Genomic DNA, 72,089 nt, shown 5'->3' with positions numbered 1-72,089 from the left:
TTGAATAAAATGAATATATATTTTTTTAATTGAAGAATTATTAATAAATTGTTAGCTAAATTACCTATAATATGAAACCATGTATTTTTTGGTTGTCAACAATTTTCATCCCTTTAAAATGTATAGGTCAATAGTTAGCCCATCAAGTATATGAAGCATCTAAAACCACATATGTCATTCACAAATTAAATAAGAAACCAACAAAATATAATTCTTTAACAAATAAATAAATATTAATACATTTAAAATAACTTCACTAGAATTATGAAAATATTGGATACTTTTTACATTTTACTTTGGCATTAAATTCATATTAAGTAATAAATTATAAGTTTTTTTTTATTATCTCAATGGGGACCTTATTGTTCCTGAGATACATTTAATGACAAGAAAAGGTTAGGTTAGGTCAGTGATGCCCAATGCCTACAGCTTGCCCACAAAGATATTCTGTGTGACCCTTTATAAATATATAAATTAAAAATTAATATTTTAATTATTTCAAATACAATATTTATATTAATTTGTGAATTTCAAAAATACGATAATCATAATAATTCTAAGAAATATGTAACTAGATAGTATTCGATACTTTACATCTGAACTATACCCAAAAACTCTATATGATTCCTCCTCAATTTTCATGAAAGAGAAAAAATATTTAGTACCCAACATGCTATTTTTTAAATAAAAAAATATAAAATAAATAATAACAATAAACATAATATATTTTTTTTCTATCAGACATTGTCCAATTGAAATTTTACAATTTAATTTCAACTTACTAGACAGTAGAGCGCACTATCAAGAATTCAGGAGCATAGGTACTGATCCAATTAAATAACTATATATTACTACAACTTGTAAATTCATAACAGAGTATACACAGCCCAATGTCAATGTGTAATATTTTTAGTAACCATTAAAAGTCAAAAGATTGATGTACTTAATAGGTATATATGTATGTATAAGCAATTGTGACATGGCCGGGTACCCATCCTCCCGCCGGTGCATGGTATTTTATACATTTTTGCTACTGTGAGTGAACATCTTTCACTAATTAAATGTTATGTTTCTAACAAGCACTTGAATTTTGGTTATTTGGTTATATATTATGAATTATGATATTATTTTGAGATGAAAAATATAAGATTTAACTATGTATAATTTGAATTTTTGTTTGTGCCTCCCCCCACCCACCCCAAAACCATAAGAAATTTTTAATATACGCATCTGAATACTGATTGTGACTATTCGTATTAATATAGTTGGTGTCTTGGTGGCAAGAAAAAAGGTTGGGCACCACTGCCCACTGGGTTAAGTGGTAGGTACTATGTGAGAACTTATACAAGCACTTAAGGAGCAATAGTTTATCGTAAATGATTATACCTATATTTTTTTTTTTATAGCAGGTACCACAATGGTGCAATGTAACCTGATGAGATCATTATTAATTTTAAATGTTTATCACACCTGTTTTTTAATAAATATTTAATACGCATAAGTTGAAAATTCCCTAAAAAGATATTTAAATATTAATATTGCTCAATCATTGGGGGAAAAAAATACAACCATAATTATTGGAAGCATCGGTAGGTTCGCAACTAGTAACTACTTTTCACGAGGTGTTACACACCTATAGGTTAGGTTATAGGTATACCTAATTCTTATAGGCATCTTTATGGGCTGAAATTGAGGAGGGGGTAGCTCTAGCTCCCAAATATTCCATTATCACCCCCAAAAAATAGACAGCTTTTTAGTTGTGAGGAATTGAAGCCCTCTCAGCTCACATTGATATAAAAATGTTAGCCCCTACGCGCGGAAATTATAATGGATTTCCGCCTATGGATTTCCCCTCTATATCAATGCATAATTTTAAACAGTATTTTTTTAAATTATGGACTGGAGCTGCTATACTGACCAGGTCCTATTTTTTAAAATTAAATTACTAGTTTCCAATTTTTAAAAACAAAATTACAAACTCGCTTTATGGTTACTACCATATGATAAATTGAATCAGTAATCTCACTGCAAGTTCTATGATCTTCAGTCCGTCGAATACATTACTGAAAACTATATTTTATTTTAGAAAATATTAATCAATTGATGTTAATACAATTTCATGTAAAATGTAAGTATGTAGTTACTGAATTACTTTAAAAAAATAAAACCCCTAAGAGGAAGAAGGGTGTTGGAGCCGAAGGACTTCATTTTGTTTTTATCCAACAAATTATATACCCCTCCAGAACAAAATTATAAATTATAATTACTAAACCACGTCACTGCGTGGGTAAATGTTTTATTTATATTTGTATAAACAAAAATAAGCTGCCATGACTCATGGAACTCGATGCATAGGTATAATAATATGTCCAACTTTAAAATGTACCTACCTATGGTCTATAGACTATAGATACCTCTAAGATTCAATCATGAGTATTGACTATTGGGCATTGGCTATATAATGTTCAGATGTTCTAAAGATGTACGATGTCGGATGTACCTACATGTCAACTTTCTTTTTTATCAACAAATCACATTATTAATAATTATACATAGGTGCCTACTTGTAAATTAGTTGTAATATACACCATCGTGGTTATAACCCGTCCCCAACTCGAAGTATTGTTTTTTGGCTGCCAGCATGTTCTCACACTCACACATAAAATAAATGTATTCAAACAATGTAACTCTATTTTTATCCTAATGGTTGAAGTTAAATAAGTTATTAAATTATAATATTTTTTATGTTTTTTATACTCAATTATTACCTATATTGGTAAAATTGGTATAGTTCAATATTTGTAATTATTGTACAAAATATTTTATTATTTATATAGGTTATTTGATGGGCATATTTTGTCGAGCTGCTTTTGACGATTCATTAGTATCAAAGGCCTTATACACTTAGTTGTAAGTACTAAGACGTAGGTATGAGGTTTAGGATTAGTATACGATTTTCGTACATAAATATACGGTTATTGTTGGTAGTGTCAGTACTGTGATATTGTACTATTGTGGAACAATCGTTTTTACTTTTTTGTCAGTTTACGATGATGGCCTAGGATTTAGATCGTATAACAATTTACAATAAAGCATAGTATGATCCACGATTAAGGATAGTATCATCTATTTTATAGCCGTGGTGTGATCTAACTGATCTAAGGATGATCGTGTCTTATGAGTAATTATAGAGTGACCTTTTGTCGTCATCGCGTGGCTTTATGTCGTGTGATTAAATGCACACAGTTTGTCCACCACTGGTTTTTGCTATCCCCTACTTATGTCTCCCCGTGATATAAGTCATAGACACAAGCAAAACACAAAAACATAATATTATTATTATGTCATACCTATTTTGAATTTTGATAAAAAAAAATACGAGGAATATAGGATTATTGATTACAAACATAGTAAACTATTATACATAATAAACAAAATATTGATTATCTAATTATGATAGGTACCTATAAAAAAATAACTAATTGTATAGGACTCGCCTTGCACGTACGTACCTGTTATCTAAATACGACTTACGTTGTGACGTCCTACAACAATTAGTAATTAGTAATTACTAATTACATTAGGTAGGTATATAAACGTAATTCAATAAATTGAGGACTTCATTCGTTATTCGACTGTATTGGCCGTGCAAGTGATAACACCGACCACCAAAGGCATCGCACTCTCGGAAACAACCGGCTACCCAGCTCATAGAGAAGTAAGTAAAAAACTGACGATACTTCTCAGATATGGCGACTAGCAAACTGGCAATAGTGACAGGCGGCAACAAAGGCATCGGCTACGCCATCGTTAAAGCTCTGTGTGAGAAATTCGACGGCGATGTTTACCTGACAGCCCGTGACGTCGGCAGGGGAGAGGCTGCGGTCGGGCGGCTGAACGAGTTGGGACTGAAGCCTAAGTTCCACCAGCTGGACGTGACCGACATCGTTAGCGTCGCCGCCTTTGCCAAGTTTGTGGCCGACAAATATACGGGCATTGACGTGCTGGTCAACAATGCTGCGATCGCCTTCAAGGCGGCTGCCACCGATCCGTTTGGCGTACAGGCTGAAGAAACAATCCGGGTCAATTACTTTGCACTGCGGACTGTGTGCGATGCTCTGTTTCCTTTGCTACTGCCTGGTGCTCGCGTTGTAAATTTGTCCAGCTCTGCCGGCCGACTGTCAGTAATTCCGGGCGAAGAGCTCAGGCGAACACTGTCTTCGTCTCTGTTGACCATCGACGAGCTGGACACTCTGATGCGGCAGTTTGTGGAAAAAGCCAAGAGCGGTGATCACGAAAAGTCTGGATGGCCATCGTCAGCGTACTGTGTGTCCAAAGTTGGTGTTAGTGCACTAACATTTATACAACAGAGAGCATTTGATGTTGACCCTAGGACAGACATTGTGATCAACAGTGTCCACCCTGGTTACGTGGACACCGACATGACCAGTCACAAGGGACCGTTAACCATTGAACAGGGGGCCGAAGCTCCAGTCTATCTGTCTCTGTTGCCTGCAGGTGAACAAAATGTTAAAGGCCGCTATGTCTGGAATGACAAGACAATTAAGGACTGGTACACATGTTAAATAAAGTACACATAACACAATTTAACTATGTTTAATTAATGTATACCTTTTGATCGCATTATTCACTGCTGGTTGTTGTATCCAAAGTACCTATTTTACTACATATACACATATTTACTATTCATACACACTTTCTGTATACTTAGATATTTATTTATTTTTATGAATATCATATTTGTTACATTTATTCAATTAGATCTACTTCAACTGTATACTTTTATTTTTGTATGTTTTCACAATAAAATATTTTTATAAATTGCAATTACCATTGTTTTATGAATGTATAACACATGCTATTATTTTATTTTAGTGTCCTATTAACTTAAGTTTTAAATAACATGCATTATACTTGATATTATATACTAAGTATTTAAAGTATTTAATATAATTTAATTAGATGATTGGTTTGCATGATCTTTGTTGTAGGTACAAATTTAGGATGAATTTTTACTTACTTTTTTGAGTATTAGGAATTATGAAGATAAACCTGAACTTTGGCCCATGTTAAAATAAAGTCAATCGGTATCTTAGTATTCAACTACCTATTTTTTTTTTCATGTGTGAACCGACAGCACCGTGGGAACTGCTTTTGCATTCTTCCACGAAACTACCTACTTACCTTAAATGAAACCCTGATTAGTGAGTTTGTATCCTTATATTTTTTGAAGTAGTGTCACTAAAAGCATCCATGCCTTGCTATTTATTTTAGAGCAACTACTTAACCATTGGAAACCCTTTAAATAAACAAAGAAAATATTTTTTTTGGGGAACTGAAAAAATGGCATGTATGAGCTGCTTTCAAGGCAGCTTCTATAGACGTTATAGACTATGGTATAGCTGCTTATAAAATAAGCCTCCAATTATTAATGAATCTTGATATAACTTTTATTGAAAACAGATAAAACAGCCCAGTAGTTATTGAGTCTAGCTACCAAACAGACAGACAGTGAGACAAACATCCATTTATATGGATAAATAAATATGTATGTTTGTAAAACATACAATATTCAACAACTGTTCAACCTATTTTAACAAGCGTTTCAGGGATTTTTCTGAGAGATACTGTGAGAGTGTAGAGAGTAATTTTAATCATGTTCGGAAGTATATCTAGTATCTAATCTAATCTGTCACAGATAGGTTGTCCATCTCAGCTTAATCAATTAATAAAGCAAGGTATCTACACCGATACCGTTTTTCCAATGAAATGAGGTACCTATACTACAACTGAAATACATCTACATTGCTTATGGCTCCGCAGTTTATACTTTTATTTGTTTGGTGTGAACTGAGAAGTCTGGTTGTACAGCTACTTTTTAGTTGTTTTTAATTTAAAATACGCATTGTTAAATATATATTCTACTTTCAATAAAAAAACGAATTATCTCCCAACAGCAGTGTTCTAATATTAAGTCCCATAAAAATAATTTTGTATAAATCTTTTTTTTTCTTATAAATGGCATGTGTTACCTTTTTATTAAAATGTGGTACTATACATTTCATAGTTCACAAATCACCATCTATAATTTAGCTATGTCCTATCGATATAATAGACAATATTATGTACATTTATTCCATTTCAATAATTCTTATATAACAAATACTTTGGGTTCTGCCAAACCGTCAAATACCAGAACAACTCTGGCATTCCAGTCTATATGTTTATGCTTAATATCAGGTGCCCCCTGATATATAACCAATTAATCACTTCATAAAGACATTTGCATTCCAACCTTAAATAATCTTACTATGATCAGTGATCACCTACAAAAAAACACACAAGACATTCAATACTCATTCAAATCCTAAATTTGAATTCAATGATAAATCATAAGCATACAAAAAACGATTTTGAGTGGAGAAATCGAAAGCTATCATTTAATTTATTTTATTTTATACAAAACGGACTTGCACCCAAGTGAATGGGGCACGTAATATAAATTGGAATAATTTTATTTGACTCGGTGGTTGGCCACAGTCATCACTCATCAGTCACTGATATGTGCCGAGGTCAGGTATTGGCCGTCGTCACTAGTTCCGGATGGATGACCACTCGGCTTTTTAGTGACAAATCCTCGCCCCACATACACGTGCTCTGAACCAATCGTATCCCTCTTACAGTAAAAAAACAGTCTTTTAACCATCACCCGAGGGCTTAAGTTGCCGCAGGTTCAATAAAAAATAAAATATTATACAATATAATAATTATTAATTAAGTGTACCTGGTACCTACCTCTACTGTACACATATAATTATATATTGCTATTAATTATTACATAAGTAATTTGTTTTACTGTTTTACTGTTTTTTTTCCGCTCCGAATATAAAACTATTACGGCTTAACGATTATAATACAGTGCTTAATATTAAATACATAATAGTGAAATTGAAATAAACAGAAATAGTTATCAGTGAATATGACATAGTTGGTATTTAGGCTAATGAGATAGAGAAGAAATGAACTATGGAATGGATTGATTGTGTAATACGGCTGGAGGGAAATGACGGGATTAATTAGTGAGGAAAGTTCAGAAATAAATTTGGGAAAAAATGTGTTCATTAGTGGAATTATTCGATAACGGGACTATAAAGCTGTTTATAGACTTTTATATACAGTAAATACGGTATAAACTAAAAATAGGCAATAGCATATTAATATGAATCAAATGTTTTGAAAATATCATTATGTAGTGTGTACCTCGTACCTGTATAAATTATAAAATTTAATAATAGGTTAGATACCTACTAATAAGTAATAGATATACTAGGTATACTAAAAGTTTCAAAACCCTTGGAAAAATATTTTTGAATTAAGTGCAACAAAATAACTGAGATCGTTATTTTTCATTTAATCATTGAATTTCGATCAAATTTCAAGTGATTATAAAAATAACAAGTTTAAATCACAGATTATATGAAATAATATTAATCTATTGATCTGTGTTTATATCTATATTATTTAGATACCTATATTTACTACCTATGAGGAACCTTGTATCTATTAACATTGAGTAAGTATTTGAGTGCGTATATATTGTATAATATATACTCAATGCTATTAAACTTCTAAGCTTTTTGGATGAGTACAATTTTTTTTATCGACAATAATTGATAAAAAAATTTAAAAAATCGAAAATGTCTTATAGCTATAAATAGTCGAATTACACATCACCATTACAAAAATAAACACACACACTTCTAAAAATCATTATATTCATCGCTCAGCTCAAGATATACAACTACGAAATTTTTTAAAAAGGTATGCTTATTATTTTGGACTCGAAGACGCCTCATGGTGATCGGTGGATTTGTCTAGAAAGTAAGGTCAATACAAAAATGTAGAATAAATTCCAAAAATAAAATAACACCTATAAAAAACCAATTGAAACAACTAAAGTGTTCATTCTACAAAAATATCTTTCTGATTTACAAATATATTATTTGATAAAATTGGCAATTTTAACTTCTGACACATTGTTAAAAAAGGAATCAATAAGTGTTCACTGAAATTTAGTGTTTCGTGTTACTCTTATTAGTTATGAAAGAGCTGTGCAGGTACCTACTAGATTATTTTTATTAATACATTTTTTAAATTTATAATTATACATAAATCTAAGTACCCAAATATGATGATGTATATACCTATATTTACAACAGAGGAAGATTTGAGCCGCCGATGAGGAAAATATTATACCAATATATATGTATATTTAATATACAGGCGATTCCGCCTTGCAAGGCGCTGTAGCAGTGTCTATACAGTATCTCGTCCGCACTTGGATATTTTCTTTCCCTCGTGTTCAAGCCTTAAGGGTCACTTGTCACGATGGTCGTCAGCGGGTGGGGTAGGGTTGGTTACGTGGGGGGTGGGGGGGGGGAGGTGCAGCCGCGAAGGAGAAGGACGACGACGCGGAGGTGCCGCGCCAAGACCGGACGTGTTTTCCGCATCTGCAGTTTTCCTTTCCAGCGGCCGCGTTCCAAAATAATTCGGCTCCTCCCCGTCATTCGGATCGGACACGCCCCGCACGCCGGAGTCACGCACGGAAATCCCTTTGCACCCCGCGTGTGCATCGGCCGCGTCGAGTCGTGCTCCGTTATACCGCGGTACATTTTGCAATCGTACAGCGTACGTCTGCTCTCTGTCCCCGTTAACATGTTATAATGCCCACTATTTGATACCGGCTTTCGTTTGTTTACATCGTCGCGCCACCTCCGCCGCCGACGTCTGCACTGCGGATGACGCGCCGAACAAAAGGTAAGCGCATAATCAAAACGTTATGAACACTATACGTCTACGTGCATAGGCATACGTACAACCCTGAACCCACACCTATAATTGTATACCGGTGTGCGTGTGTGTCAGTGCGTTAAGGGGGGTAGAGCGTGGAAAATAAAGCAACGTGTTCAGGCCGTTTAGGGATGTGCGGGTTATAAATATTATAGTAGGTATAGGTTAGGTAGTAGAGATGGTCACTGCTTACTTATGAGTAAAATATTAGGGCACAGAGTTCAGGCCATCGACATATGCTCACGAAATGACCGAAATAAGACTGGAAACTCAAAAACATAATATAGCTATTAGCAACTATATAGTTATCACAATATATAACATATTATTATAGTTATCTTTATAAGGAGGCTTATTATACAATTTTCAATATAGCCTGTCGGAGTGCGTTGGCTATTGATAAACTTATTTAACTTTGGTAGGTATATAGGTAACTGTAGTGTGTAGATATAATGCTTATAAATGATTACTTTCTGCAGTCACTGACCAATACTTCGTTGCTATAGGTACAGTAGACCCCTGCACTGTAAGTTAAATATATAGATTATAGGTACCTATCCGAATTCTGTATTTTATCAATGATATTATACTAACCAAAGAGATAGTTACCTAGGGATTAATTAAGATGGGGGGGGGTCTATAAATCATATCAAGCTCCGGTAAGTATTAGGAAAATAAAAATAATATGTACTAGGACCTAGATTAATAATTGAAAACATTTTGAATAAAGTTTCAATTTTTCAATTTTTATTTGTTAGTTATTCAAATGAAATAAAAAAATATTATGATGTAGGTAATAATAATTAATAGTTACATATCATATAGGCTATAACCTTAATAGTTGTTATTAGCTACATAAATAGTATATTAGTATGTAAATCGTATATAGAATATATAGATGTACAATAAAAGTACCTATACTATTGCACCAAATAATTGATTACCTATACCTATACCTTATTTATGGTTTTAAAGAACATATTAAAATATACAAGATAAAATTAAAAATGAATACCTGTTAGGTAGCTGAAGTATAATAAATCAGGGAGGGATCTTAATGTTAAAAAAAATTTTAAAAATGCATTAAACATTCTGAAACATCAGTTCAAAAATCATACTACTATTTCGTTTTATATCATAAATCATAATAAAATAATAAAATAGGTACCTTTTTGTTAAATTTTATTAGAATTTAACTCATTTTATAAATTGCTGTTTATAATCGTTGGATAATGGACTTCTGTAAACAAAAAACTTCTTTCAACAGTCTTAATTTATACATATTTATATGACACATTTGACACTATCTGATAAAATAGGTGCATGGCCGATATGCTCGTACTATATTCAAAAAAAATACCTGTAATCACAAGATAAAATAAGATATAATGAGTTTGCATGCTTATTACATTTTAGCGAGGTCAGATCGTCTAATAATTAAGAGTTCATACTTAGATAAATTATGGAAAATTCTCTATTAACTTGAAAAATGCCCCAAAAATGCATCTTAAGTCAAATTTGTCAAAAAAAGCAAAAGTAAAAACTATATTAAAATAATCAGTATCACCTGAAACGCTTATGGACCTACGTATTGGTACATCAGGAAAAAAATGACATTGCATCAAAATTCCAGCCCTAGCAACAAATAGTAAGTCAAACATTTAAGGAAAAATACATATTCAACAGACAGGTATAAGTTTTGGATTTAAGATTTAAGTAATTAAAATGTAATAGACTATATAAACTTGTAAATTAGGTACATTAAATAATATTAGAATATTATACTATGTTACTTATTTCATCATAACTAATTAAAATATTTGAACACAATAAAATATGCCAATGCAAGGTCTGAAATACACCTATAATCTATATATTTTTAAATTCAAACAGTAACATATCGAATCAGTAAAGCATTACTTATATATAGTTATAGTTATAAGAGAATGTGATATATTTGCATATAGAATGTTTCAACGTAAATCAATATTTCTATAGTGTATGTTCTATGGCTAAAGCCCTAAAAGTATAGGCGTACTCAATCAAAAAAGACAAATATCTGAAATATCATCTATACCATTAGAAATAATTCATATTAACCATGAAGTATTAATATTCGTTAGTGAATAAGAGGTGCTGGAAAGTGGGCTTGACTTTACGTGTTGCCATGTTTACCAAGAACCTGAAGAACCTAATATAAACACTAATTAGTAATATTGTAATAACAGTTATCTAATATTAATATCCAGAGTTCACAAGACTGAACTGCAGTTAATAAAATGTAAATGTTAGATAATATCATCAGAATAATATTGAAATTCATTTGATTTGTTATATATTTTATTATTACCTATTGGATATTTTATGATCTATTATAGGAATAATTATTAATAATTGTATTGAACTCAATAATTTGTTTTCAAAGACTTAATAAATGTCAATCATCATCTGAAGGGTAACTCATCATCTATATCGCCTACAGGCAGGCGTGGATTTAATAAAGTCACATATATTTGCAAGGGGTAGACATCTGAATTAAAGGATTACATAGGGAGACCGCTGCACGTGTATCGTATATGCATTATGCACGTGTGTTCCAACATAGTTGAATATATTTTCTATTACAATGACGATGATCATCAACACAATAAAATATTTTATCATTATCGTTAGCTCGAACCAAAACCATTGGATACATTCGAATTCTAAACTATGATGTATCAAATGCGCAATTCAGACTTTATTTTATAGATTTTTGACCTTTTTGACAATAGTTTTATTTAAGTATAGGTACTTAGTGTATAACTAATCTATTCATCATACCTCTAACATATTTAAAATATATAAATATTAAAATAATAATACAAATAAAAAAAAATTAATTTTAGTTAACTACGGATTTCCGATATTATTATAATAATTATAATACCTTGGTTACCTAAAAAAATTCAATTGTATGCTACCTATATCGTAAGAAATATACTAATTATTTCAATTAAAAGCATTAACATAAATTACATAAAACTGTTTTATTTAATCTGTGGTATTAATGACTACTAAACTTTAGATGACCGTATAGTTGAGAAACTAGGGGACCAAAATTGATAATCTGACCATTGAAATGTTCAGAAAATATAAGAATCAATTAAAAATATAGTTGTTACCATTTGAAAAAATTGAGTTGATTTTGCTGTTACAACTGTGTGCTAAAAAATGTTGAAATCGTGATAAGAAAATTGCAAGTTAAAAATAAAGAAACAATTCTTTTTTTGTATTTTTTAAAACCTATATTATCGATCCATAATCATTAAAAAAACCAAGATAACGACTACATAAGGTACACTGTATAATTTGGATAAATATATAACTACGTATAACTTTACTATACTATATACTATACTATAAAATAAAATATAACTATTGTAACTGACATAACTTGTACTTATTAAAGTAAATATTATAGTAAATATAAATTATGTGAAGTAGTTACCAGTTTCAAAATTATTAATTGTCTAAAGGTACAACATATTAGAATTATAATATATTTAATGTTTTCTTTATTAGAAATGTTTCAGTAATGAATTTGATTTTAAATTATAGAAAATAAAATTCTTGTATGATATTTTAAATTCGAAGACATTTTAAGTGCATTTATTATTAGGTACTTTAGTATTACAAGTTGAGTTACTCATAAGATGAGAACTTCTTTAAGTTATGTCATGATTTTATATTTCTTAGTTAAAAACGCATCAATAGATGCTCGTCTATTACTGTTTTTATTCTACATCGTTAACAAATACACATTACGCGGAAAGTAATTATTATGGCTGAACATTTTCTAATTAAAAAAATTTAATTTGTCGATGAATATAATATTCATTCGTATGATTAAATAGGTTTAAGTAACTCACTTACCTTTACTCAGTTGCGGTAAATTTCCTTAACTGAAGATATTCTATTAGTTATTACTTATTGCTGTTGTACATTTATACATTAGTGTTTTTTGTATGTTTTTCAAAGGAATCGAGATGAAGACAGCTTTAGGCGTATTCAAACTGAAAATGGAACCAATTTATGGAGACGATCCGTCAGAGCCGGTGGGTGTGTCTACAGTGTGTGCTAATTGTGAGTGCACAATTGCAGATAGGTATATTATGCGTGTGTCCAGTCGATCTTACCACGAACGGTGCCTTAAATGCACGACATGTGGGTTGAAGCTCGATCGGTCGTGTTTTGTGTGGAACGCAAAACTATACTGCCGTCAAGATTATGAAAAGTGAGTAGAAATAAAAAAGCATATACGTAGATAGTTTATAACGACTTGGGTGCATTTTTTTTTAAACAAAAATCCAAAAATCGGTTTCCGGAATAAATAATAATTTTTTTTTAAAAACTACAATAGATGGAAACTTTTTTTTAAGCTTCAGCAACTGAGGCCATTAGCTGTAATAGATTGAAACTGTATTCCTCGAAACTACATTACTACACCATATTGGTACATACTACAAAAAATAATAATGTATAATCTTCTAGGTATCTATTTAAATAAGTATCAACTAAAAAAATATGAAGACATGTAGTAATAATAATAATAATAATAATAATTTAAGAATAAAAAATTAATAATTAAATCTCAGAAATCAGCCCTAGTTCCAATGACTTAAATTATAAGAATTTCAAAGTGCACTGATGGTTGATCAATTTAGCAAATCTATTGTATCTGGCATTAATAAATTATATACAATACTAGATAATCTTAAATGTAGTGTTGACAACTAAAACGTGTTTATTAAACTCAAGTAACGGTACCAATAATTATTTTTATAAAAAAATAAAATTGTTGATTTAATATTTACCTATAAATAGAAGAAAATATGTCGAACTGAATATTTATAGAGAATGATTTTCTGAATTTATTTTCAGATTAAGTTTTAAAAAGACGAATACCAAAATATCAAACAACGTCAGGTATACATCAAAATATTGGATTCAAAAATATTAATCTTACTACTGTATGACTGTAGACCAAACTTGTTGAAATATTGATCTAAATGTTATACTTAATACTTTTAAAGAGATAAAAACTAACGATCGAATCTCTATCGTTTAGTGATTAGAGGGGCCGGGCACATATTTTGTTCAAAGTTCAACGCCGGTTGTCATTTGCGCATCGCTATTGTTAATTTAGACCTTTTTTGTAAGACATTTGCGCATCGTTCGATTTTTGGGTTATATATCATTTGCGCATCAGCCGTTTAAAAGGTCTTACATCATTTGCGCATCAATATTATTTAACAATAGAATTTTAAAAAAGGTGTACACCCAAAAGTGTTAGTTGTTTTCTAACTTTGATCTTGAAATTCATTCATCAACTTTCAAATATTGTACAGATATTTCTGTTTTAAAATATGTTTGACGACGCATATGGTAGAGAGAAATGGAGAGATTTTGTGATAGCAGCGATGGCACTTAATGGGCCGATAAGCTGAGAATATTGAGATAATATTGTGTAGGATTATCATTATAGTTAGCAATAACATAACTAAGATAAAAAAATTGTTATGCCTCAATAAAAATTGATGAACATTGAAGATTTATTCAATTTATTTTAATTATATGGGTTTGTTTATTACATATGATTTATGAAAATCATTACATTTTCAATGAAAAACTATTTTTTATACAATTCTATTGTTCAGCATGTTGATGCGCATTTGATGTATAATAATTTGGTGCAGGTAAAACGGACAATGCTCAAACGATAATTAGCGCTGATGCGCAAATGATGTACGATATTTTGGCACAGGTAAACAGACGATGCGCAAATGATGTACGGCCATAAGATCATGGTTCATTCTTGATCTGCCCATTTCTGGCTTACTATATTTTATCATAATGAAGATTAATAATATAATGCCAGCTGTACATGGGGGGCAAACATTTGCGACAGTTTGGCACAAATCGATGTTCGGCCTGTGGACTTCGGCCTCGCACAGCGCGCGTGATGTCACCAGAGGGCAGAGGCTGGTGAATACACTCCCTCCCGCTAACCAGCGCACACCAACTGCATTTTGCCCGAATTATTGTTTTGTTTTGTTATTTTTTTCATGTAAAAAATATGTATGTATACTATACATATTATTTACGTCATATTAAAAAATTCACTTTCGTCCTGCCCGCTTTGTGTGGCCCTCTCAAATATGACTATAACATCCGGCTCGATCATGTATATATATGTTATAAAATGTAAATAATAATATCCATGGCTTTCCACAGCATCCTGGTCTGTGAAGTTCACCCTATAGGTACTACTTTGGGGTCTTTTTTCATGGCTTGAAACAGTTGAAACCGAAAACATTTTTTCAGATTTCGATTTTGGATATCGGTATTTATTTTTTCAGATATCGTTTTTGGTTTTGAATATAGGTTTTTATAATTTCCGATTTCAATTTCTGTTTTGTTTACTGGTATTGATTTTATTCAATTTTGTTTTAAATTACGATACCGATTTCAGTTTTTAACGATTTTAACTAGTATCCAAAATTGGTATCCAAATATCCAATATTGGTGTAATGCTCTTGTTTATTTTAAAAATCAAACATGAACCGTACCTATTGGCAATTACATATAACTTAAAAATATTGATTGCGATTTGCGTGACGTTATAATATAGTTCTGTATCGTGCTGGTATAGCTTTTATATTTTCATATTTTTGGTAACTATTGATGGTGAAAAAAAATGATATGTCCAAACAAAAACTTCATCTGTAACCTCCCACTATCTAGTGACTATTGTAGTGTAGTACAATCAATAAAATATATATTGCGGTCAAAGTTAAAATAGCTTACCTACTATTTATCTTATAAGTTATAAGTGACAGACGGCACTTTTGATATTCGTGTATCTATAATAATTTATTCATATCATTACACTACCGATGTAGGGACTAAGATATTACCTATACGTATAACTATTTAGCTACATATCTACCTCATTTTATAAAACTCGATTTTCATTACGCAACACCATCGCCAAAATACGGTTCTGGGACGGAGGGGTATGATATAAATGAATGAGAAAAAGCGGAGCGATTCGAACCCACCGGGTCTACGCTTAGATCGCTATAAGCTCGATGGGGTTCAAATGCGGTAAGAAATCGTTGGAAAAAAAAAAACAAAAATCAAATTGAAATTGGCACGGTGAGTGTGGTTGGGGGTGGTTGGACGCGCACGGCCACGACCGCCTGCACTAAACCACCCGGATATAATACGCATAATATCACCGGGTAATATAATTGTATTATCGCATCGATTTCGTGGTGGCATATACATATATATATACATTATTGATGTGTTTCGTATTTAACGCACGAATCATTATAATAAAGAAGACTAAAGGGATCCGACGGAAACGGTTCCTCGTGTGCAGTTTGCGACCACCATTACTTTATGTATACGTACGTATAAACCATAAAAACGACGACTATACATACGACGCCTCACCGTGTCGTGTGCGGAGGTTTTTCATAATATTATGTGCGATTGATTCGCACGCGCTACAGACCCGAAGGCCGAGATCGCGCACGCACACGCCGCCGGTAAGGGCGTCAGGTCGCGATGTTTATGACTAGCGCGTGGCGTCGGCGACGGCTTCCGGGTGGGCCTCGTGGCGCTACTAATACCTCATCGCCGTCGTCGTCGTCGTCGCCACCGCCGCCGTCCCAGATCGCGCGTTTATTAAATTTACGGCCGCACCGACTTCATTTACGTCGTCGTCGTCATCGTTGCGACTACGCCACCGCAGACGACAGGGTGACGATGTGTATTAATTATATACGGTCCTACGTTATATATATATATAAATATATGTAACAGATCAGCCGCCGCGGTGGAGGTCGTCGCGGTCACAAAATAATACGACTGTGTACACATCACCCCCTCGCCGACCCCTATCCGCGGTGGTTCACGATAATAGACCAGCACGCCCACGGATTTGGATGGCCACGGTCGAAAATAATATCACATAATATTATAATGCGTTCAAATAGGTTATGTTATATGTCAACCGTCTGCGGGATTGGATGGCGAAAACCGAGAGACGAAAAAGACCAAGAATCATATGAAAATTAAAACAAAAACAATTTTTATAAATTGTAATCAGCAAGTAGGTAGGTACTAGGTATAGGCATGTCGTATATCTATTTTATAATTTATGTAAAACCATTATTAAGGACTATGATAACTCCTCCTCCGTGATACATGTTGCATTTGAATAATGCTTAGAATATATTAGATAGAATTTAGATTTAGATCATTATCTATATTCTACATCAAGTCATCAACGCATATTCAAAAAATCATCTACTCACGAATGTCGGGCCGAAGTGTAATAGTACAAATAATTGCCTCGCTGCAGGAAAAGTTCTCGCAGACGCCTAATAGTCATAGATTTTTGAGTGTGTTTTATTTTTGAAAGATGAAGCCTTTTTGATGGTCAGATTAGACTCCAGTCTCCAATTTAAAAAAAACGACTTCATGTTTTTTTATTATTTATTTTATTTTTAGAAGTTGCAATAAATACGTCAATGCATCATAATTATTGGAGTATGTATTATTACATAACACGTATTTCATTTTAAAAATCTAATTATATTAAAATATCTTTAAAAATTCCAAAAATCAGAAACATAGTTGCAATTTGTAACGGTTATTATTGTTGTCTAATGTCTACTAAACAGACACAAATAATTTTTTCACTGTTATTATAAATAGCATAATAGGATAATGTATTACTATTATAGTATATATTATACTTATACATTCTGTGTTTATATATTTTTATTTCGAATTTCTGAAGCCGGGAATGTATTGGTTTTACAATTATGTGTTTTATTTTTAGTTAGTTTAATTTGTTTGGTAATCAGCCAAGCCCTCAAACATTTAACTGTATTCAAACAGTAATCTAAATTCCTCCACAAAATTACTAAAGCACCGTTCTATGTTTCAAATCATACACTCCACGTATCCACAAAGACTTGTTTGCGCTATTATAGTTCAAAATGTCATCAAAACCTAGACTCACTTCCATTTACACAACCACTGTATAATTCTCTTATTACTGGAAATCGTCTGCTGAACTATCCTAGCTGATACTGATGAGCATTAAAACGTAATAATGTCGTTATCTAATAATTAAATGAATCAAACTAAATATCCAATCATAAAGTTTCATCAATGGACTACTTTCGAACAAGACGAGCAACCCAACTTTCATATACTCGTAGTTATGTTGTATGTAACTAATAACTACTTCGGTAAGATATCAATTAATGTTAATCTAAACAAAGTTCCAATTTTCTTCAAAAATTATTTTTATCAGCGTTTAAAGTTAGTATGATGGGATAATTAAGTATTTTAATAAACTGCAATGATTAGACTATGTATTAAACATTGTTTCCGTGCAATTTCACGAGAGTCCACGTAAGTTATTATTACTATATTTTTTACTCATTTAATATCTAATATATTTGAAAAATTTTGACATACAACTTATTTTCTTTTAATGTAAAATACCTTTTTGTATAAAGGTAAAGAGTACTCAAAAAGTTCCATGTAGCAACCTTAACATAGGCACACGTTAAGTAAAGCTAAAACAAATACTGTTCACAGACTACCCAGGGGAGAATTCTGGGGGGGGGAGGCTAAATACTACAGGCTCATTTAAAAAAGTAATATATATATATAATTTTATATTTTTATTATAAATTAATAATACATTTTACCAATTATAATATCGTATTTTAAATAATTAATAATCATAACAATTTATTATTATAATTTGGTACTAATATATTTTAATAATATGTAGGAATGTAATATTATCTACTTATACATAATTCAATTTCATATTGGAATTTTGTTGTGTACCTATATATTTTTGTGAATATAAATATCAAAATAAATTTTTCAATCAAAATCACGTATGCATCTATTTAAAACCTGGTGCCAATCATAGAAACTACCAAACATCCCTTAGGTGCATCTGTCATAATTTTAGTTACACAAATTAATTATTGATGATTTTGAGAATAATTTTTGATTATGAATTTGGTTCAGAAATTGGGAAAATATGTTGTAATAGGACTAATAATTTGATTATACTTACGAAAACATAAATAACACTTTATATAGTGTAATATTCTGGGATTTAGAGACATTAAAATAAATTATTACATTTCTCAACGGAAAACATTTTCGTTCTTGAATGTCTACGCGTCATGAAATATGACTAAAAACGTTTTACATGTTAGTTCAATTCGCTTGCTCATTTTGGTAATGTTTCGAACATTTCCATAGGTTGTCGTGATACTATATATCATTAAATTGATGGTGTTTATATTTTCAGTCATCAATCATATTTTGAATATACTCTAAAACGTTCCTATACATACTTCAGATAGGTCTTTTATAAAAAATATAATAACGGAAGTATATTAAAATAATTGAAGTTTGAAATAAATACTTTTTTAAATATTATACTTTCGACATATCAATGTAATACATATATGTACAAATGTACAATATATAATTTATTAAATAATGAGGTGGAAATTTGCAACACCCAAGCGCTAACAACCCGCAGTATAATGATTGCATACTCGCATGTACTATGTGTACCTTAAAATATAGTTGATGATAATAATATGTGTTATTTAATTGATTATTATGCGAATAGAAAAATGGATCTTATTAATTATTATACACAAACCTTCGTTTATATAATACGTTAGATTCTAAAGTTAACTGTAGGTCTTTTTTACACGTTTTTTAAATCGAAAATCAAAATTGTACCTATAACTCTTTTTATAGTAAATTAATATGGTAGCCGGTAGGTACATAGTTCCATCAATTATTATTTACCTATACTAAGGTTATTGCGTTGAATGAAAGTTGAAAGTTTACTATAGTTTCTGGTTTTACTAATTAATCTGGCCGAGAGTTATGATTTAAAAACAATACGATTTACTGTGAGTTTGTTTCATTTGATATTGAAGATTAATTAAAAAAGGTATTATGTATTTTAAACCCAAAACATTTCCGTCCAAGGTAGATGTCTTTTTTGTGTAAAATTCCGTAACTTAAATTTGGATCTTTTTTCGCAGGTATTAGGTTTAACTGTTTGAGGTACAAGGTATTATACCCACATAAAATAACTGTTTCAAATTAAGATATTTTTTTACATGCATTTCAAATAATGTATTGTAAAAAATTTATATAAAACTTGAATTTAGAAAATTTAGTTAACAGATCAATGAGTCGAATATTTAGGTCCCTAACCACTCGGCCAGTTTGTCAGTCGTCTCGTTAACGTCAATCCAAAAACGATCAATTACGCAATTACAAGCTGTAATTCCATGAATTGCGTTTCGATGACGTAGCACTACCATAATATAACTATATATATATACCTACATACACTGTCCGCGAACGCCCCCGTCAACCCTACTTGCGGGAAACACGTGTTTTTTCAATCCCTATAAATAGTAAGGGAGCGATAAAAATGTATATATAAATATATGAATGGATTCCCGCAATCGAAGTCACGTTCTCCTCCCCCTCTGTCGTCACAATACATTCGGCTACCGCAGAACTCATTGTTTTTCATTTTTTTTTTTTTATTATTTTACTATCGAAACGATATATGCGGAGGGGAAATAATGTAAGGAAAAAATGTATATACATATACGGCGGTGATATATATATTTTATGCTAATAAACGGCTGACAGGGAATGGCTAGCGAGGCATTTATAATCATTGAATTGCCATTAGAGGAAGACAGAGAGGTACAGTAGCGCGCGTAATACGCAGAACCGTATGCGGATAGGGTATGTGTGCGCATAAATAATATACTGTATTGAGATTCGTATGAATTTCACCCCTTTTTGACGTAACGCGAATTAATAAATACGACCTTTCGACGTCTAGGGTGCTGTATGAATTTCATTAAACGCGTTTACATATATTGGCCACTGTTTGTACTATAATATGTAGGTATCTACACCATACATGATATATTGCTGCAGCAAATATTGTTTGACTATTTTTTTTTCAAAATTAATTTTACACGGAAAACGGAAATGTTCTGTATAAAATGTTTAATATGAATAAAATATTTTATAATATTGAAGAGGTACCTATGAAGTTTGTTTGAAAATTATATTTTATTTATTATTCGTATAATATATATTTTCGTTTAAAATCCATAAACTGTAATCTTTGTGACTGGAAAAAAATATGTTGTTGTTTATTAGTTTATTTAAGTATTAAAAAAATGTATATACTAGAATATAATCGTTATTATATTATGTGTAATGTGCAATATACATACACATAATTTATATACTTGATAAATTATATATATTTTTGATTCATCATCAAATCAGTATTATTTTCACATAACTTGCTATTTTTCATGTTTATTAGTTGTTAAATTGTAATATTAACTATTTATCATTACCTAGATATTTTTTTTACTTTGGAAATATATTATTTTATCGTGTACAATTTAAATTATTAAATTTTATGGTCTCCAAAAGTATTCTCAATTAGCATAATGTAACAACTAATTATTGAATCATTTGACTTGAAAAAAAAGTTTATACTGGCCATGTTCCATTAGTTATAATAGTATAGCAGCCAGTTTCATCAGATCATTTCAGCGTAGTATAGCAACTAGTTTTATTGTAATAAAAAAATTATTATAAATTTAATATTTATTGAGCATAAATAGAAGATCGAATTTAAACTACCCTAAAGATTTAGGGGTAGAAATATAATGTAACAATGGATTACCACTTAAAAATGTGAATGAAATGTTAGAAATGTATTTATAGGTCACGATATAAATAAACATAGCATGTCACGTTAGTTATAAATTCAAAAGTCGTTACTTTCCAATTTCCTATTAATCTGGTTTTGGGAAATTGTGCAGGAAATTTCGTTGTATGACAATATTTATCATATAGGTACACATTTTGCTTAACTTAACTATAAAAGCCTTTATGTTTTTGTGTCCACGATCAAATATCAAATCACTATTTTACTCGTAGAGTCATGAATAGTACCTAATTCAATTTAATAGTTTTAAAATGTTATACTATTTTTTTTTTTTAATTTGTAATATCATAAATTGTTAAATACAATTTTTTCATATTTTCCAATTAGTTTGAATAGTCCAAATAGTAGTCTGAATTATCATTGCGGTGGATTCAACCTAGAAAATTAACTAATGACATTCAAATTTAAATGTTTAAGACTAAAATTATATTAAGTCAGTAATTTATTAATAATTTCTATACACACATCGATATATTATAATTTATATCATATAATATTGTATATATATATAAATATAATTTATTTGTGAGTGTGGGGAGGTTTAACCTAACTGTCAATATAAAAAAAACATGCTGCATTGATAGTTTTTCTTTTCTTTTTTTTTTATTTTATTGGCGGGCGCAGTTTGTGGCTAAAAGTTTTCGGTCTCTTTTCTTTACGGTCTTAAAAAGGGAGGAGCCGTTTGTTTCGGTGATAAAATCATAACGAAAAAAATAGAAATATAACACACACACACACACACACACACACCTACCCACGTATAATAAGTTTGAGTGTGCAAATAAATCGTTTTTATTTTATTCTTGAATTTTGCGGTAACACGTGCACGCATACGTCTTACGTCACCGAAAAAAAAAAGAAGTAGAGGGGTGGTGAGCAGGTGCAGATATTAGACGGTCACAGCGATTTGTGCCCTTAGATCGGAGGGGAAAAAAGAGGGATGACAGTATAGAACTTGTTTGTAACATATTGTCCTTCTCTCTCCATGGGTCGCCCCCACCGTTACCGTAACAACCGTGAAAACGTCACGTCGTATAAATATAATGCAAGTGTCGTCGAGCAGATGAATGGGGAGGGATCCGCGATGATGCGATGTATAAAAACAATATGTTGCACCGACTATACTTTTGACTGCTTTTTGGGACCCCTTCCACCGATATATATACGTCTATTAGGCGGTTTGTTTTTATAGCTCTACAGCCCCGCGAGTCCTATATATGTGTTCGCGCGTGTATGTATATATAGGTACATATTTGTATTTATATGTAATATATGTATTATGTATATTGCGTATACTTGGAATATGTTTGTAGCTTTCTATAAAGCCTATCAAACGACATAACTTTTATGTATATACATACACACACATGCGGTACACGCATTTCTATATCTATCTATCTATTTATGTGTACACGCACACACATACATATTATTATGATAAGCCTTAAGCAGCCTGAGGTTAAACAAATGGGAAATGTGTGTGCAGTAAGAAATAATAGTTTGCGAAATGAAATTTTGGTATATATTCTGTAATGCTGGAAATAATATATTGCTATTTTGTATTGTGCAGATGAAATATAGAAAAATGATTGGTAGACATACCCACCTTTCGTTGATATACTTGCATAGTTAAATTATTGTGTTCATAAGCAAATAGCCAATGCATTTCGTTCGATTTAAATGTGTTGAGTTCAAACAAATTTTAATTCATACCAAGTTCATGTCTGCATGTATTTATGTATTATACTGCATTAATTTACTTATTACCATAGGTTATCTGGATAACCGTACTTATTAGGTACTTATTAGTATCTATCTATATATAAAATAACTTGTACTGAATGACTAACCGATTAATTATTGCTTAGTCTAGGTTCCCGCTGGAGTTATGAGTTTGATATTTGGACTATAGTTTCGTTTTATGATGTAAAGACCAACTAAGGAAGGATTTTCCAAAATTCGTATTTTAAGGAGGTCCTCAAACAATAGGATTTTGAAATTCACGGTGGGAATTGAAATTTTTTTTTGGTTGCAGATTATTATAGTAATCGCGGAAATTAATATATATTTTTTTTTGTATAGAAATGGTTGCCATTGGTTACTCGGACAGATGAGGTGCCCATAACCATGCATTAAATCATCAAGTTTACATAACCTAGACTAAAGAAACTATATCTTAAAACCAAATGTATGTTTGTAGCTTATAATGCTTATATATACTAAAAAACTACTCTATTGATTTTGACGAAAATCTCAGATATTGTTTTTAAAGATATCATAAAACAACCGCTCTCAACCCCCACCCGTATCCGACATCCCACATCATAGCTTATTCTATACGTCAATATTTAGTGTTACGCATCGAACTGATACCAAGAAATACAATCTAAACTCTAAAGTATAACAGAAAAATGATAATATAAAAAACAATCAACCATTTTGACTTCAAGTATGTTTGCTCAAAGATACGCAATAATATGCTTTGTTTGAGAGGAACCCGATTGTTTGTATTCTCGAACGCAAAATATTAAAAATATTTCGAAATAAATAAAACCATGAAGATATTATTGACTGCGTAAAACCAAATGTTTTACCAGTCATTAAAAATATTTTCACTTATAACCTAAAGGGGCTTATAGAATTTCGAAAACTTTATGACAAAATAATATGATCTATATATTCACTTATAAATAATTATGAAACACATCAAACATAAAAAGTATTTTTTAAATAACCATGGGGTATCAAAGTTCTAGATTAATTTAAACTATACACACATTTTTTTCAAAAATGATGAGCTTTACACAGTTCTATATTATACACAGCCGATAAAGGTTTATTATGGTTTTATTTATTGCGAAGTGATTTTTTTTACTCTGTAGAGAATGAATTGGACCAATAGAACAAACTGGTGTTCACAGACATTACCAAGACTCCTCAGTAGTCAGTCGTCAACAAAAGATAAACTATAATACTGATTGTTATTATAAAATGTAAATTTAATAAATTTAATTTTCGTTTTACAGGTGCGTATACCGTAGTTGTGGCAGTTGTGGTGATCATATCGCTGCTGGTGAATTGGTAATGCGAGCAGGCGAGTGCGTTTTCCATGAACAGTGTTTTGTTTGTGTAGTGTGCGGTATACGTCTATGCACTGGTGATCAGTACGTAATCAAGCACTCTCAGCTATTTTGTCGTCCAGATTATGAAAAAGAGGTGAACATGATGAGAGACGAAATCAATCGAAACACAGGTTTGTTAATTTTTTTCAGTATTAAGAAAGACATTAGCCGAATGGATTGAAATTTAAAATTTTAATTACCCCATAAATCATAATCATTCAGCATAATGGCATCAAAATTAAGATCTAATTAAAACTGATTCTTCGAATTACATCATTTTAACTTAGTAATTATCAAACATCAAATAATATTAGAAATATTTTGTATCTGTAATATTAAAATAGATGAAGTACTAGGTACCTTGTCGAATACACTTTTTATAATAAATTATCTTTCTGTAAAAGCAATCACTTTTTTTTTAAATTACTAGTTAGGGTCTCCAATGGCTAAAATGTTCCAAGTTCTTACTATATTTTTTTATACGAAATATTATTACAGGAGATTGGAGTTATAACCATGATGGCCGTCGTGGACCTAAACGTCCCAGAACGATACTCACTACCCAACAACGACGGGCGTTTAAAGCATCATTTGAACTAAGTCCAAAACCGTGTCGAAAAGTTAGAGAAAGTCTCGCCCACGATACAGGCTTAAGTGTTCGCATTGTCCAGGTTTGTCTTTACAATATGTGTTAAATAGGTACATAAAATAAGAAACTGGAATAATAGTGATGTCTGTATTAGACACTTGGATTTTTTACTGCCCCGTTAACTGTGATTAATCGTTTGGAACGGCGTTCGTGTTTTGTGTTGGTTATCTAGTACTCGTGTAAGCATGAGATACATTTGATACTCGGATCAGATAGCTATAACTAATTTTATTAAAAAGCTATTATAATATATAGTATATTATTTGATTTTTAATGGACAAGTACTTTATATTTGTACTTAGTAGTACGCCTATATTAAGGTTAGAAGAATTTAAATTATGAATAGTCCAGAGGATGGGGAACTAAATACATTTAGATATAACTCTGCAAAAAAATCCTTCACCTATTGTGTTTTAATTATAAAGTATTATAATTTATAGGTTTATTTTAGTATTTAAAATACAATAAAGACATGTACAATTATTGTAAAATTGTATACAATGATGTGTGATTTTTTTGTTTATAGAAAAATCCTAGAATTTTTCTTAACATTAGGAAAAAACTTAAAAAACAACTGTAAATATATTTTCACAACACCAGTATACCTACAAAATAAATTATGTTTATATGCATTAATTGTAGTTTAAAAAGAAATAACAGTATAAAGACTTAGATCATCGCCAAATATTTATAATAACTTTTTCGAGACATGATATAATTTACAAAATATATTTTGTATCTTCGTGTGCTATTTGTAGGTATTTGAACATTTCAATTTTTAAATTGATTTTTTCGTGCTTATGTTTTTAACGTTTTATCAAAAATATATTTACACATTTTTTTTTTTTATTAACGTTTGCTATTCAAATCTTGAATAACTATTGGGCGTTTAAAAATAAAATAATGATTTTTTCTTCATTCAATTTCGTTATCATTATTGGATTTCTAAATAAATTAACTACAGAGGCATTAAACCTTTCACCATTACATACATTTTTATTTTTTAAATACATAATGAAAAGCTACCTAATGTTAAGTTATTTATACGACTAACTCTCATTCTACATGATAGGTAGGTCGGAATTAGAGTTATAGGTAAAGTTATATACAATGTTTTTAGCAAAAATTTGTCGAACCTATCAAATCACAAAAATATATTAAGAGCATAATATAAAATAACATTAGAAATAGATACTGATCCATCAATCTTCACTCAGAACCGTTTCGTATCCAAATATTTGTCACTGAATTCAAATTTAATCCATCAATTGCAGTGACCTACTCAATGGCAAAGGAGGTACACTTGAATAATCTTTTAGGTATACAGTGGATCGATTATTTTTTATCTGTATTAATTAAATATTGATAAACTGCTACTCTATAGAAAAATATTATTTAGCATATTTTATTAAGGTTTGAGGTTTGAACAGTACAGATTGTTAATCTTAATTATTATAGGTACCTACAAAGAATATTAATTGATAAACTTTTTGACTAAAATATAAGTTTTAAAAATATTCATATAACATGACGTACGTAACTAATGGTGTATTCTAATTTTGGAATACTCGACTATTATTCATACATTTTTAATATTAGAGTTTGTATTGGTGGAATGTTCAGTAGTTGTTAGAAAGTCGATTTGTACATTTCAGTTATTTTATGTATTTGTGTTTGTATTCCGTTCATCGTTAGTTGTGTTGAAATATATAAGTACCATATTTTTTCTCGACTTTATAAATTAAAATGACTTGACAAAATTCTACAAAACATATCACTATAGTTTTCTAAACTATACACAATACACATGGTAAAAAGTTAAATTTAAGATTAAGGCAAGTTTATGCTGTACATTTTCTTAAGAGATTGCTCAAATTGTTAAGTTTTGAGTACTAAATATCTTGGATATCGAAAATACTAATTTAAATCTTATTGTTTTATCAAATAAATATGTTACAGTTTTTAAATATTTGTAAGCCATATACGTATTATGTTTTACTTTATAATATTTATAATTCATATAAAATTAATTTACTATTCGATTACCTAATGAGTATTGGCTATTTATAAGACTAAAACTATACCAACTTATTTTTTAGGTGTCTAAATGTTAGTAGGTATACTAATACCAGATACTTATTACGTAAAAAATTTAATTTAGTTTCATGATGAGTCAAGACAACTAAACTGTATTAGTTTAATTTTGAATACTTTAAGGTATTTCAAAATCAATTATTTATGTTCTAGGTTTGGTTTCAAAATCAAAGAGCAAAAATGAAAAAGATCCAAAAAAAAGCAAAACTTAATAGCAATAGTTTAGTTGCCACATCCAATAATACTAATGGAAATAATATTTGTAGTGGAGCTGAAAGTGGTAATTCGTGTAGTTCGAGTGGACTTATACAATCAGCTATAAAAGACGAACAATACAGTAAGTATCATAATATTATATAATATGCCTACACTAGTACCTATTATGTTTATTTGTTTATAGGTACCTATAAATATATAAATATTATAATAATTAATACATTACATATCGACCTAATGGTTAAAATGTTGTTTAAATACTGTGATGGTGACGTATACATGTATGCATAATAATACATGTGTTATATTGTGTTCTATTAGTTTTTTCGAGCACTTAAAATTTTAAGTTTTCAAAATCTCCCAAACGGAAATTCTAGGTATGTATGTGGAATTTAGAGCCGATGTTATGCCACCACTGCCGTGAACTATAAGACAAGGGTCGTACGTGTTACCAAGGAAACCAAGATGCCCCACCCTCTGTCGATTTGCAGGCCGAAGAAACCTCCTACCCCAATCCCGTATTTATTTTCGGCTATCTATTTATTACTTTACTTCATTTACTAACATACAAAAGATACACCAAATTTTATCATTCTAAGTTAGTTCACATCATGTGTAATGTATATCACCTGTATCATATGATAATTTATCCCAACATCAAATAATCGAAAACAATATTATCAATTCATGAAATATAGTGTATATAATTGTATACACATCAATATCGTTTAAAAACAAATAACAAGCATAAAATTCCAGTCATAAAGTTTTATAATTAGTAATTAAGTAGATAATTTTAAAGTGCTATTGAATTTAAAATGTAATTAATCTCTAGTTAATACCTTTGAGTTTGAATGAATTTGTATGATGACGATAATTCTTTGTGTAACATCATAAAGTCTTAACAATATTTATGTTGTGGAAGTTATGAGTTATACAAAATGAGTGATTAGATAGAAAATGAATAATTTAAGCTATAAATTATAAATTATAATTGTAAAATATAGATACGTGTATGATCGTGTCAATGTATATCTAATCCTGTTGTTTAATTAATGCACGTTTTTCAAATATGATTTGATCACTAACTTAATATACAAACATACAAACATCTTATCATGTAATTGACAGAAGACACAAATTATATTGTTGGTTTTTAATTCATGATGCTTACGAGGTTTTGACAAACATTTTATAACACAATGCATTTAATAGTTACCAACATCATAGTATACTTATTTGTCTCCCCGAAAATATTAATGCGTACGCATGTTTAGAACTAAATCAGGAAAATGTTACTCGGGAAAAGCAGACATAGTAGTAGATAGATTAAAAATGATACATTTGAAGTTCCCATAAGAGTATAAAAATAAGATAGGTACCTACCAAAATGGCTATTTCAGTTCTTATACAGTTACACAACGCATTTCACGATACATTTGTATTGTGTATGTTTCTCATAGATTTAATATAAAAAAAACATTGTAATACATTTGTGAATTGCAATTAAACTTCCTATTTCAGTGTAATTTAGTAAGTAAAATAAGTGATACAACTCTAAAATAAGCGAGTGGATATCGCTCTGCTGTACATTGTCTAGAAGGTAGCTGTAATGGATGATATTAAATGATATAACTTCATTTATTTGAATTTAATGATAATAATCATATAATATCAGTGCATACGAAAAAGGATTCTGAGCGGATACGGTATGTCAGTCTAGGATATTTTATACTGTTATTACTTATTATTAAATATTAATACGGTAACCAGTAAGTTGAATTAGGATTATTCATAATATTATTCTTAAATTATCAGTACTTGAAATTTTTTTCAAGTATTTGAATTGATAAAATAAACGTATGGCGTAAATTTCAAGTGTCTACAGTTATTCGTTTTTGAATTACAACAAAATAAGAAAATCGTTACACTAGGGAATCGAATATCTAATGTTGTAAAAATGTCAACTTTAAACACTCATAAAAATTTAATTTGACTTTCCGGTAGAAAATCTCAAAACGAGTAAAAATTGTATCAAGTAAAGAATTGATTATATAAGAAATTCACTACATGAGAAATAGGGTGAATATCCAATGTAAAAATTTCAACTTCAAGCGCTCATAATTTGATTTTCGGGTAGAATTTTTTTATTGATAAAAGTAGGCAGACTTATAAGGAATCTTGTATTTAAATTTTTAAATCGTTGTGAAAATAAATTTTTTTTATGAATTTCTAACTAAAAATAATTTGCTAATTTTCTTGTTTTTTTCGAATTTTGTCAAAATTCAAAATTCAAGAGCTTAAAATTTATTGTGGATTTACGCACAATTTGTTTTTTAATTTCCACTAAAAACAACTTACGAGGAACCTTTTATTACATTTTCGCGTTTTTTGACCGAGTGAAACATTTTTTATTGACTTTAGTTTAAAAAAACACAAGTAATAAGTAATAGCATTGATTATATTTATAATCAATGGTAATAGGTAATCAAAAATTTCATATGCCTATAAATAGTTCAAAACGAGTCAAAGGAGTCAAATATGAGTATATTTTGAAAATTATGGTGTATAGAGAATTTTAACTCAAACATTCAGTAAAAATTTCATGTATCTACGGTCGTTTTTTTAGAGTTACACTAAAAACCAAAATCGATTTTTTCGAAAACTGGTTTTGCGTGAAAATTTTTCCCACTTTTCCCTAATTTTTTGTTTGTTTTTCCTGTCGCTTTTGAAAACTATTGGGAGTTTTTAATTTTTACCTCTCGAATGCACCAACTAGATTCATTTACTACCAGAAGAGTTGCTGTTGAAGATAATCAAAGCACTTTTACTGCCCCAAACCGTGATGACAGACACAAATAAAATACACATCATTGTAAAATCAATACATTCATCGCTCCGCTCAGAATCTAAAAAGTTATTTTATTATTTTTGTTTAAATAACTCTTTTTAAGTGTTATTTAAGTGTGTCACCACATGTATAATATCTTCTCTCTTATTTAAACTTTTGCAAAATAATGTACTTACTATATTTGAATATTTTTATAATTATTATTTAAAACTGTATTTTATTTTTGGTACTTTTAAAAGACCTGTGCACTTTTTTACATAAAATAATTGTTTAGGTTCTGATGGTTGCGAGGATGGTGTATCCGGAAGGTTTGAAACGACTCAACAAGAATCCCATCGACAACCTCAGCAACAAATGCATGAGCCTTTTCACATACGACACCAATCTCTTGCGGTTGTAAAACAAGATTCCATGCCTTCGTTTCTACAACAACAGCCTTTTGGTATATTTGGTCAAGGTAAGTTGTATTCATTTTATTATTTATGATATTGACAACTTTTCTCATTTGTTTAGATTAAATGTATTTAAATTATTTTATCAACTATAAAATATTGTTACAGTTAGGTACCTCATACTTATCTATTTTGCCTACACTTCATATAATAATTTGCTAACAAACTTACTCTACAAATTTAAGTAAAATTAGTTATATTTTTAAACTAAAATAATTTCCATTCATTCTACATGCATTAATTTGAAATTATAAAATCAAAGTACATATTACTTATGATGACTGATGAATCACACAAAATTTAGATTTAAAAAAACCCATTTTTAATTTGGGACATACTGTTGTCCAAGTAAGCATTATGAACACAAATAACATGTATAGCTATAGTTACTATATCAATAACTATATACCTTAAGTCCTTGTATATATTTATAATTAAAATAAATAAATGGTAGGTATACATTTCGACGAAAGTCATATCGACAATTCGGTCTTGGTGGTATATATTCGTCGCCCTGATGCGATGCGATGATGCTATATATAATATATATATATACACTAACTGAATTTTCCCTTCTGCTCTTTCGGTTGCAAATATAAAAGCCAAGACCTAGAAAGCATTTAGCTAAAGGGGAGTACGCGTATAGAGTAAAGGGAGAAAAAAAAAGAAAAGAAAAAGGAAAAAGGGGAAAAAAGGAAGAAACGACTTTCCCCTGAAGATTCTCCTCTCCCCAGCATGCACTGGCGTCTTAAAGCTCCCGCGTTATTTGTAATGGTTCCCATACAAAACCCTTAACCCCACCCCACACTTCCCTTTATAATGCCCGTCCTAGTCTGAAGAATTTAATATTAAACCCGCGCCCGCTGTGATCGAAGGCTATATACGAACAGGGGGGATAATCCCTCGTCCCCGCACCACCGGTTTTATAGCTGTCAAAGGGATTTGTAGAGGGGGAAACGTAGCCCATAGTGGTAGACGAGGGGTGGTAGTGACCAATAAAGACGCGGGTGGGTGACACGCGTACACTCCCCGACGCCACCACACCCTCTCCGTCGACCTAACCTCCGATCATTTTGCCAAGAGAAGAAAATAATAAACGTGCGTATTAACGCCCGCGGGGACTTCCTGCGGTGTGACCTCCACACACACACACACATACACACACACACACAAACACACACACCCACATACGACACCTCGTTTCCCCGTAGTCTCAGGCGTGCACGCCAATGACGAGTTCTAGCTTATACAAATATAGACGTAACAATGACGTTTATTTCTCTTTTAGTTTTTATTTTCCTCAGTCGCAGGCCAGTTGCAAAGAATACTCGTTTTGACATATTTTGTCCTAATTGTTATTGCATTTAAACTATTAATAGATTGGTAGATATAAATTGTATGGTTTATGTTTCCAAATGGTTAATACAACAATGTGTTGGTCATACAATAAATCTATTAAAAGATACATAATAATAATATACACTATTTTACAGTATTAAGTAATTTAGATATTTATTAAATGTTACGAATTGTATGAATTGTATAATTTAAATCCACAAATATTGCAACAATATTTTTTTTCTATTTTTCCAGTAGGTATCTTCCCTTGGAGGATTTAAAGTACAATTCATAGATAGCAAAGAAAAAAAAAATCATACAGTTAATGGCACAGTACTGTAATAGGTTATTCGTAGTGAAAAATATGTTATATAGACATATAGTTCTTAATATTATTGCGGCAATACATAATATGATACTAATATGATATTCAAAAAATTTAAACCGTTTTATAGTATTTACTTTGTTTATTTTTAGTTGAACATTTTGCTATACCATTATTAACTGAATTAGTCTTTCCATTGAACGTAGACTTTCAAACACAATCTTGGTACGAAGATTTTTGAAAAAATACTTTAACGATTTTCAATCTTGTTAAATGTATTTAAATATTATTCAAAATTAAAATATATGTATTAAAATAGTATTTGTTAAATATTTTTAATTCTTTTCGAATCTAATAACCATTATATTTCAGTAATTTCTGTAAGTTCCTTCAAAATTATACGTTTAAAAACACCATTTGATTGCAAATGTTGACGAACAGTGTAGGTAAGATAATAATAATGTAACCAAACCACCAAAGTTTAAACAAACTCAAATTATTAATTTATCGTCATACCTAACTCTATACCATCATAAGTCATAACTTAAATAATTGGTCCGTACTGATGTTGTATTACTTGTATTCCTAAACTATGTTAGTTATAATGTTATATATAACCTAAACGTGATGAATCTCTGTTGTGTAATACTATGTGCAATTCGAGTAGGTATCTACATTTAGAACATTTTATTTAGTACTCGTTTATTGGACAAATGGAACGTTATTAGCGTTTTATTATATAGAAAATATTGAAGGAATATATTTCGTAATAGATAGTATAAAACATTTACTTTAAGTAATTTTGCTTTTGTCATAAATATTCAAAGAAATTATTGTAACATTTTATTGAAATTCGAAAAAATAAAGATAATACAAATATGTAATTTAATATTTATTATTATGATACTGTTATCAAAACTAAAAGAAATCTGTTACATACTATATATACTTATGGTTAAATAGCTAGGTATATTAAATTAATATAGAAAAAAAAATTGTTGTTGTCTTTTCTAGTACCCACCTAGGTATCAATTTTTTTTTTTTATAAAACTACTTAATTTTCTTATGTATTGCTGTATCAGAACTAGACAACAATAAATTAACTAATTTATCCATCTTGAACAACTTTTCATTAAGTTCTTAAATGATATTTGAGACAACCGCTCAAATTTCATTGACTGTTTGAAATTAAATATATTTGTCACCCAGTGTTTATTGCTGTTTGATCTCTTTGAGCTTTTCAATAATGTTATTGAGTACCGATCTAATTTCACTTTATATATTTTCAAAAGAATTTTAATTTGTAATTAATAATTACTTGCATATCTTTGGAAATAAATTATATTGTTATTAAAATTATCAATTTTAAATAGCTTATATTAAAGTTCATGTAAGATTTTCAAATGTTTATACTAAATATAATTATAGTGTACCCGTGACTCGTGCGAATAAAATATTTCATTTATTTTTGTCATGCAGACTTTTAAATAACAATAATTTATGTTAACAGAGAGACAAGAATAAAATAGAAATAAGACAACAAATAATATTGTATGGATTAAACAATGATTACATAATTTGCCAATTTGATAAAAACAGGCAAAAAGATATTGCCAGTGTTTTATATTTTTTATGATATGAATAAAAAAAAAAATGATACCAATCATGTGTTGTTATAAGTACCAAATATTTTTTTCACTATCTGTTACACAAACTTCTATTTTACTTAAATATTTATTTTACCTATATGAATAAATATTTTTAGTTTTAATTTTTTATATTGATAACTTTGACTAATTATTTATCTGGCTGACAGTATTATTTATAGCTACCGTCTATTTTATAAGTCAACTTAAATGGGGAAAAAATGAACCTTACTTTTAATGACTGAGTTAATTACTTTCATAGTCGTACAATTGTTTAGATACTTGCCTATATTATTATTTATTGTATATTATAATTCATAAATATTTTTTTTAGACTTGAACAACCGCCAAGAACCAAATTACTTAACACCAGATATAACGATACCCAAACATATTTATGGCGGTTTCGTATCACAGGAGACTGTTATTCGATGTGGATCAAACCCTATCGACCGACTGTACTCAATGCAAGCGTCATATTTTTGTAACAATATATCTGACGACGCCAGTTCATTACAGCTAGACGAACACCAATAATAAAAAAATTGATATATTATTATTAATATTTTATTCATCACAATTGTATTGTATTTATTTTGAATGTGCTTAAGACTTAAGTTGACTTGTAACTGTGTTAATTTGGCAAAACCATTTATTGTTATTTAATAGATTAAATAAAAAAAAACAATTATTACAATTATTTACAATTCAGAATTTATTATTTATCAATTCATAGTGTAAAAAATCAGTTTTACTTACTTTTTATAAAACCGTATTAATTATTATTTCTTATTATAGTTTTAGGTTTATCTAATGCACATTTTCAAGTATATAGATAAAAGGTAATTTCACACAATATAATGTTGTCTGTGTAGCGGATACAGTACGTGCACTGGGTGCAGCGTGTCCTGAAGTCCCGTCAATGTCTAAAACATTATACACGAAACCACCGAATTCGAGTTGGTCAGCCCTACAAGACAATGAAAATCTAGTCGACTGACGAGTAAATATAAAAAGCGATAAAATGATGGACATAAAAACAAAATTAAACCTCCGAGTCATGCTTTTAAGTGCAGTAGTATTATATTTTACGGACACTCGACTGAGTAGTAGTAGAACACGGACGTAAAAAAAAATAATATAAAATAATAAACCAGCTGATTGTTTCTGGTGATAATGGATATTTTGAATTTTAAGCCATGAGTTTGTTAAATATCTTTTCCGCGTACGTGCCGGCGATCCGAGATCCGGGCTAATCGGTGGTAGCGCGGATGGTGCACAGCGACGAGTCGAAAATACTGCTGTCCTATATCATACTATACTATATTATATTGTAATGATCATCCGGCGATGGGGGGGAGGGTTGAAAATATGAAAAAAACAAAACAAAATTCGTATTCGTATTCACGATTCGGGTTGTACACGACGACATGTATAATATCATAAACAGTCGGTAAACAGGTGCGCCCCGCCGCGTCCGATGGCGTAGGGACATCACTGGTTGCAGGTGGTGGCGGTCCCCCCGCGATATGCACATATAGACGGACAACGCGCACCGACGACGACGCATCAGCAGAGCGTATTTTGCAGTCGTCCTCGGCGCAACGGTCATTGTTTTTTTCGGGCCCCGGACGGTCGGGCGGTATAATCGCATTACACACCAATAGCAGCTGCCCGTAAAACTCGACAAAAGATAATGCATTATTATTATTATTATTATTTTTATTATTATTGTTATGTTCTATGATATTATATATACGTCGAGTGGGATGAGCTGCATATTATGCTCTGGGTACATGGATGTCACGCGGATTTTCGTGCGTATAGTGACAAAAACCGTGACATCGTCAACGCACGAGAACGTTTTATGCGATCGGAATAAATAATAGTAAAAATCAACCCTTGTTGTGACTACGCCGGGAGCACGATATTTTCAATGCGTAATAACTAATATGTACGATCGGCTGACGAATGGCGAAAAAACCAGCAAATTTTATCAATTGTAAGGTTGTCTCATTATTATTGTATACATGCACACGTGGCAAACTCATCGCATGTTTAAATGATCCGATAAAAGTTTGCTTGTATTCACACTTCGGTGAGTATACTAATACTATATTCTATAATGTACAATTTTTTAGTTTAATATTTATCCTATTGATTTAGGAAGACTCAACTATCAACACTATTTAGTCTTTAGGTCTCTATTCATTCGTTATGAATATTTTATGTTAGTACTTTAATTGCATATTATAAAAATGTCAAACACATGTGTTATATTAAATGTGTTATTTCATATAATATATGCATACAGTTACTCGTTGCATTGCAGTATTATACCATACTTTTGCACCTCAGTCATTATACGTTATTCATCCACATGTTCCTGATGATATAGGTATAAATTATAGTAGAATTCACTTATTCGTGTGATTTCTATGCCACCCAATTCCGAGGACAATGGAGAGTTCACTTTATGATCCCGGAAGGACACATATCACAGTTATCCTTATTTTTTTTCAATTCGTTGCCAAGAGTACAAACTATTAGTGTATTTAAATAGATACTCGAAAAAATAGCTAAGACGCCTATGAGCCTGATAGCGTCGTCAATCGAAAGATGTGTTGAAACTAAATAAGCTCTTCGAAAGTTAAACTCTCTGATGCTAAGTGCAGTAGGAGATGTGAGTGCCGCTGGAGAGTTAGATTAGGGATCCACGTGGCCACATCTCTTTTTTACATTTTTTGTCCAGTAAGTTTTAGAAAAAAAAAATGGCTATTTAATCCGTTGTACGTGAAACTAGTAGCTTTTAATCAACAGGTAATAGACGTCTGTGCCAATGACAAAATGTTGCACTATTTTAAAAAGTTATTTTATTTTTTGTGTATCGATTGACGTTATATTATATTAGGTATATTGTTATGTGGTATATGGTAGCTATTAATACGTTGTCTATCACTGTTGCAGGTACGATGTATTAGTGACAGTTTAAAACCAAACAGGGGAATAAGTGGCAGGATTTTGATGTCAATAATATTGGACTAGGCAATTAGTAGTTCTACCGAGTACGTTTAAAGCATATTAAAATAAAATGTTAATGTAATAATAATAATAATATATATTTTACTTTACCGATGACCCAAATACCGGGCGTAGGACGTAGGTAAGGGCGGTCTAGTGTTCGATCATCCCCTTGAAATGTCAGATTAAGTTTATTCTATAAACCTCTATTACCTATATATATATATATATATATATATATATTGATGTTATTGTTCTACCCCCCTTCCCATTTGTATGTGAAAAAAATAAAAAAATTAGTGAAATTCTTTAGGTACCGTTTGTACCTGTAACTAATATATTACCTAATCAATAATTGTGTTTTTGTTGTTATTATTTTTTAACCACTTGATCAGTAAATTATTGTTATCCATTAATTTCTACAAAATAAAATTTTAACCCACAACAGGAGCATTATGGTCACATATTTTGATACCATAACAGTACCTCTCATTATGCTGTACCCATACTTTTTAAACCTTATATACGTTATACATGGGTACTCGTGGAACAATCTTGGGCCAGAATACATTGGCACGTATTGTACTGTATATTAATAATAATAAGTAGTCAGTCACAAACTGTTGAATCCCGAATAAATTGTTCGTAGCAAATACGCACGTCATAATGTAATATAAACATTTTGCCCGCGGCGCGGTGTGTACAAATCCCGTAAACGGTGAGAACGTTTTCACCAACTACTGCACTTAATGCGCCCGCGAAAACCGGCAGCGGGGCGATAAGGGGAGGTGGTGGCGGGTCGTCGGCCAAAGGTCCGCGGCCGTATACAACATAATATAACGCACAGTAATAACATAATGGACCGCCGTATCATCGTTTTCGGGAGAAATATAAACACGGCCGGGGCTAATTTCACCGGGTTTTTGTTTACGGGTGCAAATAACGTTCATTGTGCCGGGGTACATGCGCGTCGTATAGCAATAATGATAATACGACCGGGTCGCACATTCGGGTGGGCACAATATTATACTAAGCGCCGCCGCGGGGATGGGATATGGTGTGTCGCGGCGGTGTCCACGTGCAACAAAAGATTACAAAACGTCGGGGCACGTGTACCGGCGTCCGGGGGTATATTTAATACGATGCTGTCCGTGTGTATGTGTGTATATATATGTATATATTTATATACGTCACCGGTGTTTGTACAAGCCGCGAAAAACAGCGTCAGTGGCGATTTCCAATTCACACGACTCGCACGCCGAACAAATAATATTATACACACGAGCATATAGATATATAGCTCCGTCTATACATTTTATACGCACACGTGTATCTGCGTACAATCTATATATAGGTACCTATAATATATATATATATACATGTATCTCTGTAGTGTGCGTATTTTACGTATAAATATATTGTTCACGGTGGCCGTCTGCGGAGGATTTTTGACGTGCACTACATTATTATAATATCGTATACAATGGTGTGGGGGGCAAGTCTGACCGGAGTTTTGTACTTAATCGCTGCAAAACAAGCCATTAAAGGATACAGCTTATTTCGCTTCACCGTGTCGTTATAGGTTTAATATAGCTATAATAGGTAATTCAGACTACCGAAGTGTATAGTCGCACACAGTTTGTTAAGTTCTATCCACGCAGATACGCACGGTGTATTTTCATACCTATAGTGCAGTATGTAAAACATGTAGTAGATAGGCTGTTTTCGGCATTAATCAATGCACTTGAAACTAAAATCCCAAAAATTATTTCAATGTTACTTTTCTTGTGTAGTATTTACGATTTTTCTGATGGGTCGTGTATAGTTACAAGGACTAATATTGTTCAAACTCCAATAATATGCTAAAATATANAAATACGTTTCATAACAAATTAATTGTATTTTACATTTATAACGTAAGTCGCATATTGGACCGTAAATCAGTGTGTAGGTCGCATATTGGACCGTTACCTACTTTTCTTGTGTAGTATTTACGATTTTTCTGATGGGTCGTGTATAGTTACAAGGACTAATATTGTTCAAACTCCAATAATATGCTAAAATATAAATTTATGATTTTCACGATTGGAAATAAACAGCTCATCGAGCCTGATCGCACAACGATAACACCCAAATATAATCACCCTATAGTCAAGTAGGAAAGAGATTGCAAATACTGTAGAAAAAAAATGTGACAGTTGCAAATTTCCGCGGTTGAAGTGAGACTTCTTTAGTCTTTACAGAGAGTACGAAAAAAATAAATAAATCGCCTTCGAGATTGGCATTACGGTCGAATATTAGGTACCTAATACAAGATAAAATTTAAAAAAATATTTCAATTGAAATTAATTAATTATTATTATAGTACAAAAATTATTATTTATTACTATAGAAACCATAATTTCTAGTTTAGACCATTACAGCTGACCTCGACGGACGATAATCTTTCTTTCGTACCCCCTGTGTAGAAGTTTCACTTCAATAAAAAATTCTGATACGTATTATCAATAATTTTTGCACATTCTGTACATCACCATTTTAATTGCTAAACATCTTTTATCAATATGATGGTACGAAATATTCATCAAAAAAAAATGCATCATCAATATTTTAATTTTTAGTACTTTTTATATATACCTACCTAAGTTTCAGAAAATATGAAATACGAATATCTATAATGAATTCCTTAAACAATTAATTTTCCTTTTGTAATAAAACTTGTATTTGTATTCTGCTGTATTAATAGATATTTCTATTTTTTTACTATATATTATTTGTGTAAACTATATAAACATAGATACTTACATAATACAAATATGTTATTTCATAGTATTGCGGAATAATAACGTACATTTTACATTTTAATAAGTTAGATCATCTTACATACTTTCATATATAGGTAGGTAATAAGTTTATCTACTATAGATCTATTTAAGTTTATTTAAATATTTGAATGTATAATGTGCATTGTGCAATTTATTATACATATAAATTTATTATATTATTCATACTCTATGGACGATATAATCAAGATCACCAAAACAGTTTTAGAATTTAATCGAAAATTCAATAACCCGTTTGAACATTAAACAAATGCTATGAGAAAAAAAGTTTTTTCTTCGATGAAATATGTGTTTATAGAAAAACTGATGCAAATGAAATGGTATAAATCAACATTTATAATTATTGCGACTATAAAGTATTTACAATTGTATGGGGCAGTGTGCAGCTAGATATAGGAAAGCTGGGCTTTTGTTTGAGTAAAAAAATGAACGAACATTTTGCGTTGGCGTTTTTATCTCTTTAGATTTTTTCACCCAAATGACAATATCCAAATTAAACCGATATGTTTTAATCTAAAGTCACCCGTTGACACCAGGTTTTTTTTATTTCCAAACCTTAATCCGCATGTTTATTTTTTTATTACAGTCTACTTTACCCAGAACGTAATATATATATTTTTGGTCATCTGCAAAGCTTTGTTTGATGTTTAATTAAATTTTTTTAGCCTTTAAACTGGAATTTAATATTTCGTCATACCGCATGAAATCAGTTAGAATGGCATAGAAAAAAATGAGCTATTGATAAAATGATTTTAAAAAAAGGGTGTATAAGAGAGATATTTATAAGTGTCACCAGTCAAATAGATTATTCTTCTTTCCTCTAGGTACCTGCAAAATATTTAAAATATTTGATAGTATTTTAAATACATACGAGTAGTTTATTCTGGTATACATCAATTCCGCCGATTTTGCATCGACTCCGCCGGCTATTGATTTCGGCGACTACTGTTTAAAATATCTACACATCGATACCGCCGGATAATGTTCCAACCCCACCTTATATATTATGTAATTTATAATGTTTAAATGTATAGACAATTTTATAGTTTTAAATTATAATATTAGTATTTAACTACTATGCATCTGTGGGTATAGTTTAAAATGCACAGTCTAAATTGTCGAAATGTTAATTTTGTAGTATGTTTTGACTTTGCGATAAATACCTAGAATTGACATGATTATTGGGTATTCGGAAAAAAAAGCACGGCACCAACTAAATACATAACACTTTTTTTATTAAATTATGTATTTCATCATTTTTAATTTTTAAACAATATATTATTATTTATCAATAGCTATATATCTATAACCATTTATAAAATACATAATTGTTATTTACTTTTATATCATAATAATGCATAACATACATTTGAAATAGAAGAAATTAAAGTACCTATATAGTAATAAAAGTAATTGACATTTGACTTTATCTTAAAAATGATGAAGGTATTATAATTTATTGTAGACTCTATCTTAGTATCTACAACATGTTATTATTAAAAATGTGGTTTTTCGTTCATGTAGTTATAGTAATAATGATATAAGTATATTAGATTTTCTAATGGCAGTTAGCCATAACATCAGAAATCAATGCTACTGAATTATTTTTAAAATTTTTTAATATAAAACAGTTTTTTAATTATGTACAAATTACTAAAGACAATTATGCAGATTGCAACTATACTTGTATATTTTATGAGAGTAATGAATGCCGAATGTTATTTATGGAATGATTTTTAACTGTGATATAATTAGCTATTGTTTAATGTCATATACTAAATATAATTTTTTTTAAATGACTACTTTTATGTAACTACCTTTTAATCAAATAAATGCACCAACTAGTACCTATAATAAATTAGATGCATAATAATATAATAAAATAATTTAATAATTAATAAAATAAATGTAATGATTATATTATGATTATTATGATTATATATAATCAAGACAATCAAAAACAAAAAAGAATCATGTATTTAATACGGGGCTTTTTTTCCCTAGATTCGATTATTGAGTTAAACTTATAAATTGTATTATTATGTATACCTATTTCCTATATGGCTATACAGGTAATTATAATTGTCTTTTAAACCTTATGTTCGCAAATAAATGTACATCTAGTCGGTACTTTAAGGGGAAAAAGAGTCAAAAGTAAAATATTCCAAGGATCTACCGAGGTAACTATTTTCAAAATACTCGGGAAAAGCAAAAAAAATTACAAAACATCAGTTTTTGACAAAATCGATATGTTTCGTCCAATTTACTCGTATTTTCGAAAATATAATGTAGACCAACACTTAAATAATTTAACACAAATAATTTAAAAACGAATGATGTTCATCTAACCACTTACACATTTCGATTTCAAAAGAAACATCTGCAATCTCTTAGCCGTCCTTTTATTTTATTATATTTTGAAAATGTCATTTAAAGGTTCAATAGAGTCAAATAAAAGAGTTTTTAACTAGGAAAAAATAACAAACGTGGGACTCCCAACTTATCCAGTGTATACCAGAGTACCAGACATCCGCGGTAAACTATTCACAGCTAATTCAACTATTGTGTTACGAATTATTTGTCAAGTTAATGTAACAATTATTTACATTGTGCAGTCATGTAAGGTTCCATTTAGCGCATCGACTATCGGTCAAAACACTATACGAATTTCTAAATAATAAAACAGGTATTCAAACTGTAGGTCAGTGTTCACAGTTGATATAATGGTGTATAGAACTGCGAGAAGAACAAAATGAAAAGAAACGATTACCTATAAGGGAAACCTAAATGACCATTTGAAATTCTACCAGCATTGGCATTCGACCGCTTCCGGATCACGGTAGTCATAAAACGTCAGTGAATACTGAATAGAAGGGCCAGTAGGACAACTAATACAGGCATAATGATAACAATGAAACAGTTTTATTGTAAGACACTTAATCGTATTTACTATGTTACATACCTACATTATGTACTGAAGATGTATCATATATTTAATATATTTTGTTGTGAAAAATGTAATTAAACGAACTATGTATAGAATACCAGATAATTCGTAGGAATAATTTGTTAAAAACCCAACAACATTTCAAGTAGATTTTTGAATAAAAACTATATTTCTTTAGAGTAGTTTCAGTCAATTTTTATTCAAATTCGAATCCGTAAGATATTTGAAATAGAATGTTGATATTGTACAAATAAAAATAATAATGTTTAAAATTATAAATTTATCACATGATGGTATACTTTCACGTATCCAGGATTATGTAAGGGCCCCCGGTGGGTATAAAGTATAAATTAAACAAAGTTTTTACAATTTTCGTATATATGAATAATATCTATAAATAATACATTTATTATGTGGGGGGAGGGGGTAAACACCCAAAAACCCCTGGCTAAGCCATTGATGGTACATATAATATTTAAATTGAAAGAAAACTTTCAATTTCCTAAATTACAAAAAACGAACTGAAATATGTTTATTTTAAATAAGACAGTTTATAAATAAGCCTTACATTATCCATGTAATACTGAATTTAAAAAAAATCTTATAACAATGTTAGAAAAATGGGTTGATAACCTTTTCTATTAATATTTCTTCTTCAAATTAGTTTTCAAACAAATAACCGTATTCTTACCTCAAACTATTAACATCCAAAGACAACCAGAAATCAGAATAATATTAATGTTTTTATTGTTTTTGTACGTAACAAAATATGAACCCACAAAAATAATACCACTATATATATGTTTCCTATCTTATATATTATCCTATCTTACCTATATCTTATTCGAATATATTGTTTTACCAACTTTTAAGTTGGTGATTTCAAGAGGACCTATTTCAAAAATTTTCTGATATTTAACTTTCATCAAACGGTGGACATTTGATAACAATTATTATGATCAGTAGTTATCTGGAAAATTCAACTAAACCCAATTAATATGATAAATGCATCAAAATTGGGGGGATTCGTGTTCAAATTCAGGTTGAGTTCAGAATTGTACTTCTATTGTAGAATCGGATTCTTGGTAAAGTAAATTTTGCCAGACCCAAAATAACAGCCGTTGCACAGACCTACAGCTTGAAGTACCATCTTCTGGTCCTGTACCATGCGGTGCGCAGCGGGAAAAAGTTTAAACAGTAGATTACATGTATTTTGAACGTTTTTACGTGCTCTCCCTACTCACGTGGTTTTATATTCTTTTTATTTTGTTTGTATTTGAATTTGAGTGCATACTCGGAAAACTCCACGGGCGGTTGACAACAAATCCGAAAATAATAAGCCACTTCTGCGGTTGTTGTCTTTCCCTACTTATTGCTGCAGCTTTCGAATAGTTGTAAAAAATCAATTTTAACCGTTTTTATCGACAAAATATTACATAAATACTAAAATACTATATTATATAGCACGCATACTGTACTTTTATATTTAATGTTGTAACTTATGTATTAAATAAAAATATATTTTTAGTGTTATTCAGTAATTAAAAGTTATCTATTGCATAATAGTAATATTTCATGTTAAAAAAATATTTTTTCTATGGTAAATAAATAAATTACATAATATCTAAACTACTGAAGTTATAATAAATATTAATATTTAAATAGGTATATAATAAGTATTAATATCACTAAAATATAAGAAAGTTTACTTGGCATTTTACGTATCTACGTGTTTATAACTTATTCATGATTTGAAATTCCAGACAAGGAATAAGATACATAACAAAAAGTGGAGATCGGTTAGAACTAACACGTTTGCTGACATCCTATTTGTGCATCATGTCCGGTTTTTATTTTCTTTGTCTGCACCTATATAATATGCAGTTATATGTAGCCATGTAGGTATAGATGACAAAAGGTATTATTAAATGTATTATAAATACGAGTCATCACCACATATATCTTGAATTGATGTATTCTTTTATTCAATGTTATTTAAGAAAACATTTAATTTTCAAAAGAAAAACTCGGCTTTAATCGTAGTCATAACTCATAATAATTTGAAATGCGGTATTATTCATTTGAATATAGCCATTCAATGAAATCGGATGCCCTAGAGCGAATCGGTTTTCAAGTGTACTCGTCACCCTTCTAAATGAGCCGTATGACAGTTATGAGCATTGAGCACCCTAGAATTCGCATTTCAAATTTTTTTTATATCGATGAAAGCAGTATAATATTTACTGTTTGAAAGTAATTGGCCATTCAACAGCCACTCGTGCTCATGCTCATTTAGTGTTTTTTTGTACGTCCTCGCAAACAATACATAACATTTATTATATATATATATACACACACACGCACAAGCCGGATATACAATATGCATAATATATAATAATATGTATATGTAAATATTATAGAGTACATAGTTTAGGCTACGGACAATATTTGTTTATTGTTTTTACTTGAATTTCTATGAAAACCATTTAAATGTTTTTATAAATTAATTATACATAAAACCAGAAGTAATACAGCAGAAGACAATACGTCCATTTGAGTACCTATCTGGTTATACACCTCAACCTCATCTGCGTAAGAAACTAAAACAAATAAACAGGCCTATACTTCAATCATGGAATCATGACTATAAAATATAAACGTATATTTTTGATGTATAAGCGTTTTTAAGTTTTAACTTAACAATGCTGACAAATATTAATGGAAATCGGTTTTAACACCACAGGAAATAATGACGAAAATAGAGTTTGTTGGTTGTGTACTTGTACTTGTGTCAAAAGCCAAACTGTGTATTATAATATTATAAAACGACGCGACATGTCAATAGCCTCGACGACAGTATTATTGCTTCGAGGGTTAGAGATGTCTCCAGGGGATTGCACGTCATCAGATCCAGTCATACAGGATTCGACAGTGAACGTACCTTCATTCGATTATTTTCATTTAAATACATACAAATGTCTGTTATATATAGTATTTTTTTTAAAAATATAAATTCCCCTAATACCTGCATATTATAAACATCCGCTAAAAATAAGCCATAAGTAGTAACACATGAACCGGAATTTCATTATTGAATAGAATAATTTCACATCTTGTTATTAGTTCATCATTATGGAATTATTTATTACTGCCCATTGAATTACGAATACAATTATAAGTTAAAGGGATACAGGTGTTCAGAAAAGTTGCGTAAAACTCCTTTATTTTGAGAGCGAAATCCTTATTATCTATATAAATATTAAATACATAATATGATGCTAAAATAATGAATGAGTCGTTCAAAAATTGTCATAGTTCAAAAGGTGATATCATTACATGTGAGTATAATACCATTTATTATAGTAGGTAGGTACAAGGTACTAGTGTTTATAATCTATGGCAGGAAACGTAAAATAAGTAAAAGAGTAAATAGTTTGAACAATGTCACTTTACGATCAACACCTATCCACTCAACCCTTCAATAATCAGTATATTATAATTTATAACATACACGATACCGTGTATGGTACGTCACGGTCGCCCAAAAAAAAAAAAAAACATATTTCGTATAGTTTTTCATTTTTTTTTTCTTTTCGACGCGCGATCCTACCATTCCGAGCCACCACATCTATAACATCATCGTCCGCTGCACGTCCGCAGGTATATCATCACACAATATCCTTTCGCGGACCGTTCACGGTTTATCGGGCGCGCGCCCCCGGCTCCTCTGCACTCGGTCTCTCGCCGCCGATTGACCGGAGTAAATCGTTTTCGAGCGTATCCCACACACGCGCACCGCCGCACACGGTGTACGACGCACACGGCTGGTAAACATTTTCCGGCCAACTAAACCGTCGTCGTATTATTGTCAAACGTCAGTCGCGTGCCGCGGCTTATCTGCCGGTGCCCGGGCGACCGGTCGGCCACGTGCGCGGCCGCGTCAATTTGCAGCCCGGCCCCGACCGCCCGCGGACCAAATCGTTTTCATCGTCGTCGCGGCGCACACACACGCGCGCGCGCGCTCACACACTTCGGCGGCGCGAGAACGATATAATACTGCTGTTTAAACTATTATTATTATTATTATTATTATTAAACTGTTTCGGATTTAATAAGGCTCGTCTCCGGAGCGGCAAAATTCCAAACAGCGATATTATATGAACCGATACAATATACGAAAGCGGAGAGACCCGCGGCGTCGGCCATGCAGACGAGAAGTACGGACGAAAACGACATATTATACCTAATATTTTTATTACATCGAAATCTCCTTCGTTGAAAATGAACGCCATGGTATGGCGAAATTCCTAGGATTTCGTTCCACGATTATTACATGGATTGACTTAAAAAAAGCAAACGAAAATTTTAAGGAAAACCTGCTCTAAATGTTGACTAGAGACAGGGAGACACCAACGTTTATAATTAGGTGTTACATTATATTGTTTAAATATTGTGATGAATACACAACAATTAAAATACATAAAATAATTATAAAAAGGACACTAAAGTAAAAATTGTCCTCAACAAGATAATTAGATTAATGCAATACCTAATGAATGAATTTATATTGAAGTATTGCAATCTAAAAAAAAATAACGTTAACTATTATAATATATTAATACAGACGATAAAAGATGTATTAATATTTATTTATCAAACTTAATTATTCTTAAGTATGTATAAGTCCTGTACTATTACTCGATAGAAACTATACATTTATTATTTAATATTTTTAATGTTACCCATCTCATAGAAAAGAAAGATAAAATAAACCATATAAATGTTTTCTAGATTTTATTACTGAAAAAATGAAACTTGGTCGCTGAAATGTAAATAATGTTATCCTGCAGGGGCGTTGATATGTATAACACTAGCTATGCACAATGAATGTTTTCTAAATAGTAAGGACCGTGTAAACGAAACGCCTGCGACGTCATATAGGTGAAACGCGTGTCATGCACGTGACAAAAAACTGTGCCCCAATAGATTTGAAAATGATATAGCTTAATATCCGGTGTAGAAAGGGCCAATAGGAGATAATAATATAATGTCGCATACCATACCGCGTATATATCTGAATGTGATCACTAGCGCGTGGAAATATACTTGTATTATACATAATATTATACTTATTGATACTTATATGAATATCGCACAGTGATGTTTTGAATATAAAAAAAACCGGTTAAGTACCTCCTTATTTTAATTTTACACAACGGGAGTTGATGGGAATATAATATGATAGACAGTACACCTAATACATTTTTGCAAAAAAAAACATGTATAAATAGTTAATACTACACAGAGCAATAATATTTGAGATATGACTATATGGATTACACTCCGAAATAAGTCTAAGTATTATGAGTTATAAATTATAACATAAGTTGAGTACCTAATCCGTGTGATAGGCTGATAGGCATTGAGAATCCATTCATCCATTTTCTTTTTGGACGAACTCAGACTCTTCATTTTATGGGCTGAGACACTGAGTTCTAAGACTATTATTTCAAAGTGAGCTTGTTCTTTTTGGTATTCGTCGAGAGTCGAGCAGAGATCTGCAGACATCTGGATGATGTTTGGCGTTTGCCAATATAACGAGTTGCATACGATTATCCCACACCACACTCACATAAGTCTTAGGCAAGTAAAACAGATAGAATTTAATGTGATTGATTTAAACTTTTCAAGTTCAAAGTTTCCACAGCAAACTTGGAACTTAAAAGAACAAGTTTTCTCCTTCCTTGTCCTAAAGTCAAGCTAAGAACATCACTTGTGCTACTTATTTTCAATATTTTTTTTTTTATCAATTATCTTTAGTTATTTATTGATAAATATTTTTTAGTTTTTGTTTATTCTACAACTTATTTACCTTATGGTTTTGGGAAAAATACCATTTGAATAAAAAGGTTTGGGATAAAGAATCTTGAGAGAATAAACTATTTGGGAAAATCGTAATTCAGGGAAAAAAACTATTAAGGTATTCCAACTCATAAAAAATAACGGTAACCAAAATGTATTAAAAATCATTATATGCAAAAGCTCTTTTTTAACTGAATTAAAAAAACTCTGAATCTAAAGATTTTCAATATATTTTTTGGTTACTGGTATTTTTCCCAAGTTGAAATTCCAAAAAATACATTTATTGATTTTATGCTAATGATTCGTTATTTGTATCAACTTTTTATTATAATGACTATGACTTTATATCTTTAAGCTTTCTATAATATACAAATTATCTGTAAAGATTCTCAGATTAAGTCAAACTTAGGAATCCTAAGTTTGTATTTAAAAAAAAAGAGCCATTTGAAATCATGCCAATACTTTATACTTATAATTTACATGGACGGTAATTTAGAAGGGGTGGGAGGGTGAGAGCATAGTCAACATTCATAAGTTATAAGCTGATCATTTAAAAGTGTATCTTTACTTTTCAAATAGGTAGCACTGTACTCAGAGGCGGTTTGAATATATTGTACTTAGTGGTGCATGACAATATATAGACACCCACCCACCCCCATTTCTTTTCCAAATTCTTAGTTAACATTTGGTACCTAAAACTACATTTTTCCTCGATGCAACATATCGTTTTACTCACTTTAAAATAAACACAATACCAATCATCATTAAAATTAAAATTTTTAAATGATAAGAAAACATTTAATTTTTGAAATAAGGTACGTACGAAATGGATTATCCAATATACAGGACAAAAGTGGTTTTTATAAGTATTGTCGGGACACCAGGAAGCTTTGTTCAAATATGGGACAGACACGTAAAATACAGGACGAATAGGATCCCTTTGACTGTCAAAGTAATAATACGATAGATATTAAATGTTAGGTACAAGTATGTAATTATTACAAAGTAAGAACATTTGTGATTATTAATATAAACAATATTTTATAGCAAAATCTTCGTTGTTGAAAATTAATTCGTTAGATGCCTGCACAACAGTTTTCCGTACTTTAAAATATATTAAAATTTTAAGCATATGATGAAGAAATGCAAAATTAATTATTTACCTATCACCTATGGTTAATTTAATTAATTTTTTTCTAAAACGCAATGCATAATATGTAATTTCGTAGTAATTATTTTGTTTGCCAATCAAATATAATTCATTTGGACCAATAGGTATATTATATTAAATGATACATAACGATCACAGTCACGGAAATAATATTATAGTCAAGAGCAGACTGAGCTGCAGAGATTCGTTTTGAAATATAATTTTTATTTTTTTCACGTATTTTATAAAATCTAAAAAACGATGTATTTGTTTAAAAGCACGACTCAATATTAAAAAAATCTGCAATGACGTGAAAACGGCAAAACTAAATGTACATAAAAAAAATATACCTTTTTATATTATTAAATATATACATACATATAATATTATATAGTCTCTGTTTATGGATGTTGGAGGGAAGTGAATGCATGCGCTGAAGCGTTTTTAATAAAGTGTAGCTCGTCGTACAAAGGCACATGTATATAGACAACGAACCTTTGTAATTGTCATTTGGCTTCGAACCGGAGATGAATAAGTGGAGGTTTGGGGCACGGGGCGGGTGTGCCTGTAGACGGGGCGTATAGTACATAAATATATTATTCAATATATATAAACTACATTATATATACGTGTTGTTTATAACACTCAGTTTGGTTCCATTAAGTTGCTACTCCTCATTCGGTGCTTGTATAATATATACCATTCTGTATAAACATCGACCGACAGCAAGACGTTTCTATGTATTGCATTATTATTATTTTTACATTAAATATTTATTTACCAATATAATTTATATGGCCTATTTCGAATAAACATACACAATATCGTATAAATATTACCCACCAAACGGTGTTTGCAGCAAGGTTTTGATTCGGCAGTGACTGATGAGTGATGAACATTATATGAACACAAATATCGTAACAATGCGGGCTGATCACTTCAATTATTATAATTCTGTGCAGCTAGTATATGCATATTATTTTATACAGTTATGCTAAAAATACATATTACAAATGTGTAGGTACTTAAAAATTAATTTTGTCGTAATTTAAATGTTTTTGTGGGTATCCGTGAGAGTATGAGATCCACGGGAATAACTCACTAACTTTTTTTTCAGGTTATAGTTCGGATACTGCCATATCGATTATAATTATATTAATATATAAATTTAAAAAAAAAACATAAGACATTTAAAAAAATAATGACATAATATAGGTATTAGGTGTGTATTATCAGAAAAGAAATAATTGTAATTTCAAAGTAACAAAAAACACCATATTAATAACATAATTTACCTATAGAAAAATTAATTTTTTACATAATATTATGTAATATTATTGTATAATAATACATGTTTTTTTTTTATTAGTTTTGTACCATCGTCCACTATGGACATCAGCATTTTTGAGAGGGGGCTTACTGTTTGTTTTTTGGTGTTAATTTACAGTTGGTCTGAGCAACACGTTCTTATATGTAGAGCGATGATTCGTCGCTAAAGCTGACCCGAATGGTCACCCATCCGGGAGCCAGTATTCCGGACGATGCTTGAGAGTTGAGAGAAGTACATAATATTATTAGCGATTGCGACCAACTACCACGCCACACTAGGCCGCATAATACATATTATGCGCTCCTTTATTTTGTTCTTCAAATTACCTAACGCAGACAAACCCATAGTAACAAACATTTAATTTAATTGCTGTAAGGAGTGGGGTTAGAAAAAAACGTCCTAGAGTAAAAATCAAACACTAGAATTTCTTTAAAACTATTTCACTGATAAAGATTTCAACAATCAACGAAATTATAAAATTAATAAAGTAGATTTTTAAATTGATAAGATTTAGCCTTACCTAAATACCTAATATATATTTACTGACATTAGTATGGAATAGTGAACAAATGATAAATATTTGCTATTACTTAACCATCTGTATGTGAACAGAGACTAGTACAAGTGCACATGTATTGCCTACTCATCAAATGTGCCAATCGTTCGCCAAACACTTGATTTGTAAATTAATCACCTTATCTACATAATGAGTATACAATTATTGACACCCTTGTCAAATATACAAATCCTGGGAACGAAAACCCGCGTATTTACTCTGTGTTATTAAACGTAAATCTGTACAGCTTTGTGTCACAAATTAAACTTCATAGCTATTTAAAACAAATTAATGGAGTAAATGTAAAAATTGGATGCTGTTAAATGGGCTTGGTCGATTGCATGTAATCCAATACATATATTCTATCATCAAAATTTGTTTATATAATCAATTCATATACTATTGATACAATTTTCACAATTTTCATTCGTTTTGAGATTTTTACGACCATTTTTAATTATATTTTTTTTTAGTTTTTTTTCTATAAATGTCAATAAAATTGTATTTTTTAAGTCAGAGAACGTGAAAATTTAATTCAAGGCTCTTGATATATTGCTACAATATCAGTTGAAAAATATTAAAATACATAAGTTCATTTTTGTTTCATAAACATTTAAAGTTCAAATTTCTCAACTTAAAAATTGAAAAATGATTTTTATAGTTATTGTAAGTTCAAATTGAGACAAAATTACTTATAGGTATTAACACAAAAAAAACAATTTTTTTGTCATTTTGTTGTAATCCAGCTCACAAAACAACCCAATTTTACATAAGTATATGTAATATTTTTCCAGCGTTACTGAAATTTAAGAATAATATCATAAATAATATGAATTCAAATTACCGGCTACCGTATTAATAATAAATAATATAACAATATAAAATATCCTAGACTGACATACCATCTCTACTCAGAATCGTGTTTTGTGTGATATGATATTAAATTATTGAATTTAAATTTAATGTCATCTATTACAGTGACCTTCTAAACACCTAATGTACAGCAAAGCGACATCCACTTACCCGATTTTTTTATTTTGTACATAATAATATACCGAGTATTACGCTTTATACAAAATATACCTTACGTCATTTATTCCCGCATTAGTGGCTCCGGGTAAAGCATTAAGTGTTTCCGCAATATTTGCTTCTCGCCGTTTTTTATTGATTTTTTGGGTAAATGTGGATTTTAAATTTCCAGGTGCAAATAGAGGGTCAAGTTTTAACAACTCGCCAGCTCTTGTCTCTAATTTAATCTACTTCATCAAATTTAACACATTTGATTATTTTAAATTCAAATTTTAATATATTTCAATTTCAACATAATTTCGCTATAATGTGTTCAATATTTTGTTTGGAACAATGTCATTAGCTAAGTCTGGTAATGGGCTCCAAATGGAAATTTATTGTAACATTTGGTTGAGTTATTTTTTGTTTTAATACATTAAAAAAATATATTTTTAAATAGTGTGCTTTAAATATCATAGTTATAGTATGAATATGATAGAGGTCAACTAGCGTGGATGGGACACACCTATAAGAAATAATAATATATATTTTTTTCACAAAATTGAACGATTTTTAGCTATAATTATTTTGGAAACTATTTTTATCTCCTTTATCTGTTCTCGTATTTTGAAATGACTCAATGACATTGTTGGGTTCAACGATAAGTTTAGTTCTTTCCTGATGTAGCTGTTTTTAATTGTAGTATTGTACTAAGTAGTGAGTTTGGTCTAACAAATGTCTTAACATAGTTAATAAATTTTAAATTGACATTTTGTAATTTAAGATTATAATACAATAATAATTTAAAGAGGATGCAAAATAAGAAAATAATAATAATAATGAATTCTTAAGAATACAATTGCACTGTTTAAACTATAGATATTTGAAATTACAAGGACATGGAACATGGTGGCGAATGCGACTAATTTTAGTCCAATGCTTTTGAAGAATAGCGTTTTGCAGTCGACTACGACATAGGTAATCAATCGAGTTTAATCGCACACGACATTTTGTCTATCGATCTCGAGAATAGGGCACCTGAACAATTTATAGATAAGAAATTATGAACATTTTTTATAACATGTAAATATGTAATTTAAATCCTAGTATGTGTATTTCTGTATCCTGTGTTATTTTATAAGATTAAACAATAAATACACATTTATTTATTTAGAATAAATTCTATTTATTATTTATGTATTTATTATTAGGTACTTATATACATCCTGAAAAACTCAAAATAATCAAAACCATTGTATAGTTGGGAAATGTACGCAGAAACTCGTATTAAAATGTTGTGAATACATTTCAAAGTCGATATTATTTCAAAAATGTTAACTGCAGCTTAAATTGTAATTCGATTCAATGAACATATTAATATATTATTATCAGTTTAAAATCTCATATTATACACTCGTGTTTCGCGGAACAGTCCAAAGATGTATCATCTATACACTGGCGGGCTTTTCATATTATGCAATTGGAAAGCATAAGCACACCGCCGCCCGCCGTCTATTTGCATTCATGTCAAGAATTTCATCCCCCATTACGTAGCCGTTTCACGGATGGTTATACAAAAGCGCGGGGGAGACGGTGAGTATGAGTGAGTGAGTATCGGTGGTGGTGATGAGCGGACAAATAGTGGAGCGGGGCTGAGACGGAGAGTGGGGATTGAAACAAAGATAGAATGAGAGGTGACATCCGCGGGGTGCTTTACGAGCGCGGACGGATAAGGGACGAACGCTGGGCACAAAAATTCCACGGCGTGACTAACGGCTCGGAAACAGCTGTCTACCCTTCCTCGTAGATTTTTGGCAACCCCTGACAATATTAGATACAGCTCGTTTTGCTCGTGACGGATGACCCCCGACATTCCTGGCCGACTGGAATTCACTAGTGTCGCCCACTTGCCCCTTCACGGTCCACGAACTTTTTTTCTTCTTCTCATCCTCCTCTCCATAAGCGTAGTGTACATTGTAAATGCGATATGCTTAGTTTTTCATAAAATATACAGACGCGCTTTAAAATATAAATTCATGTAAACATATAGGAGGAAAAATTGTCCTGATAAAAAGTCTGATAAAAATAATCAAGGAATGTGTATATTACAACTTATAAGTTAAAATATAAGTTAAAAAACTACATAATTGTATAACTTATAATATTAAGTTTTCCACTGCAGATTTCAAATGAGCAACCATATTTTGTGAAGTACAGAGAGCGGTTTTCCAATATATGGCATCTACTCATATTATGTAATATAAAATAATATTGAGGCTTTCTTTAGTAAATATGCGTATTCTACAAAAAAAAAAAATGGCTACCTATATCTTTGTACATTTTGTATATATTTTGATTTAAAAATAATAGTAGAAAACATTATTATCATTTTAAAATTTGTTTTTGTAGCTATACAATTTAAACATTTTTATTTATTATAAGGTAGATATAATAATTGATTACTTACTCCCATATGAGTAGATACAAATTTAGATACCTAAATAATTGGGTAGATCTTAGATATATTAATTATTAATAATATTGGAGCACAATAAATTAATAATACCTATTATAAAATATAAGTATAACTTACTGCATAATTAATTGCTAGTGAAATTACTGAGCTGAAAATAATCTTATATTAACTATACCTAATATTATTTTTTTTTGCTAATAACACAATAGTCAGTTTCATATAACAACTTGTGTAAGTACCTACTACCTTCATTGTATTTTATGTTTATTTTAAACAATTTCTGACACATTTGCCATCTGATTTAACTTTTGTTAGTTTTCGAAAAGACTTTGTGTTAGATAGACGTCTGTTGTTGCATTTTGAGTAAGTATAAGATGAGGTGAGTATGTATTATGATTCATAATAATATTTTTAATAATTTACTATCAAAATGTGAATAGTTAAATGTATTAATAGTTTGAATAATTAATTAGTTCAACCTACCTTAAATTAAATTTTATTTATAATACAAGTATACTTATGTGGTTATGTTGAAAAAGACTTGAGGCAATTAAACAATGTTTTTTATATTTCTACTACTTTCTTTTACGAAAGAGCTATCTTAATAGTATTTACTATTATAGGAACAATAAAATCAATATTCTAATGACTTTTTTCATATGAAATGTATATTGGTAAACAAATAAACTACATATTTCAATAAATTATTATGTATATTACATTAAACGGTTCTTCAACAAATAATTTAAAAATGTGACATTGTGATAAAATACATGTTTACAAGAAGAATGAAGATATATAAGAATTTACTGTGAAATAATAGCAAACAATAAATTATGTACTAAAATAAATACATTTCCGTTGTCAATATATTTTCGTAAGATCGGCGTTGAATAACTGCAGAATAACTCCCGATGGTCTTCTAAAAATATACATTTATGATTTACAATTTAAGATTATATAGGTAATACCATTGGTACCTTACCAATGGTTATACTTAGCTAATAAGTTAATAAGTGTTTAATCAACAAGAAATTAGTAAATATAATTTGGTACATAAAATTACAATAAAATAATTAATAATAGGAAAGGGCAAATAAGTACCAATATAAGTTAGCAAAAATAAATTATATAGCATTTTTTTTAAAAATTATAGATTCTGAAAATACTGTTATAATTCCACAATGATTGTATAGATCCACATCAGGTATCCATACATTATATAGTGAATGGCTTATAGCATTTAGATACGATTTAGATATTTATGTTGAATAACTTTGAATGATATAGTAAAATTATTAATAATTATCATATATCTGTATAATATGTTATAAACATTATGAAAATAATTCTATGTTTTTAATTGTTATACTTATATTTCATTTCATACTCACGGATTTAGTAGAATATTTATTCATCGACGAAGGAGAGTGATGTATGGATTGTAAGACACTGGGTAAGTGTAGGCGTACGATGGGTAGGTGTACACCGGTGCGTAAGTATGTGGTGTGTAGTAAACAATTTGAGAAGAAGCAACAGCCACCAAAGCCAAAGCGGCAACAACCAATAACTATAAAAAAAAATTAATTAATAGTATATATTATAGAATGTATAGCTTATTTTTATGACATAAGCAATCTGCTATTTTACTTTTATCTTTTACAAAAAAGAAAAAAAATGCAAAAGAATTTTTACATACCTAAAAGTAATAAAAACAAATAGTGTAGTTTATACACAAAAAAGAAGTATAGATAAAAATTATTTACTGTAGAACAATATACATATACAAAAATAAACTAAGTTATCTGTCGTATTAATCGTATATTGCACGCAATTTGAAAAGGGATCATTTATAAGTACGTATTGGACTAGTACTATACTGGTTACAACTACCTATACAATATTGTACTATTGTCTTTATTATTCTACAAAAAAAGATACTTACCAAAAACTTATACATGATGGTTTTTGGATGTGAATTTGAGGTAACTCAAAAAGTGAAATAAAGACTCGATGTGTATCGTTGTAACAACTGTAGATCACTGATGTTGTCTCTGAAGATCTTATTAGTATTTATACCGGTTCGGTATTTGAAAATCTGTATATCCCATAGTAGTGGGTACCTACATAATATGTAAATAATATGTTATGATTATTTATATTTTATTTTTGTGCTTGAAACAAACCGGTTCGGCCTACCAAAAATCGGATTGAATGAAAAAAATTATAAAATGTGACATTGAATAAAAACCGGCCTATTTGTTTGTACAGGTATATTATTTCTAGTATGACATTTTATTTTAGGTAATAAATTGAGTGGTACCGTGACGGACGACAAAAATTGAAACACGTTAATGGGCAATCGTCTATCAGTTGTGTAAAAAATAGACCCTTGACATTTAAAATGTGTAAAATGTCAAGATTATAATTTTTATTTCTAAACATTTTTAGATATATTCATTCGATTTGGGATATAAGATTATATGATACCTAAATGGCTAAATCAAACAAGGTCGGCTACAGTCTACACGACTATCATAAACATTAATTTAACGATTTGCCTAAAATGTAAGTATTTAATACACTGTATTAGTATTACCTACCCGTTAACAAAATATTCTGTTTTTACAACACTATCAAAGTCGTACTGGACTTACGTATGTACATTTTTACCAATTGTGGGCGAATTTGGCTATTTTTTTTACCATCTGCGTGCAATAGTATATCTCACCTAATAAATTTGTATTTCTAAATTTAATGTCAATTGACTGAATTTTAATTATCTAAATACATGATACAATAAACGGTTTGAAATACATATTGCATGCAATGGCAATACATTGCTGTATAGGCCCGTAAATAGGTGTTAAGGATAGAGGGGTAGGGGTTCACTTTGTTTCCAGTAATGATATTAGGACGCAAAATCAGTAAACAACGTTGATTATTTTCCCGGCTTTATTAAAAATGCGAGTAGAAAGGGGAGTTTTTGGATATGATTTTTTTTTTAGACTGTAATAACGAAGAAAAAAGTTTCATAACTAGTTATCAGATAATAAATTATAACAATACATTTAAATACTTAATTATTTTAATATAACTCTTATATATGTATATCTATACTCTATAGTACCTACATCAATATGGCTACCTTATTTTAAAAAACGCTTACATTTTTATTCAAATTTTTCAATACTTTAAAATAGAGCTATACATAAGTATAGATAGGTTTATTCTATAATTACTTACATACCTACTTATAGATAAAATATTGTTTTGAAGTCTGTTAAATTTTAAAATAACATAATATGTATAGCAAATTATATAATTTTACGGTTTTCATACTTTTTAATAGTTAGTGAAAATCCAAAAACGAACACACTGCTCATTAATATCTATAGTAATATTTAACATTTTTATTAGCATTTAAAAAATTATTGAGTAAATTTAATTTTACAATTTATTAAATTAGTTAGGTAAGTGAAACAATATTTAAATTTTTTTATTTTTTTTATTTTACACAATAATATATACAATCTGTACATTTATGCACAATTAGCATATTTGATAAAGGTTAAAATAATACATTAAATACGTGATAAGAAGCCACCCACTAGTGGCATTTGACTGGATGTTGTATGAATCTTTATATTACGAGTATATAAACTGATTTTTTATTTTTTATTTTTTATTTTTTATTTTTTCATTAGTTCCCTAACAAGTCACGGCACCAACTCCTTTTTAAACGATGCCTGGGGTTGCCAGGTAATGTTTGGATGGATAGGTTTTTAATGAGTGGATTTTGGTGTGTTTGTAGGCGGACATGAAATATTTTGTAGAAGCTTGTAGCTTCTTCTGTCACGGTTTTAATTGACAGGTCATTATGTATAGTGTAATTCGAAACAAAGGGTGGAGCATTAGTAATTTTCCTAAGAGCAATATTCTGAAATTGTTGAATTTTGATTGGACACTTTTGCTGTGCCCCATAGTTAGAGACCATATTTCCATACAGGTTTAAATAATGTTTTATACATATTTAAATTTAAATTTATATCCAAATTAAGTTATTTTAGAACAAATTATAATAGATAAGTAGCATATTTTATGACATATGTCAATTATTAGTGTAGAATAAATATTTGTATAAATACGAAAGTATTACCTATTATTTAGGTACTTTTAAATATATCTTAAGGCTAATTATAATTTAAATATGAAATATTTAAACGTTTCATTGAGATAAAACATCGCTCGTTTGATCTAGATGACTGTAATGCAGTTAATTAGTTTAATGTTTAAATGTATATTAATGTATGTAAGTATAATAGTAGTTGACGGTGAAGATTTTGAAAAATATTAAAAACAAAATATCGATTATATTGATATAAAGAAAGTTCAGTTTATAAATAACTATTCCACTAAATTTGAAAAAAATATAGTGTTCTTATAGGTAATGAAAACACTGTATACTAATTGAGTCGTAGGTATAAACGAACAATATTTTATTGAGTTCAACGATTATTTTGAGTAAAAAATAAAATCATTAATAAAACATTTTTATGACTTTAATAACATAATTTGAAAATACACAATTTATACCGATTATTATTGTCATATTATAAAATACTTCGAAAATAACATTAAACAAAACGCATATTTAACCAAGTAGAATTTTAAGCTACAGATTGTCCTAATTCCCAAATCTGTTAAAAATCGAAAGGAAGATTATATTTTAAGTTTGACGGGACTTATTAGTTAATACTAAAACATAAACTCAATTAGTATTACATTCAAATTTCCAAGTGACTCAGTTCGTTCTAAAAAATGCTATGATGATTCAGTTCGAATGCAGCTATAAAAATTAAAAACATATACGTTTTTAACAACGTTTTGACTATTTGTTGAGAGAATCGACCTCAGTTTGAAATATTGTTTTTTAGTTCTAATGATTACACATTTATTTCAAATATCACAACAATATAATATTATAGGTAGATACCTTGACTGAAGTCGGTATTGTAATACTTGTCTCTATATCAAGGTCTGTAGCTGAACGATGAGATTTTACGAGTTTTGAGTGACCAATATTAACATAATAATGTAGGTAACTTGAATCGCGGGAAGAAAGCCCACTCGAAAATAGGCCAGAAAAAAATTCAATATAAATGTGAACACACGTATACTCTACTCCTAATTAGTAATTATCATTTGGCGTGTACCGATAATAAAATATAATAAACTATAATTTAAAAAATGTCATAAATTATCTTGTGTAATTTTTGTATAAATGTAGTATGTATATACCTAGACGTTATACTTATACAGTATAACTCTGATGTTTTTTTACTTATAACTTATAACACTGCATATATTATGTATAGATGAGTTCATATTTATTTTGATATTACAAGTTGTTTTTTATATGTATAATGTATATAATCAATAGTAAAGCATAAGCCATATTCAGACATAAATTCATTTATATTTAAAATTTTTTATTAAATAAATAGGTAAAAGAAAAGGTTTCTTATTAATTGAGTATCCGCATATAAAATTGCTTATATTGGCTTTATAGCCAATAATTAATGAATTATAAATTATTAATTAGAAGTAGAGTATAGGTACATGTGTTCACAGTTATATTTAATTTTTTTTCTGGGCTTTTTTTCCGTAGACTTTTTTTTCCGCCGACTATGTACCTTGTAGCCTCGTAATTCGTAAATCGAAATACCTAGATACTAAAAATAGTAATATCCGAATATCCTATTTTATATGATATTTTAAAGTGAAACGCCTTAATCTTATTCATTTATTTGTCATTGATATTTCACATCGATAAACTATGAAAAGAAACAACTATAATAATAGGTCCACCATTACTAGGTATTATGACTATTATAACTAGGTGTTTTATTTTATTATTACTATTTACTTATTTTAATAACTCGAGCATTGGAAAACTATAAGGTCTGATCATGCTATAAATATAATAATACATATTAAATCTATCTATATATATATATATGTATTATTATATTTATAGCGTGATCAGACCATATACCTTATACCATATAATGGTATATATATATATTATACACCATAATATTAATATAAGATAATATACTATATTATTTCATTTGCCAAATTGATTGAAGTTTTCAGTAAATTTAAAGAAATCTTATTAAATCTTGATCTTGGAAGGGGGCTTGTGTAATTGTGTTGCACGCATTTTTCTTCTGTCGTGTTACCAGTATTGCCTCTACGACTCTACCCTACCTCTACTCTTTAAAACGTAACTTATTGTACTGTCCCTAAAGCAATCTGTGTTTATGTGTACGTGAGTGTAGTATATGTTTATGTTTGTATATAAGGAACAGCAGTAATTTTTCTTCCGGATTTTTCACTTACATATACAATCAGTTTGCCTGCTGCCCTTTTTTCCACTAAGTCGTTGCGTGATTAATGATGGAATTTAATTAAAACTGCCCCAAGACACCTTGAAAAGTTATCGAAGAAACGACATAGGTACTAAAAATGCAATAACAACTAATAAAAAATAGAAAATGTCAGTTTGTTGTTGGAGGATACTGGAGAGAATAATTTTACCAATAAGACATGTTAAGAGTACACATTTTAAACACATTACTGGTCAGCGAAAAAAATCTAAAGTAAAAAAGTTATATCATAATAATATTTTAAATAATTTATTAAAAAAAAAATTCAAAAACTTTAATCACATATGGGACATGTCATGTAAAAACATTGAATTAATTATTTTTACAATTATTCAAAAACAATACGCCTATGCATACATGATAATAATTTCTATCTAAGTGTAAAGTGTGATATTGCAAATATTAGGTAACTTAACCTAACCTGGTACCTACCAGACTATTGGTTAATTTTGTCAGGTAAATCATTTAATTAAAATTATTTTTTTTAAACTAATTGGCACATTAATTGTGCATCGTATTATTCCTATTACCTAATTATATCTATCGAACTTTTTTAGCATAGACTTTTTAGCCTTTGGACTTTTTGGTAGCTTACTCGTGTTATTTTACGCTATGACGTAAATAGCGATTTAAAAAATATGGTTTGGGGAGAGGTAAAAAAAATTACTTATTAAATGTTGACATATTATGATACAGATCCGTAGAACAATTGATTTAGTAGTATTTATAGATTCCATCAATTCCATACATGTAGCACATATATATAATATAGGTACTTAATAGTAAGTTTATTTTGTCCTCTAAAATGCGGAATCGAACCAGCAACTGTCGTCGGACTATTTCAACCAAGCGTGAAGGTCATGCCCTTTTTTTATACCCTCCGTAACGAAGTTTCACTTCAACTTTTTTTTCCTAAAATTATTGCATAGAAGGACATATTTTATTTCACCTATCTCTTGTTGTATGATTAATAATATTTTATCGCATTTTCTGGGTTACAAAAATATTCCAATAATATTATTTCAAAAAATTATGATTACAGAGTTATCATAAAGTTATTTTTCAAACAAGTTTAGAACGTTTTTGTATGAAATCTATTACACTCATGTAGGTAATTAATATTATTTAACAATATTATGGCCATATGGGTACCTACGATTTGTATCTAAGCTATAAAATGAATTTCAAGACTTGTGTAAGATTGTAAGAATAAACAATAATTTGGTTATAGTTTCGATTTTGGTGAATAAATTAGTTTCCCCTTTCCTAGTTTTTTTATACAGTTACTGCATACTGGTTCACACAAATTATTAATATGTTAATAGTTATTTTTTTTTTATAAATTTATTAAGGCATCGACATCAAAGGTTTTTAACCTGCATTAATTTAATATAAAAAAGTGAACATTATAATATTATTAGTATTATTACAAGTATTTACATGTGTTTACAATTTATGACTTAAGTTTATACCTACTATGGAAGAATACATTGATTGCGTCCGTATTGTCTTCATTGAGTGCTTGATGGAGTGTGGTGGGGTTTTTGAGGATCTTGCGGGCTTCCAAGTATTTGGTGCAATTTATGATGATATGTTCTAATGTTAATAGTTATTTTATTTAAATATAATTCAATATATTTAATATATAACTATGAATCATTTTCCCAACTATTTTATTTTTTATTAGATAATTTCTATTTTTTACACAAAAATTATTTTTTTACAGCATATCGTGTATTTCAACTACCTAATTTTGCTACAGTAAAATAATTAATGCAAAAATGTAAGTCACTGTCTAAAAATATTTTATTGGCTTGTTAATTATTACAGCTCTCGGTAATATAAGGTTAAATGTTATTTAACGCGTGAGTGTCGACACTTTCATAAGAAAAATCATATATTTAAATTATTTCTGGACACCTTGGATATAGTTTAATCTAAACCATTTTCCATGAAAATTACACAAGATACTGTAGATAACTACAATAACGTTGTCATCATAAGTCCTAACATTCAAAACAACGACTACATACTGGGATTAAGCCAGTACTTAATGAACTGCTTATAAATAGGTATGTATATTATATATAATATATTATATTAGTATGTACAATGTTTTTAAGTACATTTCACTATAAACAGGCAACAGCCAACAGCGCATTATTAAACATATACATCATATGCATGAAAAAATATGATCATAAAAGCTACAATGATGCAAGGTGACATCAGCACATTGCTACAGCTATGTCATGCGAAATAAATTGCTTACAAGTTACAACACACTTGGACTTCAATTTTAAAAAAGTCTATATAATCTCCATAAATTTAATTAAATTGTGACAAATAAGTGCTCAATAAAGGTGCATTGTATATGTTAAAATTGAAAACGCTCTTTATCTCCCCAGTTTTTAACAACGTAATATTATATAATATATTATTTTAAATATGACGGTATACTGACTATAACAAATATAAACTGACTTCTGTATAACATAATTAAGATTCCACTCTCTGAATTCGATCTTTACAGCAACGCATGAAAATATTGTTTGTAAAATACGCTTTGTGTGTAATCACATTTGAGTGAGTCTTATAAACAGATGGGTATGTCCATGTTAAATTTGAATGCATTCAAGAAATTAGAAATGAGTCGAATTGTTCAAAGTTCGAAAAATCGAACCAAACTTCGACGTTTGAAAGTAAAACCGATTAGTACTCGAACAAACAATTCGAACATGTCAAACGTTTAGAAACACAAAATGTTCCCGGCGTTTATTTTAAAAAATTGTTTTGTATATTGTCTATTTTATCGATGAAAAATACATCTGTATTTTTATTACTATTTTATACTACTTAGTTAATTACTCTGACATATAACAAAAAACATTTTATACGGCATTTAATTCAAAAATTCGGTTTGGGTTCAATTCAGTATTTAACGAAATGTTTGGTATACGAGTTCGGTTCGAGATCAACATCACACATGTTGTTATTTGTTTGGTTCGTGTTCGGCTGGATATTCCATTAAAAGTTCGGTTCGAGACCATATTATTGAGTTATACCCACCTCTAATAATATAAACCTATTTAGTAACTAATATGTGATTGACATTTTTAAGTGAAGCATCTTTACCAGTAAGAAATAATTTCAATAATTTATTTTTGTTATTAATATTTTAAACTTGCACATATAAATATTTTCATATTTTCATAGTTACACTCTTACACAAATTACACTGGTAATGCCGTAATATCGTTTTATATTGTCAATAAATGTGCATTGTTCTATTAATAAGAACGGATATTATTCTTCAAGTTAATATGATCTTATATCTTTAAATTAAAATGTATTGTATAAATATATTTTTTTAGTATTTGGTAATAGCATTGTTTTTATAATATATTAATATCTAATAGGTATTTAACAGGATAATAAATTAGAAAATTTGGGTGTTTATTGGTGTCTGTGTTTCTTTCTATAATCTTAATTTCTACAATAATATTTTAGCATCCGCCACCCAAACATTATACGTATACTTAAGACAGTGTTTATAGTCCTCACCCGTTTCTGGTTTCATCGTTATAATTTGTTTATATTAAACATTAATAATTATTGTACCTAATGCCTGTAACATAATGTATAGTCGCATGAATAACAAAAATACAAAATCTAATCTATTCTAACTCAAAACATTTGATATAAAGGCCGATGTTGGACAAACCACGGACTAAGAATCTTAGTTCGCGGGACAAACTTACGTTTATCACAACGTTCCAAGTGTGTAGCCTTGGAGGAAAATAACATAAATAACTACTCATTTCTATTTTAGAGACCCCATCGTACATAATATAATTGTACACGAAACGTCAACGCAGCAGCTGCTGGAAGCCTGGAAAATATTTTGGACGACCCTGCGGCTTGTATGGCTGCATCTATGATTCATGAATACTGGTCGCGATTCGAGTTGGTACTTCGTGGTTTGTTTATAATATTATCGATTTACATGGACTGTAATTGACGCAATTTAATCATTAAATTTTAATGTGAATGTCATTGTCCATAGTAAATTACTGTTGTATGTTATTTAACTGCTACGGGTGACAGGTCTGATTTTCAACTCTTAAACGTGAATTCGTCGAGTTTGTAACAATTTTTTATCGTTCCGATTCACAACACTTCAATTGCGTGGACGTCCAGTAGGTCCGAACGAAATACAATCATGTTTACGAAAATAATGTCAAATAAACGCATCCCGTTGACACCAACGTCTAAGAAAATGATGCCGAGAATGTACAAGACTACTGTCGCTCTGAAAACATGGTAATGTATTTGATTCGAATGTAACAAATTACCGTAATCCGCAATAACCGATAGCAATAACAACAAATCAAATAGTAATAAATATTTTTTTGTTTATAAAACAAATCACAATCGACACAATCACTAAATCATGTAAAACGCGTACTTACTTTAGGTACTTATTACGAAAAAAATGTAAAACATATAGTACCTAATAAATATTATATTTCTGTTAATCAAGTTTTTTTTATTTTACAAAGGTATACAAATAAAACCAACTATTAACTATATACATAATATTTAATTATGTAGATACTTTTGTTATTAATCTGCTGTTGGTACTTTGAACCTATACCTAATAATACTTAACAGTGTTGTTCGTAGAAACTTAATTTTGTCCACAAAATAATCATGAGAAGTTCTAAAGATTACGTAACACAAAAATAAGGTAAAGCGAGGTATGGGGACAGCCTCATCCCCATCCGTGAACAAACCCCTGATGAGGACTGAGAAAGTTGGTAATATTTTAAGTACAAGTGTAGGTTTTGCCGTTTTGTTTACAAACAATTATGAAAACAATATCGTCACATGCTTATCAAGCAACCTGCATGTGTCAGAGATCGATAACAGCTGCTGTGACGCTGGGTTACAGGTACAAGTTACCACCGCAGCGTCGAGTCACACGCGTGAACGATCCAGAACGTGTATTTTTAGTTATTTAACTAAAAGTATGTACTTTTTCTCCATCCTACCGATCGATCTAGTAATGCGATAATACATTTGAAAACTTATTTGAATTCGTCATAATGTCCGCTTGAGATCGGTCAGTTTACATTTTAAGATTTATGATTTCAATTCCGAAAAATCAATATTTTAAAATTTTAAAATATTCAAACCTAATTTACAGAAGTTGAGGGTGAAATTGGAAAAAATGAACTAACCGATCTCAAGTAGTCTTAAAAAAATATAAAATTTAAATTAGTTCTCATAAGTGTTATCGCATTACTAGGCCGATCGGTATGATGGACAAAAGACTGTATGTTTCGGTTTAAAATTTAAATAATAATTAAACTTTAAATAACTGAATTCTGATGGCCAAAAATCCCCTTAATGTTTATTAAATGTATAGTAGTGCATTGTACTACATTGTACTACATTGTTCATACTTCTATCACATATTAGTATTATAATACCTATAATCTGTGATTCTAATATTCTATGCTCACACTCGCTGAAATGAGACGTTACCCGTACCACACCATTAGTGAAAACCGGTTTCGCTATCGCAACTAAGTTCTACCCGTTTACTGTTACGAAAACAAGAGTATTGGTTACAAAATAAATTTAATTTGCAAGATTTTCAAGAAGAAAAATTCGATACGTATCGATACGTACCACCTCGTATCGAGGTCCGAGTCCGATACGGGTCGGTACTCGGTACGTATCGCTTGTATACTGCACGTGTCACTTCTTGAACGCTCAAAATTGCCTCGATACGTATCGATACACTCCAAATTCTTCCTTGAAAATCTTGATGTATTAATATTTTCCAATAATCCTGTAATCCGATTTTATAATATTCGTACATTTCCTAGTGCTGATAAACATCCGTATTTTACACAAATGTAATCATTAGATATTAGAATCATGAATGTTTTGTTCACCTCAAAATTAGTATAAATCTGTTGAAAAAAATGCTGATCAATAATTACTGTGGACTTACACTCAATTTATTTTTTAACTTATGAGGAGTGTTGTATTACATTTTTAAGTTTTTCGACAAAGCAAATAATTGTTTGTTGACAATAGTTTAAAAAAAAATTAGAAAACTGGAAATTTTCTTATGCCTATAAATAACTTAAAAAGAATTGCATTTTTTGGACAATTTTTAATCTTAAAAATTTCAAAAAACTGTTTAAACTACTAAAATATAGTTGTATGTTTGAGACTCCTCATAAAAAAATGGTATTTTACAACTGTTTCAAACATGTTTAAAAAATGATTTAGACGAGTTTAATGCAAAATATGAAATTTATTATGTACACCTACTATCAACAAATATTAGTGTAGGTACTAGGTACCTACACTTACCAAAAAAAAATATTTATTTATTTATATATTATAATATAATAATACATTGGGTATCTATTAAATAATAAAACATTAAAATATAATATTTTATTAGTAAGTATAAGAAGTAATAAGTTTGTTATATTAAAAAAAAAGTTTGTAAATTAAAATTAAAAGTATTAGTGTGAACTTATTAGTTAGGTATCACTTATTGACTATTGTACACACTATCATTTATAATTAAGTATGGAACAGTATAGTAGTGTACCTATAGTACTGTAGGTATATCAATAATTATCACTTCACTTTATACAACATAGAAAATGAATATTAAATTAAAGTTGTAGTTCAATAAACCAAAAATTGTTGGTCGAACTGACCAATATTTTAATGCAAAGCAAAAAATATTAAAAGTTGCACTACCTATTGGCTTTCTAGAATCTACTTGTATCGCTTTGGTTTCTAGATGATAATTATAAATTAATTAATAGGCTTTTCTTTTTCTTATAATTCTAAACTTTTAGTGTTGAATTTATTCTTTGTTAACTTACTGAAGTAATTGTTTCCATTAACTTGCCCACATTTGATTATGATTAGGTCTAGAAATGTAGAGAATAGATTAGGTTAAGTTCTTGTCTACAAAAATTACTACTCTTAACAGATTTATCTGAATACTGTTTTAAAATTAAAATTAAGTCCATTGTAATCGTAATGAAGTTGTATGTAATAACTAGATTCTATTTTAATTAGCACTTATAACTTAAGTTTAAATTAAATAAATATACCTTTTATTATATCATTGTACATTTAATGTAATTAATTTATGTTAGTATCCAATTACCTCTATGATTTTTTTTTTTTAATTGCTTTCATAAATTATAAATGGTTTGCATATATATTATGGTAACTAAACAATTTTAAATCTTGTTTCAATTCAGTAGGATTAAAAATATAAATTTAAAAGTAAGGAAAATCTTCCCTGTCCAGGAAGTGGATATTGTGTTCAATTTGTGATTGATGTAGACATTGCTTGAAATATTAAAAAAATATATTATTTAGAGTAGTGCAAAGTTGCTAATTTGAATTAATAATATTATAATTATAAATTTTATAAATTTGTTTATTAAACTTTGGAAATGAATTGATTATTACAATAAAATTAATAAATAGTAGTTGCTACTGTACGCTAGGTACCATAAAGTTATACACACATTTTTCTCTTTTGAACAACTGTATTTTTAATAAATTATTTATATTAAACGTTTGAAACAAAACAATGTTTGATTTATTTAGATGTTTTAAACATGTTTAAACATCTCAACCCTGCAGTAAATACAACCATAGTAAGATTTCATTAGTAATTTAAACTTTTTTCTATGTCTATGGAGCCAACAATTATTTAATTAGAACCCCATATTTATATTTTATAGGTTATAATTTATAATTTATATTTAAGCTATAGTCTTGAGTCATTTGCGATACTAAAATTTTTCACATCAGGCTAAATGCTTTGAGCTCTTAAAATATAATATACATTTTTTTTTAGGGGTCTGTCCGGATTGTCTTTTGGTGTAACAAGTTTTGTACTGTTATGTTATATGACGGAGTGGCGCACTGTGTTAAAGTATTGTCCTTACTACAACAGTAAGTATAACCAATTGGATATTGAAGATGAATTGGATAAAATCCAAGCAACAGCGGATACCAAAGAACGCACAGAAAATTCTTTAAGAGATTTTCAGCATGAGAGAGATGTAAAATTTGAAAGTGAAAAAGAAAAATAATTCTTTAAATATGAAAATCTTACAATACATTCAAGGAAAAATAAAAATGTGAATGAACTATGTACCTTGATATTTTTCAACAATTAATATTTCAGGAATTTGTGTAATTTAATATTGAATTGAATTAATAATAAATATTTTGATATTTTTTGTATTTAAGTATTTATACAGGTGGTACAATTTTGTTAACATTAACATTTATCATTCAAATATAATTTTAAGATCACCCATAAATACTTTTATTTCTTGTTATTAAAAATAAAATAAAAAGTACTTAGAAAACTAGTTGTGTTTTAAGTCATTTTTATATCATATAATATTCTGAATACCAATTCCTCATAATTTTCTCATAGATAATTTATTGAAAATACTAATTCACTAATTGTAGATTAAATCAGATTATGTATAATATTATTAAAATAATATATATCTAAAATATTTTACATCATAAATGCATATTCTAGTAAATATTTTTATAGATTTTCCAAGAACTAAAAAGGGTTTGTACTAATAACATCAAGGTGTTTATTGTGCAGCTGGGTACAAATTAGTTACTTTTATAACTTAAACTAGGTATATTAAAAAAAATGTAAGTATTTTAAACTATAGGTGATTTTTAACAGTAATCACTCATTATATATAAAAGTATTAACTTTTTAAAATATAATATTTTTACATAAACTTGGATTTATTACAAAACAGTACCTACTTTTTACTACTTTAAATTGTTGTCATTTTTTAAGCTTATACTTTTGTAAATGACAACATATATTTTATACTCCAAAGCTCCATATTTTTCAAAGAATTTGTATGTATGAAAACCGAATGTCGTAAGAATAGTTTTTTAGCTATAGCCTATTGCCTATAGGTGTACACAGGGACAGATCCAGGGGGAGCCTAGCCCCCCCCCCCTCCCCAGACATTATTTCCCACATTTTTTTAATAATTCTACAGATCCTGATATTACTATATTTCAAATTACTTGTATGTCTGATAATATAATATATTATTATACATATAATTCTGGGGTGCACAAACTAAGATGTACTATCATAGTCCATGTTTATGGTGGACAGTGATTCCAATTCTGTAATTTTACGTTAACAAAAAATTGTGCCTCCTCCCCCAGATCTTTGCTCTGGATCCTTGCCTGAGTGTACAGTATATCAAAGCATTTAATATACACATTAGTAGAATAATAAGCCAACATTTTACGGAGTAAGTACCACTGTGCAAATTCATAGTATGCAATAATTTCACATTTAAATAACATGGTTGCTTTGGGGCTTAATTTTATAACTTGTACAATTTAATATACCCTTTTAATTCTTTAATGCAAGTTTACAATTTTCTAGACTGTTTTTAGGATAACTATTGTATTTATTATTCTGATTATACCTACCTATATGGCCATGGAATTATGGCTATAAAGTTTATTAAATACAATTATTTTTCAACATATAGTAATAGCATTGTACCTATAGGTATTGTACCTACCTACAATATATTTACTTAACTAAATAAAACATTTAATAAAAATAGAATATACATTGTATATATTATATTGAATAGATAAATTTAATAAAAGTCATCAGTCGGATTGCCATATATGTGTATTAAATAAAATATTAAAATGTACATATTGGGTAATTTATTTCCAGTGCAATACTGTTAGTTTAATGACCTTAGTTTGTAATTTGAAACATATAGGTAATTTAAATCTGCAATAAGAGCAATTATTAGTCTATATTGCTTATAATAATGTATGCAATGTAGAGTAGGTAGGTCTAACCTTATATCTTAACATATTACCTAGTGCTGTAAAA

At 29.7% G+C, this 72,089-nt stretch overlaps 4 protein-coding genes and 2 long non-coding RNA genes across 6 annotated transcripts in view; 4 read left to right on the top strand and 2 right to left on the bottom strand.

The window, feature by feature from the left end:
- The window catches only part of LOC111039483 (UDP-glucuronic acid decarboxylase 1), a 5,378-nt gene extending 5,349 nt beyond the window's left edge, over window positions 1-29 (top strand). Inside the window, exon 8 of the mRNA XM_022323022.1 lies at window positions 1-29. This exon is cut by the window's left edge and continues 364 nt beyond it. The gene's annotated coding sequence lies outside the window, so the exon portion shown is untranslated.
- LOC111039485 overlaps window positions 1-288 on the bottom strand; it is a 382-nt gene extending 94 nt beyond the window's left edge. The window contains exons 1-2 of the long non-coding RNA XR_002605100.1: window positions 241-288; window positions 65-159 (exon numbers count right to left, since the gene is read on the bottom strand). This is a non-coding gene — a long non-coding RNA (uncharacterized LOC111039485). The remainder of the gene's footprint in view (window positions 1-64; window positions 160-240) is intronic.
- Window positions 289-3,377: 3,089 nt separating this feature from the next.
- LOC111039484 (carbonyl reductase [NADPH] 1-like) lies at window positions 3,378-4,848 on the top strand. Its single transcript, XM_022323024.1, has one exon. The coding sequence runs from the start codon at window positions 3,750-3,752 to the stop codon at window positions 4,584-4,586; it is 837 nt and encodes a 278-aa protein (XP_022178716.1). The 5' UTR covers window positions 3,378-3,749; the 3' UTR covers window positions 4,587-4,848.
- A 3,971-nt stretch (window positions 4,849-8,819) lies between these two features.
- Window positions 8,820-35,162, top strand: LOC111039489 (LIM homeobox transcription factor 1-beta-like). Its single transcript, XM_022323028.1, has 7 exons — window positions 8,820-8,838; window positions 12,892-13,147; window positions 24,796-25,022; window positions 25,390-25,562; window positions 27,788-27,971; window positions 30,976-31,158; window positions 34,797-35,162. Exons 1-7 carry the CDS (start codon window positions 8,820-8,822, stop codon window positions 34,997-34,999), a joined length of 1,245 nt encoding a protein of 414 aa, XP_022178720.1. The 3' UTR covers window positions 35,000-35,162.
- Window positions 35,163-56,347: 21,185 nt separating this feature from the next.
- On the bottom strand, window positions 56,348-63,594 carry LOC111039486. Its single transcript, XR_002605101.1, has 4 exons — window positions 63,580-63,594; window positions 57,601-57,778; window positions 57,050-57,225; window positions 56,348-56,577 (listed from the first exon to the last, which is right to left on the bottom strand). It is a non-coding gene; the product is annotated as an uncharacterized LOC111039486 (long non-coding RNA).
- A 2,425-nt stretch (window positions 63,595-66,019) lies between these two features.
- Window positions 66,020-70,314, top strand: LOC111039488. The gene is made up of 2 exons (XM_022323027.1): window positions 66,020-66,430; window positions 70,026-70,314. The coding sequence occupies exons 1-2, from the start codon at window positions 66,330-66,332 to the stop codon at window positions 70,261-70,263; spliced, it is 339 nt and encodes a 112-aa protein (XP_022178719.1). The 5' UTR covers window positions 66,020-66,329; the 3' UTR covers window positions 70,264-70,314.
- Window positions 70,315-72,089: the final 1,775 nt, after the last annotated feature.

The sequence above is a fragment of the Myzus persicae genome, unplaced genomic scaffold (assembly GCF_001856785.1).
Source record: "Myzus persicae strain clone G006 unplaced genomic scaffold, MPER_G0061.0, whole genome shotgun sequence".
Classification (NCBI taxonomy): Eukaryota; Metazoa; Arthropoda; class Insecta; order Hemiptera; family Aphididae; genus Myzus; species Myzus persicae.
Note: the sequence above shows the minus strand (reverse complement) of the source record. Positions and strands in the feature narration are given on the sequence as shown.

What these genes read in the sequence shown, in the direction of transcription:
- LOC111039484 (XM_022323024.1), top strand. Translation starts at nt 3,750, where the DNA reads ATGGCGACTAGCAAACTGGCAATAGTGACAGGCGGCAACAAAGGCATC.
- LOC111039489 (XM_022323028.1), top strand. An exon ending in TGCCGTCAAGATTATGAAAA is followed by an intron (nt 13,148 to 24,795) that starts GTGAGTAGAAAT and finishes TTCGTTTTACAG; the next exon opens with GTGCGTATACCGTAGTTGTG. An exon ending in CGAAATCAATCGAAACACAG is followed by an intron (nt 25,023 to 25,389) that starts GTTTGTTAATTT and finishes ATATTATTACAG; the next exon opens with GAGATTGGAGTTATAACCAT.
- LOC111039488 (XM_022323027.1), top strand. Translation starts at nt 66,330, where the DNA reads ATGTTTACGAAAATAATGTCAAATAAACGCATCCCGTTGACACCAACG. An exon ending in ACTGTCGCTCTGAAAACATG is followed by an intron (nt 66,431 to 70,025) that starts GTAATGTATTTG and finishes ATTTTTTTTTAG; the next exon opens with GGGTCTGTCCGGATTGTCTT.